Source organism: Mauremys reevesii, linkage group 24, assembly GCF_016161935.1.
Source record: "Mauremys reevesii isolate NIE-2019 linkage group 24, ASM1616193v1, whole genome shotgun sequence".
NCBI classification, from domain to species: Eukaryota; Metazoa; Chordata; order Testudines; family Geoemydidae; genus Mauremys; species Mauremys reevesii.
Window position 1 is genome coordinate 10956058 of NC_052646.1, and position 69650 is coordinate 11025707.

The window sequence follows — 69650 nt, forward strand, 5'->3', positions numbered from 1 at the left end:
GAAGTGTAGGCCTGTCCCAACTGCTGATACGCTGTCCTGCTCCAAGAGGAGACGCCAGCACAGCCCCAGGCTGGGACATCCTGAGAAGGTGGCAAGGGGGAGGCCTGCAGAGTGGTGCAGGCATGAACTAGTAGGTGAATAAAGGTTTGGGGGGGCATCAGCAGAGAGATTGAGGATGGGGGAGCGGGGCGCAAGGCTCCAGACTGGAGAATCTCTGCAGAGCTGGGGGGAAACCCAGGGCTGGAGTGGCAGGGGGCTGAGGGTCTGGATGGAGGGTGTGTAAAGGGATCCCAGGGCTGAGGTAGGAGGGGGCTGATGTGCATTGGCAGGGCTGAAGGAGGGGAGGTGGAAAAGGTGAATATGATAGTAGAGGTTGTAAAACACTTTTTTAAAATGAAAAGAATTACTTTGGCACAATGCAATTGTTGCTCAGCCCAGCCACTCCAAGGCCCTGCTGTCGCCCCCGCCCCATGGCTGAGATCAGGTAGGGCTGGCCCAGGCACCCAGCGTCCAGTCACTGGCTTCATGGCTTCCTGTTGCAGTCACTGGTGCTCGGAGAGTTTCCAGGCAGGTGCTGCTGGTACCTGAGAGCCGAATGCCCGCGGCCCTCCCTAGCTCTGAGCACAACTTGAGCCTTTGGGGGCAGTCGCTGTCTTTGTTTGCAAGGAGGATTTCAGGCCCAGAATTCAACCTTAAATGCCCACGTAAAACCACAGGTGTTATCTCCACTGCCTGGACTGCTCACCCCGCTCCCAAGGTGCGGAGGGGTCCAACTCCTTTCCCTCTGGCCATCACACCAGCCTCCCCCTTCCTGATCACCAGTCTCCTGCCCCCTCAGCCCTCCCCTTCTCTTCCCCTGCAACCCAGCTCTTCTCTGCCCCCATCCCCCTTCCTATCGCTGCCCCCACAAGGGCCACACGTGGTGATGGGGGGAATCACCTTAGATTCGAGGCCAGAGGGGACTGTTATGACCATAGGGAGGTGGTGGAATCTCCTTCCTTAGAGGTTTTTAAGGTCAGGCTTGACAAAGCCCTGGCTGGGATGATTTAGTTGGGTTTGGTCCTGCTTTGAGCAGGGGGTTGGACTAGATGACCTCCTGAGGTCCCTTCCAACCCTGAGATTCTATGATCTGCTGAGCTCTGCCCAGACTCCAACTGGTGCCCTGGCACTGGGGGCAGGCAGCCCTATGGAGTCCTCCCAGGTGCCCTAGCATTGAAGGCAGCTTGGGTCAGCCCCCCGGGACCCCCCTCAGTGCCCTGCTATTGGGGGCAGGCAGCCCCATGGAGCCCCCCCGGGTGCCCTGGCACTGAGGGAAGGCAGCCACATGGAGCAGCTGTGGTGAGCAGGTCCCAGCTGCTGAGGCAGCTGCAGGGGCTTGGGAACGCTCCTGCTGTGGTGAGCACTGGGGCTCGTGTGTGACAGGAGTAGGCAGTGTGGGATGGAGCTAGAGCAATGGCTGGTTATGCGCTCCCCCAGCCCTGCCCCCCAGCCCAGCTGAGTGGGCAATGACGGGGGGGGGGGCGCCCGCACCCCAGGGCACAGGGCGCTCGGGCTGGCCATGCTCGTGCCCCTCCATGGGAGATGCTGAAGCCCAACTGTTTGTCCGATGCCCCTGCCAGCAGGCCCCTCTGTGCAGGGGGAGTGGAAGGAGCAGAGACAGCCCCCCTCCCGGAGGACGTGTCCAGCCTGTGCTGCCAGGGAGCAGCCTATGGGAGCTGGGGGTGGCGGAGTCCAACTCTCACCCCTGAAGGAGGCTTGTTGCTCCCCTGGGTCCCTGGTCCCAGCAGCCAGAGCAACCCCCTGCTCCCAGCCCACGGTGTCCTGGGGCCTGTGAGCTGGCCTGGCACAGCAGCTCCCAGCCTCAGTGGGGATGTGCCAGGGAGCAGTTCCCTGATCTCACGGTGATGGGTGCCCTTTGTCCCCTGGTGCCTGCTGCCTCGCAGAGTCCTGGCCCAGTGTATGCTGGACAGCAGCACGTAGGGCCAAGCACCCCCCCTCCCCCCAGCTCTGGGGCAGCTACAAACCCAGCAACAGCAGCACTGGGGCCTGAGCAGTGCCCACAGGAGGTGGCATTCTGGGGGGACAGACAGGGCTGCCTGAGTTCATTCACCCCAAACCACCTCTTCCCCCACTTCCTGTCCTGGCTTGGGGGTGGGTGTGGCAGGATCCCAGGGCAGTGGGGGCTGGGCAGGGGGAGCTGCAGGGAAGAATCAGTGGTATGGGGAGGTGGGGGGGGGGGGGAGTGGGTGGGGGGGGATGGGAGTGGAGGGGGTCTGGGGGAGGGGGGGGAGGGAGAAGTTGCTGGTGGGTGAGGAGGAGGGGGAGGACCAGAGGGAGACGCAGAGTTCAGATGGTGCAGGGGGGGGGGTGGGGGGGGGGGTGGGAGCACCATGGGGCAGGGGTGGAGGGGGGGGGGGGGGGGAGTGGGGTGTGTGTGTGGAGGGAGCAGGGCAGAGAGAGGCACATGGTGCAGGGCAGAGGTGGATGGTCTATGGTGCCAGGACGGGGCTGGCACATGGGGTGGGGGGGGTCTATGTTACAGGGGAGTCTGTGGGGACGGGTCTGTGGAGGGGAAGGCCAAGAGAGGCACCCGGGAGGGGTGTTTGGGGCAGGGCTGAGGGAGGCAGCTGACATGGGGGAGGGAGGAGTCCATGGGGCAGGGCTGAGGGAGGCAGCCGGCATGGGGAAGGGAGGTGTCTGTGGGGCAGGACTGGGGGAGGCACCCAGCATGGGAGAGGAGTCCATGGGGCAGGGCTGAGGGAGGCAGCTGACATTCGGAAGGGAGGGGTCTGTGGGGCAGGACCGGGGGAGGCACCCAGCGTGGGGGAGTCCATGGGGCAGGGCTGAGGGAGGCAGCTGACACGGGGAAGGGAGGGGTCCATGGGGCAAGGTTTGAGTCCCAGGCCCAGCCCCTCCCCCAGTCAAGTGACCTGCCTGAGCCTGGCCAAATTTGGGGAAAGAGGAAGTGCAGCCCATCCACCTGGCAGCCAGGTGTGGCCTCTGTTCATCCTGCCCGTGCCAGGTGCTGCTCCGGAGCCGGCTTTAGCCTTAGTGCCCCCACGGCAGGGGCTGCACCACCGCCCTGCCCCTCACTTGGGTGCTGGCCGGGGATCACCCCAACAGGCCCTGCTGGCTGCTGCAGCATCAGCCTCGCTGGACTTCATGCTGCCAGGTCCTGGGGGCTATGCAGACGCCACGGCCTGGTCAGCCGGCTGCTCCTCTGCCCACAGGACCTGCAGCAGCTCATGCCACAGGGGAGGGGGCACCTGCCAACCAGAGACGAGCCGGAGCTAGGCCAGGCCCCAGCCCTCGGGAGCCAGAGTGGCTGGAAGCAGCAGGGCGCTGCGTGGCCCCTGGCCATGGCCAGCGCAGTACCTGGCCCAGGAGGGTTGCGGTGGGCACAGCCTCAGGCCAGGAGTGAGGCTGATGGCCAGGGTGCCTGGGCCCTACACTGCCATCGGGTCTCATCAACTCCCAGCTGCCCCAGCACCATGCAGGAGCCAAGTGCCCCCCGGCAGCATCAGGCATGGCACAGCTGGCAAAGGCAGGAGGGTCTAAGTTCACCCATCAGCGCCAGACTGGCCCAGGAGGGCCATAGTGCCTCCTCCACTCGCTGCAGTGCCAACTAGATCAGGGCCTGCAGCAGGACCAAGCAACCACAGGCCAGACCTGCAAGAAAAAGTGGCTTGATCCCAAGTGTGTGCCTGGGCCAGATGGGGGAGGGTGCTCTGCAGGGCCAGGGGCTGGGAGATGGGGGTGGGGCGACGGCAGGAGATGGGGCAGGGTGTTCCGCAGAGCCGGGGGGAGTTGGCAGACGGGGTGGAGGCTCCCTCGCCTGGCATTGGCCCGTCTCCCCTTCCCACGTGGTCTGTCACTCACATGGAGGCTAAAGTCTGTGCAATTCTCTTTTTATTCCGTTACAAATGCCTCTGTCCTCTGCCCATCCCCTGCGAGGACCCCTTGGCCCACTCCCTGTGCTTCCTGGCCCGGCCCGTGGGAGCTCCTGGGGCCAGCAGGAAGGGACAAGCAGCCTGTGGCAAGTGCTGTCTGTGAGCGTGGGGCTGGACCTGGGCTCAACTCGGTCCCCACAGCTGGCCAACCATGTGCTGTATGAAGGGCTGGCCAGGCCTAACCGCACCTGGCAGGCTGAGTGCCAGGCCTGGGCTCCCCACATCACAGGCCCTAGGACAGCCTGGCAGGCCAGCCACTGCAGGGGCCTCCTGAGTCCTGCCCCCGGCGTGCTGATAAGCCCATGGTGGGGCGTGGCGTCCGCCCAGCCGGGGTGCTGCAGGGATGCCCTGCCACCCGGCAGACTCTTTGCCAGCCCAGCCACACCAGGCCGTGCCGGAGAGCGGGGCTGCGTCCTCTCACAGCAGCGTGGCCTGCTCAAAGCGCTCATCGTAGCCGTGGCTGCTCATCCTCTGCCTGCGCTGCTTGGCAACCTCCCTGCGGCGCCGGTACGCCAGGAACTCCTCCCTCAGGGCCATGCAGCGAGCCTCTGGGCTGGCAAGGGCCTGCGGTGAGCCCGACGCCTCCAGGGCATCCACTGACTTGGAGTTCCCTGGGGAGCCACTGCCGTCACCAGGAGCTTTGGCACCTGCAAGCCAGCAAAGGGGACGGTGTCAAGGGAAGGGAGGGCAGAAAGTACCCCCCACCCCAGTCCTGCCCTCCCTCACTGGGCTCCCCAGGAGGCTGCTCCAGGGCTGGGGGAAGGGAAGCAAAGAATTACTCCCGGCTGGGACCAGCTCAGCATGGCTCACACGGGCCTGCCCACGGGGGCTCCCGGCTGGGACTGGCTCAGCACGGCTCACACGGGCCCGCCCACGGGGGCTCCCAGCTGGGACCGGCTCAGCACGGCTCACACGGGCCCGCCCACAGGGGCTCCCGGCTGGGACCGGCTCAGCACGGCTCACACGGGGGCTCCCGGCTGGGACCGGCTCAGCATGGCTCACCCGGGCCCGCCCACGGGGGCTCCCGGCTGTGACCGGCTCAGCATGGCTCACACGGGCCTGCCCACGGGGGCTCCCGGCTGTGACCGGCTCAGCATGGCTCACACGGGCCCGCCCACGGGGGCTCCCGGCTGGGACCGGCTCAGCACGGCTCACACGGGGGTTCCCGGCTGGGACCAGCTCAGCACGGCTCACATGGGCCCGCCCACGGGGGCTCCCAGCTGGGACCGGCTCAGCACGGCTCACACGGGCCCGCCCACGGGGGCTCCCGGCTGGGACCGGCTCAGCACGGCTCACACGGGCCCGCCCACGGGGGCTCCCGGCTGGGACCGGCTCAGCACGGCTCACACGGGGGCTCCCGGCTGGGACCGGCTCAGTACGGCTCCCACGGGGGCTCCCACGGGGGCTCCCGGCTGGGACCGGCTCAGCACGGCTCACATAGGCCCTCCCACGGGGGCTCCCGGCTGGGACCGGCTCAGCACGGCTCTGCCCACAGGGGCTCCCGGCTGGGACCGGCTCAGCACGGCTCTGCCCACGGGGGCTCCCGGCTGGGACCGGCTCAGCACGGCTCTGCCCACGGGCCCGCCCACGGGGGCTCCCGGCTGGGACCGGCTCAGCACGGCTCTGCCCACGGGCCCGCCCACGGGGGCTCCCGGCTGGGACCGGCTCAGCACGGCTCACATGGGCCCGCCCACGGGGGTTCTCAGCTGGGACTGAGCAGCACCAAACGGCAACCCCATGGGGTTGAGGGGCTCTGACTCCAGCGGGGGAGAGGTGAGGACCTAGACTGGGCCTGATGGCCTCCTGTGTGGTGGGGCGGGAATACAACACTGTGCTCAGCTGCCCCACTGCTAGGCCTGGAGCAGGGACATGGGAGGCTTGGTCTGAAGCCAGCCCTGGGGCAGAGTGGGAATTTTTTGTAATATTTTGTATTAATACTGTATGTGCCTCAATTTCCCCTAGGTGGTGCATGGTTAACTAGGAGGTGGGAAAGTGTTGTTCAGCTGACAGGTCTCTACTTACCTGGCAGAGATCCAGGTGTGACTGACGCCTGGCGGTGTGGGGCCTGCCTGGGGCCTCATGCCCATGGAGCGTCTGAAGACAACGGCCTCTCCCACTGCCTGGATATTTGGCACCTAGCAACTACCGACCATGGATGGCCCACCCTCTGCAGGAAGCCAGCCAGGTGTGACCAGCTGGAGAACAAAGGCCCGGTGGGGTTGTTAAGTGTGGGCTGCTGGAAGCAGCAGACACTCCTGGGCTGGGACTAAAGAGGGGTCAGAGGTCTCTGTGCTGGCCAAGATGGACCATGCTGTAACTTTCTGTCTCTCTGCCTGCCTCATCCTGGAGGGGAGGGCTTGTGTCAACCCCTGGGATACACCGGAGGCCCTTGGATCCCAAAACACAACACAGACTCTGCTCACCTCCCATATGGAGATGCAGCCACCTCTGGAGTAGGATGGGGCAGCTGTTTATACTCACACCCTTGTGCCCCTGTACAGGAGTCCAGGGCTGAGAGTTAGGGAGGCCGCACAGGCACCTGGAACAGCAGGGAGGGCTTGTGGGGGCAAGACTCTGGGACTTGGGCTGCCAGCCCGCAGGCAGGAGCACCCTGCAGCCCTGCATGGCACCGCCCGAGGCCCTGCTCACTCACTCTGCCGCTCCAGCTCCCGCACGGCGATGGTGGAGACGGGTCTCTTGGGGTCCCCGCTGCGGTACAGCTGCAGCGCATCCAGGATGTCTGACTCCAGTGCAAACTCCGAGTCCCACTCGTAATTCTCATCCACAGACGTGTTCCTCCTGCCGGGCAGAGGGCAAAAGCGGGCGTTAGGAGCTGGAGCACTGATGTGGGGCAAGGCCCAGTGCTGGGGGGGCAGGGGTAAAAGGGAGAGCAGGGGGGCTGGCTGCCCCACTGCCATCCCCAGCACCACCGGGGGGTGGGGAGCAGGGGGGATGCTGACACACAGGGCTGGCTGCCCCACTGCCATGCTCAGTGTCGGGGAGACGAGAGCAGGGGGGACACCTCCCCAGTGCCATGCCCAGCACAGGGTGAAGGGAGACCAGAGAGGATCCTGACATGGGCTGGCTACTGGGGGGGGGGGGGGGGGAAAGGAGGGCAGGCTCAGGTTGCAAATGCTCTGACTGAGGCTGTCAGGTCACAGGGTGTGACCCTAGTAGGAGATGACACTGAGCTGGGGGGAGAGGTAGAAACACTGGAGGGTCGGGATAGGGTCCAGAGTGACCTAGACAAATTGGAGGATTGGGCTAAAAGAAATCTGATGAGGTTCAACATGGACAAGTGCAGAGTCCTGCACTTAGGACAGAAGAATCCCATGCACTGCTACAGGCTGGGGACCGACGGGCTAAGCAGCAGTTCTGCAGAAAAGGACCTGGGGATTGCAGTGGAGGAGAAGCTGGATATTAGTTGGCAGTGTGCCCTTGTTGCCAAGAAGGCTAACAGCATATTGGGCTTTATAAGTAGGGGGCATTGCCAGCAGATCGAGGGAAGTGATCATTCCCCTCTATTCAGCACTGGTGAGGCCTCATTTGGAGTACTGTGTCCAGTTTTGGGCCCCACACTACAAGAAGGATGTGGGAGAATTGGAGAGTCCAGCAGAGAGCAACAAAAATGATTAGGGGGCTGGAGCACATGACTTATGAGAGGCTGAGGGAACGGGGATTGTTTAGTCTGCAGAAGAGAAGAACGAAGGGGGATTTGATAGCTGCTTTCAACTACCTGAAAGGGGCGGGGCGGGGGGGAGGGTGTTCCAAAGAGGGTGGAGCTCGGCTGTTCTCAGTGGTGGTGGCAGATGACAGAACAAGGAGTAATGCTCTCAAGTTGCAGTGGGGGAGGTCTAGGCTGGATATTAGGAAACACTATTTCACTAGGAGGGTGGTGAAGCACTGGAATGGGTTACCTGGGGAGGTGGTGGAATCTCTTTCCTTAGAGGTTTTTAAGGTCAGGCTTGACAAAGCCCTGGCTGGGATGATTTAGTTGGGTTTGGTCCTGCTTTGAACAGGGGGTTGGATTAGATCCCTCCTGAGGTCTCTTCCAATTCTAATCTTCTGTGATTCTCTGTCCCAGGGCAGCTTCATGCTTCCCACAGGGGGTGACAAGCGACCTTCCAACTCCAGGGCCCTAGGCCTGGCATTGCACCCAGCAGGCCCCCAGGGACTGGCCACCCCTGGGTCCAGCAGGGTGGGGATATGCGGTGCAGAATGGGAGCGAGGTCCCAATGCTCCATCCATCCTAGACCCAGGGCATGGCTTGGGCCCAGGGCAACACCTCATGGACAGGCCCAGGAGCACAGCCTGCCGCTGGGCTTGACATGGGCTCTGTGATGTAGCCCATCATCTTCCTCACTCCCTCCCAGCTCACTGGGCTGGACTCTCCCTGCCGCTCCCCAGGCCAGCAAGCGAGTGTCCCCCCCGGCATGGAAGCGATGGGCCTTCCTGTGCACTGGTGTCAGCAACGGCACAAGGCTACACAGCAGAGCCCCAGGGCTGGGGCAGTGACTCTGTCTGGGCTGCTGGGGTCACCTCTAGCCTCCCTTCCCCATGGGGCACACATGCTGCTCCGTGGGCCACATAGGGGTCACTCACTGCCCCACAGCTAGATCTGCCACTCTGAGCCAAAAACCCGGGGCATCCGGGACGAGCCTGAGCCCGTAACACTCAACAAATGGCAGCACAGAGCACCGGGTGAGCGAGCCGAGCCGGGCGCGGAGTGCCCCTCACCCACAGCGCCCTGGGGGAGCGAGCCGAGCCGGGCACGGAGTGCCCCCCCTCACAGCGCCCTGGGGGAGCGAGCCGAGCCGGGCGCGGAGTGTCCCCCCCTCACAGCGCCCGGGGGGAGCGAGCTGAGCCCGGCACGGAGTGCCCCCCCCTCACAGCGCCCTGGGGGAGCGAGCTGAGCCCGGCACGGAGTGCCCCCACTCCCCGAGCCCGGGGGGAGCGAGCCGAGCCGGCCACTGAGTGCCCCCCCCCCGCGCCCTGGGGGAGCGAGCCGAGCTGGGCGCGGAGCTCCCTCCCCCACAGCGCCCTGGGGGAGGGAGCCGAGCTGGGCGCGGAGTGCCCCCCCTCACAGCGCCCGGGGGGAGCGAGCCAAGCCAGGCGCAGAGTGCCCCCCCCACAGCACCCGGGGGGAGCGAGACGAGCCGGCCCCAGAGTGCCCCCCCCCAGCGCCCGGGGGGAGCGAGCTGAGCTGGGCGCACAGTGCCCCTCCAGCATCCTGGGGGAGCGAGCTGAGCCTGGCACGGAGTGCCCCCCTCTCACAGCATCCTGGGGGAGGGAGCTGAGCCCGGCACGGAGTGCCCCCCCCCACAGCGCCCTGGGGGAGCGAGCTGAGCCCGGCACGGAGTGCCCCCCTCTCACAGCATCCTGGGGGAGCGAGCTGAGCCCGGCACGGAGTGCCCCCCCCACAGCGCCCGGGGGGAGCGAGCTGAGCCCGACACGGAGTGCCCCCCCTGCAGGGCTGGAGGCTGGTGGCTAGCCAGCCCCCTTTCCCAAAGGAGGTGCACCTGGGTGAGCAGAGAGCAGCAGGTGGCTGCAGCGAGGGGGATGCTCAGGAGCCAGAAGCCTGAGGAGCTGGAGCTGGCTTGAAGCAGTGGCTGCAGGGAGCCCGTCCAGCTCCTGCAGAGACACTGAATTGTGCCCAGCTCTGGGAACCCCCCAGCTAAGGGAGGGACACTGGAGGGCCAGGACACAGCTGACGACTGAGTAAAGTGGAGCCCAGTGGGAAATATGAATTTCCTTTGGCCTGCGTTGGGTTTGAGGAGCCCTGAAAAAGGGGAAAGCCGGGGCAGGGGCTGTAGAGCTGCCTCTGGCCACGAGAGGGTGCTCAGGTGTGATCCCATTACACACCCCAGACGGGGCCGCACAGTGTCCCTGAGCCCAGTGCCACCGCTGGCCTGGCCTGGGCCAGACCTGACCCGCTGCCCTGCAACCGTAGCACAAGACAGGAGCCCAGAGCAAGCTAGGAACACAGCAGCAGCTGACACAGTGGCCACTGGGGGGCGATGGATGCTCTGGTGACAATCCAGGCCAGGGGCAGCACAGGCCTGCACGCCCCATGGCCCCACTGACCTCCAGCAATGGTGGGAGCTGGCAGTGTGGGAGCCAGGAGCCCTGTGCTGGGGGTGGCGTGCAGGGCATGGATATAAGCTCTGCTTCATTTGCTGAGGGGCTTCCCCCAATACACCCAGCGAGGCCCACAAGGCAGCTGGCTGCTAGGACGGTGTCAGCCCCGGGATCTGGGCATGTGCCGGCTCCACAATCACATCCTAACATGCAGCCAGGACCCCCAGAGCTCCCTCCCGCTCCCTCCCCTGGCCCAGCACATCTCCCATGGTGCAGGCCGGGCCATGCCCTGCCCTGGAACTGCAAAGCCGCTGGGGGGGGAGGGGGCACCTGGAGGGCTTGGGAAGTGGTTTTAGAAGCTCTGGTAGGGGGAGGGGAAGAGCCCCTCCTTTCCTCGCCTGCTTGGATCAGGCAAAGAGGCCAGGAGATTTCAGGGGAGGGACATTTGAATTCCTTAGTCCCCTCCCCACAATCCATGACACTGACAAGCTGCTCCCAGCTGGGTATCTGACACTCCGTTCAGCAGTCTCGGGAATGCACCCTAGCAGGGGGCTGCTGCTAAAGCAATCAGCAGTGATGTGCCCTTGTTAGGGTTCAGGGTCAACACCACCTTGAGGCAGCTAGAACAGTCCCCCTGCTCTCAGAGCTATTGGTCCAGGCTGCCTGCAGAGCAACAGGCCGCAACCTTGTGGCCAGCCTGAGGGCTCCTGGTAGCCAGGAGCCTCAGACATTTCCCATAGCGATGAAGAGAATCTGGAGCTCAAACGTGAAACTACTTTAAGAACCAGCAACAGTCTGTCTGGCCACGCTGCAGGCTGATGGCTCTTGCCCTCCCGGGGCTTATGCTGCCCCCCAGGCCTCTCTAACTGCTTGTTCTGGGGATGTTTCAGATATCTGGGGGGTGAGGTAATATCTTTTATTGGACCAACTTCTGTTGGTGAGAGAGACAAGCTTTCGAGCTACACAGGGCTGGGAAAGGTACCCACAGCGTCACAGCAAAATACAAGGGGGACCAGAGAGTTTAGCATAAGTGGTTAACACACTCGTTACCCCCCTCCAGCCTAGGGAAGAAAGGAAGGTGCGGGGGAAAGCAGCTGGGGAAGGGGGAGGTCTTAGTGGGAAACAAATCAGTGTAATAAGCCATCAATCCGGTGGCTCTGCCCAGTCCATGATTTTTAGTGTATAGGGCAGACTGCCCCATGCCAGGTCTCCAGGAATTTCACAGCCTTTGAGCTCCCTCTTCACCCCATGGACCAGCCACCAGCACTGTCTGCCGCTCTCTGCAGGGGTCTGGCAGGCTCCCATACCCTGCTCCAGAACAAAGCGCCTGGCAGCATGGACCTCCCTCACCCTCCCATGCCACAAGGGACAAACAGCCTAGCAGCTGGGCATCGGCTCTTGTGAACTCCAGGAGGAAAAGAATCACTCAAGAGGGGAGAGGCTGGTGGGAGCTCTGCTCATAGCAGCTTAGGTCCATCTCCAGCCCCTGCATTTGGCAGTGCCAAGGGGGGCACTTTACAATCCCCGGTTCCATTACACAGAGCAGGGCTTTTCATCCCTCGCTCTCCCCGGGAGCCAGGGCAGGGCAGAGCTGAGGGTGTTCAGGGCCTGGGTGAGTAAGTGCAGCTGGTTTCCAGGCTGGTAATGCCAGATTTGGGGTTCCCTCGGATAACTCCCCATAGCCACTGCCCTGGGCTCTCAGCATCCACGCTGCAAACCAGGTCCTGGGGTTACTATCCCCCTGTCACCGCATGAGTCAGCAGAGCTGGGAATAGAACCCAGGAGTCCTGGGGTTTCTTCCACCCACCATCCCAAACCATGCGGCTCACCTCTTGCTGACAGTGGCGACGGCCAGCTCCTTCCTTGGCCTGCCCTCCTCTGCCATGGAGCCCCGGGACTCGCCTTCACTTTGCCAGCCCGCTATTTCCCCTAGCGGGGAGCTGAGGTAGGTGCCCCCTAACGACAGCGCCAACGAGGGGGGTCTCAGGAAGGACACGCTGCCCCGGCCGCTACTCTGGCTGGTCAGGCTGCCCCGCAGCAGCTTCTCAGCAGATGGCCCCTGCAGGCAGAGGGTCCCCGGGGCCTGGTGCTTCTCAGGCACCTGAGCTTCCAGCAGCTCTGCAGACAGTGGCTGCCCGGGCAGGCTCAAGGCCCAGTTGGACTCTGAGGAGACGGCTGTGTACATCGGCTCGGTCCTGCTGCTGTCTGAGGGCGATGGTGCCCGGCCCCAGGGGGCCTGCTCCTTGGCCAGGAGCGGGTCAGAGCTGGGGCCCAGGTAGCCTGGCCACACCGTGCTCCCAGGCAGGGCAGCCTTGGCAGGGCCCATCTGCGGCTCTGGTGGTTTGAGGAGAGCCTTGCTGGGCGCTTGCTCCAGAGGAGACTCTGCAGTGCCACGCGTGTCCATGTAGTCCAGGCAGGCCGCTCCCTCCGTGCTCTGCGTGTGACCCTGATCCCCCAGCAGGGTGGGCTCCGTGCTACCCAGGGCCTGGATCTCGCAGGGCTCCTCCTGGGGTGGCCAGTCCCCATCCACGCTCATCTCCTTGAAGAAAGGCAGGCTCAGGTACTGGAGGATCCCACTCTGGGCCGAGGAGCTGGCTCTCCGCTGGCTGCTCGGAGACCCAGAGCCCAGTGGCTTGGGGCTGGCCAGAGCTGGGGCGCTCAGCAGCCTGCCGAGCACGGGGGAGCCCCCAGGGCCTGGGGAGTTGCGCAGCGAGCTGACAGTGCTCTGGCAGCGCCCCTCGCAACACATGCTGTCCCGCGGCTCCTCCACTGTGCTGAGGGGCAGCGGCACTGGGGAGGCCACAGGGCTGAGGTTGATGCTGCACAAGGGTTTGCCTTCCTCTGTGGGGCTGCTGCAGTAGCCAAAGTAGCGTCCCTGGCGGTAGCCAGAGGATCTGGCTTCTCTGCGGGCCTGGCCTGTGGCCTTGGGCCGCAGCGGCACTCCCCTCTTCCAGATGGGCTCCTCTGCCTCTGGGTGAGCGTACACCTGCAGGTAGGGTGCTGGCGGGCTGGGCTCAGGCGGGGTGGGGGAGGGATCCTGCTGCAAGAGCTCGGGGAACAGCTCCGTCTCGAGGGCACAGGGGGAGGCCTCCCGGGGCAGCCTGTCCGTCTCCACCACAAAGCGCCCATCGGGGCCCCGGCAGATGCGCTCCAGGGGCATCGCATCCCCGATGTGGCTTTCGTACACCATGTACTTGGAGCTGGTCCTAGGGCCGCCAGCGATGGTGAGGCCCAAACAGGTGCCAGCCTTCTCCCCCCACAGCAGAGTCCGGCGCAAGCTCTGGTACGGGGAGGCCTGTAGCTTCAGCTTCATGGCACTGTCCGGGCTACCAGAGCTGTGAGAATTTCTGCAGAGAAAGAGAGGGATTAATGGGGGGATCCCCCTGCCTCCTGCCACGGGGCAGCCCCTGCCTACTTGTTCCCCCCATCCAACCTGGCCTGCACATTCTCTCCAAGAACTGAGGACAACCCCCCAGCCCCGAGCGGGAAGGGTCAAAGTGCACTCCTGGGGAGCTAGCCCCACACCAGAGCATGGCCGGTGGAGGGGAGGCCCATTTCCCACAGCCCCACCCCAGCGGTCAGGACCCAGCCCCCCTCCCTCCCACTCGAAGCCCCACCCTGAGCCAGCGGGGAGCGAATGGGGAAAGCAAGGAGAACAGCATGGCACAGGGAGCGTGGTGAGACAGGAAGATGTCGTGGAATGGCGCGACTTACTGCGGAGGTGGAAGCTTCTTGTTGGGGGAGAAGACGATTGGTGGATCTGGAAGGTCATGAGAACACAAGGGGATCACATGGCGAGCAACTCAACATGAGATGAGGAGACTGCAGTGGCCCACGCCCACCCCTGGCCCCCAGCCGAGCCCTGAGGGCCCCCATGGATTGTGGGGGTGATCACCTGCTTGTGACAACCAGCATGAAACCCACCAGCGCCCAGGGGCCACCAGACAGCCATCGGGGGATGGGTTATAGTCCCTAGTGCCCTGGGGCCGGATCAGAATCGGTGCTCCCTAGAAAGGAAAGGCCATTTCCCACCCTGCTGACCCAGCCAGTCCCTTGACCTAATGGTGTTGTGCTTCTCAGCTCCCCTTCCCCACAGCCCCGTTCCCAGCAGGAAGACATGCCCTGGGCAGGTTTTGCTCCTCCAGGAGCAAGCAGCAGATGAAGGGAGGGGTAGAGAAGCTGGGATCAAGGGGCCTTCATCATTCCCAGGCCTTGTCGACCAGGGAAAGTGGCACCGGTGTAACCCCAGGGGTTCAGTGACCTCGGGGCAGCACTGTGGCTCACCACGGTGGCTGGTTGCTGTTTAGCCTACGTTGGTTGTAGCTAACCTGCGCTAGACTGGGTCAAACCAAAGTCAGAGCAGCCCCACCAACAGGGCACCCAGTTAACTGAACCACTTTGAACTCACCCCTCTGGCTGCGACAGTCCTGGGGCTCTGAGTGTCCCATGCCAGCCTGACCTCAGCTCCCCGCTCCTCTGGGCTCTTCCCACCCAACCAACCAGAGGGGGCTGTCACCCAACCTGGGTTACAACCTCATGTCCCTTACCTCCTATGCCCCCACCTGGGCTACAACCCCTTACCCCATGTAGGGAATGACCCCGGACCCCACTGAGAGACCTCACCCCATCCTCCATTGTGTTTCTGGGCCGCCCAGCGAGGATCCCAGCCCCTTGCTGTGCTCCCGACCTCGGCAGCTGTGTGCCTGTGCCAGGGCTGGGTCCCTACCTTGCCTGCGTTTCTGGAGGCGGGCGGCACGCCGGCGGTTCATGATGCAGGCTACCATGGTGCTGAAGATCACAGCCACGCTGAGGAAGCAGATGCCCCCGATGACACCAGCCAGAACAGGCTGCGGCAGGAGCTCAGGCAACTGAGTGCGGGATGGATACACCTCCATACCTGGGCAAGGTGATGGGGAGAGGCCTCAGACAGCCAGCAGGGTGAGGGGATACCGTGCTTCTCCCTTAGGGGGAAACCAGCCCATAGACACTTGCCTACCAGCGGGGAGGGGCCCTCTGCTTGGGCACAATGGCCAGTTCCATTCCTGCCCCTGTCACACCAGGCTGGCCTGGCTTGGGTGCATGGAGGGAGGCCCATGGGGGGCAGAACAGGAGTTGTGGCAGTACAGGTCCCCCCCACTGCACCCCAAGGAGACCCAGGGCTCCGCCAGGGCGTGGCTGGCTGGCTGGGGCAGCACAGAGCTTTACCTGCCGTGGAGACGTTCACGGTGTTGCTGGGGTCGCTCATGTAGCTCCCGGCAAAGGCCACCAGGCGGAATTCGTAGCAGGCGTCCTGGGAGAGCAGAGGCTACGTTAGCGTTAGGGCAGCGCCCGCCGGCTCTCCTCCATGATGTGGGGCGCAGACCAGAGACAGCTCCTGCCACAGGACCTGCAGCCATGTGTGCAGCGAGCTGAGGGCTTCCATCCCAGCACCAGACACACCCTGTGTCAAAGCACCTCTGAAAGGTGCAGTGACACCTGGGGACAAGCAGAGCCCCTTCCGGCCAGAACCGTCCACGCAGTACTCACCACCAGGGGGCCAGCGCCGGAGCAGAGCCGAGCCCCATTTCCACCCCCAGTGGCCTGCTGGGCAAGAGAACACTCTCATGATGCACCTTGGCCTGTGCCCGACCAGGCTGTCTGGGCCCCTCGAGCCCTTCTGGGGCCTGCTGCTGTCCCGAGAGCTCAGCAGCCTGCAGCGCCAGGGCACAGGCTCCGTAGTGAACCCTGCGAGCCAGGGCCCAGGGCTTCCCACCCTGAGGGAGCACCAGGCACCAGCCTGGAGCCACTGTTCAATCCATGGGCTGCCAGCCCCCTGCTCGTGCAGAGCCACTCTCCCCTCTCCGTCCGGGGGTCCCGCCTGGCAGGGCCAGCCGGGGGCAGGTACATCAGCACAGCGCTACTGAGGAGGCCATGAAGCGCGCCCGGCCTGCCGTCAGGTAGCGCCACCCAGCCAGGGAGGGGCTGCTGCTCGAGCCCAGGGCTGCATCCTTCACAGCTCAATGCCAGGGGCTCGGGCTGCCAATCTCAGCAGGGGCAGGTGGAGCCCTGGTGCAGAAACATCCAATGCAAGACCCAGCCCTGGGTCTACTAGAGGGGTCGAACTAGGGTGCGCGAATTCACTGAAGCGAGAAACGTGAGATGAATGAAGAACACCTATTTCACTTACCGTCAGGCGCCAGAGGCGCGAGCTCCAAGCTCCCGCGCGCTCCTCCGTCGACTCCGCTCTCCGCTGCCGAGCGGAGGAGCGAACTAGCTTCGCGGGGGGTTCGAACTATCGCGTCTAGATCAGACGCGATAGTTCGAACTCCGAGCAGTCGAATTCGCCGCGTCGACCGTCCCGGTAAGTGTAAACGTACCCCCAGAGGTTGGCATTTCAAACCCCACCCCCACACACCAACCTTGATGAGTCCTGGCACCAGGACCTGGGTCTTTGTGCTGGGGATGGAGCCATCCAGCCCCTCCCAGCTGCCCTGGTCCTGCCGTAACTCCAGCGCGTAGCCTGTCAGGGCCACGGAGAACTGCAACGGGGGCTCCCACTGCAGCAGGACCCCGCGCGATGTCTCATTGGCTGTCAGGGACTGTGGGGGGGACAGAAAGATGCGTGTGGCTGTGGTGGACAGCTCGGGAGGCACCTCGGTCGTCGGGAAACCTGAAGGGAAAGGAGACACTGAGGAAAGGAACCAGGCAGCCATTTGGGGAGAGGGGCAGCCCCAGGCAGCCTTTTGGGGGGGGGGAAATGGGGGGCAGCCCCGGGGCAGCCATTCAGGGGGGTGCTGGGGGGATCCCCAGGGCAGCCACTCAGGACACGTGAGCTCGGGTGGGTGGCTGGGAAGCATGTTCCTCCCTTAGTGATTGGAGCCTCCCTGGGGGACAGGGTGGGACCAGCTCTGGGGAGGGGACAGGGCAGGGGCAGCCCCAGAGCCCGGGCGTTTTCCAGGCATCACTTGAAGGGTGGGGGTTCCATTCCCAGGCGTTCAGGGGGTGGGGATCCCTCCCAAAAGGCAGCCATTGGGAATGCCCTTCTGGGGGGCCGGCGAAGGTGAAGGTATCCCTGCAGGTGAGGTCCCTCTTCTAGGTGGAGGAGCTGTTCCCAGGTGTAGGGGAGCTGTTCCCAGAGGCTGGGGGAAGGGAGAGGAGAATATTTCCAGGAGGCAGGGTGCTGGCAGGGGGGGAGCCATTCCCAGGGCTGGTGGGGGGGAGCCCCATTCTTGAAGGGAGGGAATGCTGGCAAGGGGGGGCATTCCTGGAGCTGGGGTGGAGGGTGGTTCTTTAGGGTGCTGGCAGTGGGGGGTGCCATTCCTGGAGCTCGGGGGCAGTTCTCAGAGGTGCGGGCAGTGGGGAGCCCTGTTCTCTAAGGGAGTGCTGGTGGTGGGAGGGCTGGTGGTGGGGCTGATTCTCAGGGTTGCTGGTGGTGGTGGGGCCATTCCTGGGGCTGGCGGGTGGAGAAAGGGGAGCCTGGTTCTCAGAGGTGTGGGCCGGGGGGGGGGGGGACTTTCCCGGGGTGCTGGCAGTGGGGGAGCCATTCCTGGGACTGGTGGCGGGCGGTTCTCTAGAGTGCTGGCGGTGGTGGGGCCATTCCCAGGGCTGGCCTGGGGGGCTCAGTTCTCAGGGGTGCAGGCTGGGGACGAGGGGAGCTCAGTTCCCAGGGGTGCTGGTGGGGGGGGGGGCGGTACTCAGGGGGAGGGGGTGCCAGAGGCTCTCACCCAGGGGGAAGGAGGTGACGATCTCACTGAAGGGGCCGCTGCCCAGCTTGTTCTGGGACAGGACACTGAACTGGTAGCCGGTGGCCGGCTGCAGGTTCTGCACCAGGAGGTACTCAGCCCCCACAGGCACCGTCAGCGACACCCAGTCATGGTGGGGCCGGTTCAGGTGCTTCACCCTGAGGAGACAGAGCAGGTGAGCTGGAGCCAGCCCTGGAGCCCAACCTCCCCCCATACACCCCCCCGAGTGAGGGGCCTGTGCCTGAGAGCCCCCCCATTCACCCCTCATGAGGGCGCAGGGACACAGCCTCCGTCTGTGCTGAGAGCTGGAAATTCCTGGTGCTGTCTGTCCTGCATGGGGCAGGATCCCCACGCTCACACCAAGGGCTAGCCTGGGCCATGGGCTCTGTGCCCACTTCCAGAGCTGGTAGACAGGGGGTGCCCCAGGGAGTGGAGAGCCCTGCCCGGCATGGGACTCACAGTGGCGTGTACCAGACGCTGAACCTCTGGAAGTATCCCCCGTCGAACCCCGGCTGCCAGGAGACGTTGGCTGCGAAGAGCAGTGGCAGCACCGAGACGTTGGTGACAGCATGTGGGCTGGTGCCTGGTGGAGACAGTCGCGTGGGGCGTGAGTCGGGGCCATCTCTGATCTGCCCCTCCCAGGGCTCAGGCACTGGCTGGGAGCTGCCAGGGGCAGAGCGCCACCTGGCCAGCACAAACGCCCCTCCCCACAGATGAAATGGGCAGGCACCATCCACACGGCGCCTGCAGGGGAGGCACCTGCGTCAGGGAGGCACCTGCGTCTGTGGGCTCCCAATGGGCAGTTGCTGTGCTCAGGGGAGCGTCTGGGATGCTGCTCACCTGGGCACACTGGCATCACACTGCAGAGTCCCTGGCAGTACCCAATGGAGCTGGGCACAGGCCGAATCCAACATGGATTCCAGAGTGATACGGGGTCTGGGATGTGGAGATTGGGTGTTCGTCTCATGTACACTCCACCAGGCATTCCCATGGACAGCCAGTGCACCCCACCCCCCTCGGGAGGCACAAAGCCCCCCACCCCGAGCCCCATACACACACAACCACTCACCCCACCCCAAGCCTCACTCACACACACACACACACCTGCCCACCTCCACCCCGAACCCCATACACAACCACTCACCCCCACCCCGAGCCTCTCACACACACACACAGAGCCGCCCACCTCCACCCCGAGCCCCATACACACACAACCACTCACCCCCACCCTGAGCCTCATATACACACACACACACAGCTGCCCACCTCCACCCCAAACCCCATACACACACAACCACTCACCCCACCCCAAGCCACACACACACACACACACACACACAGCTGCCCACCCCCACCCTGACCCCATTCCCCCCCCACACAACCACAAACCCCAACTCTGAGCCCCACAGACACACTGCCAATGCATCCCCCCCATACATACACACACAGAGCTCTCTCCTCAGAGCCCAAAGGCCCTGGGTCAGGCCTCCCGCCCACAATGGGCAGCTGGTGGTGGTGCTGGTGTGGCCCAACTCACCCAACACGTGGACAGAGGTGGTGGCGCTGATCCGGGCCACCGGGTTGCTGACCGTGCACTCCCAGGCCCCGTGCTGCTCCTTAACCAGTGGCCAGAAGATGAGGCTGCTGTTCCCATCCACCTGGGCATCGTTCCTCCCTGTGCTTCCCAGCTGCAGAGCAAAGGCACAGCCACACTGACACCGGCAGCCCAGCCCTCCCCCACCAGTGCCACTGTCCATCACTGGGGGAGAGACTAAAGTGGGCTGGGCTGTGAGCACAAATGTGAGAGGGGCTGGGCCCAACCCATGCAGTCTGGGGGAGGTGGGGGGGCCGGGCCGGCAGGCATGCACAGATTGGAGGGGAGATAGGGTGGCGCCGGGCTGGGTGAGTGCAGCTTGGGGAGAAAAGGGAGGCCACAAGCATAGATCGGGGCTGAGGAGTATCCAGCCAGCGACCAAGCTGAGCTTGCTTCCCAGCACACCAGTGCCAGGGCCACATTCACCTCCAAGAGCCTTGGACCTGCCGCCCCACTGGCGGGTGGGAAAGGTGAGGCACAGGGAGGGGCAGCGACTGGGCTGAGGTCTCACTGAGAGCCAGGGGCAGAACAGGAACAAAACCCCAGAGTCCTGGGTCATCGCTTTCTCAGAGGGTGGGGGCTACCCGGAAGGAGACACCCCCCCAGGGGCTCTGAAAGGGTTGTCGCACAGGGAGTCTCTGCACAGGACAAGCCTGAGGAATGAATAACCTGGGGGGATGGCGTAAGGCAGGAGCCGCATGGGGCAGCTGGGCCGCGTGGGGCTGGCTCCCCCTGCAGCACAGAGCCGAGTCCTGGGCCAAAGCAGGTCCTGCTTGTGGAGCCCTGAAGCTCTAGGCTGCACCTCACTGCCAAGGGGAATCTGCCCTGTGGGTGGCCAGCAGCAGAGTCCCAGGGCACTGGGCACTCACAGCTCCGTTGCTGCCAGTGGCAGCCAGAGCCGGCACCAAAGCACAGGCTGGGGGAAGTGAGGGTGTGATACCAAGGAGCCCCAGTCCCTCCCCCCATCTGAATCCAGAGCTGCAGACCCCCTACCTTTGTCCATGTGACCGTGGGTGGGGGGTCTCCTTGGGCGGCGCATGGGATCACCAGCTCACGGCCCACCTCCTGGAAGTACTCCTCCTTGGGGCGCATGGTGAACATGGGAGGGTCCTGGAACAGACACACGGGTAGCTCAGCAGTGCGGGCAGGGGGAACGAGACAGACAGACAAAGGGGTCAGGGCTCAGCGGCTCAGGTGGGAAGTGATGCTGGTCTGGACGCATGGGCAAGAGATCCAACAGGCCCAGGGAGCAGAGCAGACAGAGGGCCCTGCACAGTGGCACTCAGGGCAGGGAAGAGACCAGCCTGAGCACTGCTACCCAGCTTGCTCTGTGGGGTGCACAGATGGGGTGGGTACTGTAATAACTGGGGCCTGGCAGGCCTACCCCAGTTGTGAGCTTAATCCAATGTCTCAGTCACCTGTAACCATGGGTGTTGATGGGGAAAGGTACAAGAGGGAGACAGACAGGCTGGATTAGTACAAGTAAAAAGGCCTCCTGCTGGAACTCCAGGACTGTGTTATGTTCACACCTGGTAAACAAGAGGAATGTGGGACCAGAAATCAATGCACGAGAATGGGTGTGTTGGGGATTAGGAGGGGATGAGCTATTCCACCCAACCCCTGCTTGAGGTCCTTCAAATGAAATTAGCAGCTGGCTGGGAAATGGACCAACAGGAGCGAGGTTCCCCATCGTGGTTGCCACCCCCGCCATCTCCAGAGAGCCTGGGAGATGCTGTGACTCTACTGGGCCTTCACTGTTCTAAGCTTGAGATGTCCTGACCAGAGCAGGCCAGAGCAAGGGCATCTGGTTGTCACTCCCTCCCTTTTCCTTCCCCACCTTACTTCTTCGCTTTCCTATCTCTCAGGACTTGTCTATACAAACACATAGGTCATGGCTGGCTGGGGTATACTTCTACCCTGCATTAAGTGTCCATGTGGACCGGGATGCCATGCACTAAAGATTCCCTAGTGTGCTTTACGCTAGTCCCGTTTCAAAGCAGGGTAGATCCACGTGCACTAGGGAACTTCTAGTGCACTGCAGCAGGGATCACACAGCCAGTTAGTGTCCTGCAGGCTAGTGCAGGACAGACTTACACCCCAGTTTGCCACAAAAGACAGGCTACTTACCTTGCACAGCAACCGCAGTTTGAGATGTTCTGGCCCCATGGCTGCTCCAAGTCAGAATGTGTGTGCCCATGCACTCAATTTTTCTGCTAGCTATGCCTCTCATGCTCCAGTACAAGCGATATAGAGAGGGGTGGACCCACACCACCACACTCCCTTCTCAGCCTCAGAGCTTGGTAAAACTCTCAAGTCGAGGCGAGAGGAGAGCCAGTATTAGAGCACCCATTGGGATAAAACATGTCCAGGAACTGTGATTACTTACCTAGCACAGAGTTACTGTCCCTCTAGGTGCTTCATGCGTGGAGACTCCAGAACTGTACCTTAATGTGGATCCGGTACAGAGCATAGAACAGGGAGGAGGGATAGCTCAGTGGTTTGAGCATTGGCCTGCTAAACCCACGGTTGTGAGTTCAATCCTCGAGGGGGCCATTTGGGGATTGGTCCTGCTTTGAGCAGGGGGTTGGACTAGATGACCTCCTGAGGTCCCTTCCAACCCTGCTGTTCTATGATTCACCAAAGGCTGTGGAGTAAGGCTGTGAAAATGTTTGACCAAAGGACCATGTGGATGCCTTGAAAATGTCCTTGATGGGTAACTTCCTAAGGAAGGCACCAAAATGGATTGAGCCCTGGTGGAGTGAGAAGAGGGGATGCATCCAAGAGGACTTGTAGCTTGCCAAAATACAGGCTCATGCTGTCTGAGGAGACTGAGTGAGCCCCGTGCTGGCAGAGGAAACGAAGAGGCCGGGGGAAACCCTGCAGGGCTTATTTCCATGAAGACAGAAAGCCGAGGCTCATCTTACACCCAGTGTACGGAGCTGGGTCTCTTCTCTGAATGAGTGGGACTTGGAATAAAACACCAGCAGCGGACTGTCCTGATTGATGTGGAACTCTGATGACATTTTAGTGAGGGTAGGACACAGCATAATGTTGTCCAGATAAAGCACTGTCTACAGCAGGTCAGCTGGTTCCCCTACCCTTCTGGCTGAGGGGACTTTCACAAGGACAGATGGAGTAGCGAGTAGGTTGCCACAAGCTCAAAGAGAGGTCCACTTAATGCATTAAGCACTAAATTGAGGTTGTAGGGTAGGGTAGGGTAGGGTCCTGTACTGGAGGAAACAATTTAAGGAGGCCATTAAGGAATCTTGCTGTCATAGGATGTGTGAAGACCGAGAAACCTTTGATTGGCAAATGGAATACTGTGATAGCAGCTAAATGAACCCTGACAGAGCGCAGGGACATTCCCAGAGATTTCAGATTTAGTCGGCTGGCGAGGATGGATGCCAAGGGAAAAATCAGTAGGGGATATAGAGTGGTGGGTGCACCAGATCTGGAAGCGCTTCAACTTCCGCAGGTGAGTCCTTCGAGTGGTTAGTTTCCTGCTATTCAGTAAAACTGACTGAACTTCAGAAGAACCTTCCTGTTCTAGGCCTGAGAACCATTGCAAAGTCAGGCCTTGAGGTGTAAGGATGATCGGTTAGGGTGGGTTATGGAGCCCAACTCCTGGGTCAGGAGGTCTGTCATTAGAGGACGTTGCAGAGGCAGATATTTTGCCAGATGGATCATGGTCGGTAACCACCCATCTCAGCCACACCCGAGCCATAAAAAATAGCATTGCTTTCTCTTGTTTCAATTTAAGCAGGGCTTTGTGGATCAGTGGAGTTGGATAGAAGGCATATCATAGACTCTCGGGCCAAGAGGCAAGAAGTGCATCTCCCAGGGAGTCATGACTGTGTGTCCCCCCCTTGAGAATAGAGGGTGGGGGAGACATAGAATCATAGAACATCAGGGTTGGAAGGGACCTGAGGAGGTCATCTAGTCCAACCCCCTGCTCAAAGCAGGACCAATCCCCAGACAGATTTTTGCCCCAAATCCCTAAATGGCCCTCTCAAGGATTGAACTCACAACCCTGGGTTTAGCAGGCCAATGCTCAAACCACTGAGCTATCCCTCCCTCCAACTTGAGTTGGAAGTTGTGGCAAGGAGGTCTATCTGTTGAAGAACCCAGGTAAAGCAGATCTCTTCAAATAATACATCGGTCAGCTCCCACTCATGGTCTTAATGGAAAATTCTGCTCTGCGAATGTGCGATGGTGTTCTGTGATTCTGGCAACTAGATCACGGAGATATCTGTGCACTGGGGTATGCACCAGTTCCATAGTCTCAGTGACCCTTCGCCTAAGAATTGGCATTTTGCTTCTCCTTGGGAGTTTATATAGTACGTGGCCTGGTTGTTCAATCTCACTTTGACTGACTGGCCCCACATAAGGTAGAGAGCAAAGGCAGGCATCACGGATGGCTCGAAGTTTGAGGACACTGATGTGTAGTGACAACTCTCAAGGAATCCATCTGCCTTGTGCTGTATGATTCTGTAGGTGAGCTCTCCAGCCTAGAAGGGAGGCGTCTGTGGGGATGACGTGTGGGAGGTGGATGTGAGGGTGGGTTCCCACACAGACTCTTTGAGGGTCCTTCCACCAACTGAGGTAGTCAGGTGCCATCCAAGGGACTGATACCTCCCTGGACAGCTTGTGCTTGCAGGGAGCGTAGGCTGTCCTAAGCCAGGCTTGCATGAAAGTGCAGGCTGCCATGCATCCCAGGAGCTAAAGACAAGCCCATGCCACAGTTTGTGGGCTCTGCTGTCAAGCAGAGATCAGGTGAGACATTGAGATGAACCTGTCCATACGCAGGTAGGTTTTAGCTGCCAGAGTCCAGGTTGGCCCCGATAAAGTCTATGTGTTGCACAGGGTTGATTTCTCTACATTGAGGTGAAGGTTTAAGGAGTGGAATAGACCTAGGTCCCTCTTGGTGGTGGACTGACCTTCACCGGAAGGATGGCCCTTGAAGAGCTAGTTGTCCAGACACGGAAAAGTTACTGTTCCCAGATGTCAAAGGTGGGCTGTGATGATGGAGGGGACTTTCGTAATGACCCTCAGGGCAGCTGAAAGGCCAGAAGGCATGGCACGGTACTGGTGATGGTCAGTGCCCACTACAAACGTGAGGAAACACCATGGTGCTGGGTATATGGCTACATGGAAATAGACATCCTGGAAGTCAAGGGTGACAAAGATCTAACAACAGAATGATGGCCACTAGGGTGGCCATCTGGAAGTGCTGCATGTGAATCAAAGTGTTTAGAGATGGAAGGTCTGCACTCGGTCTCCACCCTCCTTTTTCCTTTGGGACCAGGAAGTACCAGGAGAAGAAACTCTTACTGATGAAGTCTGGAGGAATGGATTTGACCACCCCTGGAAGCAGGAGTGATTCTACCTCCTGGTTTAAGGAGCCCCTCCTGAGAGGGGTCCCTGAATACGAACAGGGAGGGGGAATGGAGCTGACCTGGATGGAGTAGCCAGTCAAGATTATTGCCAGTACCCATTTGTCTGAGGTGATACGCTCCCAAGAATCATAGAATACCAGGGTTGGAAGAGACCTCAAGAGGTATATAGTCCAACGCCCTGCTCAAAATAGGACCAATCCCAACTAAATCATCCCAGCCAGGGCTTTGGGCAGAAGGGAAGATATAGGCAAGACGGTCTCCAAAGGGTGGGTGAATGGAGTGATGTAGCTGAAGATCCAATAGGGAGGGTTTGTGGGCCTCAACCAAGGTGTCAAAATGGTCGTTTGGATGAGGTAGCCACCTGGGAGGTGTCAGTGGAGGATGGGCCTTTATTGTATGGCCTAAACCGCTTTCCAGGCAGCTCAGCAGTTCTCTGGGGCAGCGTTGTGCTGTCTGAGACTTGCTGTATTTTCTCTTTGAAGCTGGAGTGTAGATACCAAGAGTGCGCAACATCACCCTGGAATCCTTGAGTGAGCAAAGAGAACCATCTGTAGTGCCATTGAAGAGCTGAGGTCCTTCAAAGGCAAATCCTCCACAGTATTTTGCACTTCCCTGGGCAAGCTGGAGGATTGTAGCCAGGAGGCCTGACACATGATTAAACAGAGGCCATATCCGCCACGTCCAGGGAGGCTGCAGGAGGGCTTTGGCTATTGTCTGGCCCTTTGTAATAAGAGCGCGAAACAGCTCTGTCTTGTCCTAAGACAAAAACTCAATTTAGTGAGAAAATTTACTCTAGTTGGTAAAGTCACATTCGCCATCAGGACTTGGGAGCAAGCGCCTCAGAACTGTGGCTCTTGCGTCTTAGAAGGTCCAGACACTTGAGTTCCTTGTTAGATGTTGTTGCCTTGAAATAATGTTGCGTACTCCTTTTGTTGGTAGCATTGATGACATGGGAGTTGGGCGTAGGATGAGTAAACAAGTACTCTGGGCCCTTGGCTGGACACAGTACGTTTTATCAGCCCTCTTACAGGTGTTTGGGATGCTGGCTAATGTTTGCCATGCTGTGTGGGCTGGCAAGAGAAGGACCTCATTAATAGGTATGGCTGCCTTGCCCTGGGTAGAAGCATGGGTGACGTCCACCAGGGAGTGTTACTGTTCCTGGATTTCCTCCAAGGGATTCTGCAAAGCCTCTGCTATGCGTTTCATCAAGCCCGGAAAGGCCCTGAAGTCATTCGCATTGGATGGCAGTGGGGGCACAGTTGCCTTATCTGGGGAGAAAGAGGATGGTGGCACCTCCCCATCAATTCTCAACTCTGAATGCACTGGTGGCTCCTCTTGAGTAAGGAGGCTCCCAGCTGTTGGCGGAAGAGACTCCGATAGGATTTCTTGCACCTAAAGGTACCCTGTAGACTTGGTCCCCAAAAGGAGCCCAGGATTTCCAGAAAGCCCACTGTGGAGGGGCATAAGGGAAAGGTGCTAGACCCCATGGCCAGGGCTATCGGGTCAAACATCTGCTGCCTTCTAGGGTCCCTTTTTGGGGAAGAGGGTGCAACGGGCACTACTAGCAGAAAAACCTCTGATTGAGAATTTACGGGTAGGGTATCCTCACATGGAGCACCCAGAGGGGCAATGACTTGGAAAACCTAAGTGTTCATATAGATAAGCCCTCATTCTCTCTTTCACCTTCTAACAAGAGTTTGGTTCAGCCGATCAAGACAATGGCATTTTTTGCAACACTGCTGTAAGCCCATGACCAGAGAGGCAGCTAAAAGCAATGGCTTGGTACAAGTTTGCCAGGGCTTGGAGTAGCTGATCAGACCACGGGCTAGGCCTGCGTTTCTCCAGCAGTGAGGTTGCAAGTAAGAGTCAGCACCACAGACAGAAGCTGCATTTTCTATCTTTCCTGGTCTTTTCTCTCCCGTCTTGTGCACTTGTCTTGTCTTAAAGGAAGAAGGATCGGACTTTAAGAGCAGCAGCAACAGTTCCAGCCCATCTCAACTAACTTCTTTTCCTTCCCCCAAGGACAGTTATCACCATCTTTAATACCATCTAAAAAACTGTAAACAAGGATGTTTTTCCAGGTAAAAATTCTCTACAGCTAAATGGGAAGGGTACAAGAGTTACTATTAAAATGAAAGTCTTAATAATTTGAAATGTGAAATATTAAGAAACTCTTTTTTATTTTCTTATGTATCTGTAATACATGGTTAAAAATATTCTTGGGAATTTGCCATGCACCTAAGCAGGTGGAGATCTCTGCACTCAAAAGCCCCGACCACGTTTGAATGTTTAGTGCTGTACAATGACAGGGCCACGTTCACACCTTGACTCTCTGGGCCCACTTGTTACACCAAAATTAATACACCCGGGTGTGTGTTTGTGTGAGGGCACCAGAGAAGGGCTCCCGAGCCCCAGCCATGCCCCTACTCAGCCAGTGTGGGCCCCCCTCACCTTGAGCAAGACGCGGGTGGGTGCTGAGGCACCAGCCGTGCCGTAGCTGTTGTAGGGGGTGCAGGTGTAAAGCCCCAAGGCGTCGTCGTTCCCGGTGGCGATGACAATGGAGCCATCGGGTGCCATGGACCAGCCAGGGAACTGCAGAGGGAGAGACAGGTCAGAATGCAGCTCCTTGGCAGTGGGTGTGTGGCAGAGGCTGAGTTTCCAGGGAGGCCTGGCATAGTCAGTACCTTATCAAGCTCCAGGGGATGCCCGTCCTTGGTCCAGCTGATGGAGAGAAGAGGTGGGTTGGCCTTGGTGGGGCACTGGATCATGCCCTGCATCCCCTTGGGCAAGAGGGTCTCTGGTGGCATGGTGGTCACCTGGGCTGGATCTGCAAGGCACCAACGTAGTCAAGGCCTGGGTGAGCTCCGCAGCGAAGGGGCTGGGGAGCGGGGTGTGGCAGCCATATGCACAATATGCTGCCAGCCAGCGGGGCTAGGACGAGCAGCACCAGAGGCTGTGCCTTCTCTGTGTGATGAGCTTGTCCATGGCAGAGCCCCTGGAAAGCTAGGGACACCCTGGATCTGCCCGCGGAGGGAGCCCAGCTCCTGGCAATTCAGCATTGCTCCCCTGGGTGCGTCTGGGCCATGGTCACATGGGCTCCTCAGCTCAGAGACCTGGGCCAGGTGGGAGACAGGTGGATGGGGAGGCCGGCTGAGGGCCACAGCAGGAAATGGGCCCTTTTCTCCCAGGCTCCAGGCCTCATAGTGGGAGGTCACAGGCCAAAGGTGTTTCCCTGCCCCCGTCAAACAAGTGGGGCCACCAGGGCTCAGCTCAGGAGCCAGGATGTCTAGGTACAGCAGGGTCCCTGAGAGAGGGCGGCGTGGGCCAGGTGTGGCCCTTACATAGGACAGGGAGGACAGGGGTAGTGGGACCTTACACAGCACTGTGATGAAAGCTGAGGCAGAGGGTGGTTTCCGCAGCCCATTGCTGGGAACACAGGTGTATTTGCCAGCGTCATCTGGGGTTGTTTTCTGGAGCAAAAGGCTCCCGTCCACCAGGACACGAACACGAGACTGCAGGTGGCTGGAAGGAAGGGATGGGGGCAGAGTCAGGAGCCCAGCAGCAGCTGTCCCAACGAGCCAGCACCCAAACTGCTGGCGGCCCCCACTGCAGGGCTCAGGGAGCATCCACAGCGACTTGATCCCAACACATCACAACCAGCACTCGCATCAGCTCAGCAGCACCCCCAAGACCAGCTGCTGCCCTCACGGTCCTGACACTAGCACCCAGTCATTGCCTCTACAGCCCTGACACTGGGGCCCGGCTACTGCCGCCACAGCCACATCACTGTCCAGCCAAACCCCCACGGTCCAGCCATGGCCACTGGGGCCAGCCAGGCCATGGCACCGCCACTGGGACCCGGCCACTCTCCCCACACTCTCACAGCTCTGCCATGACCACCATAGCTTCGTTACAGCTGCCATCACCACAGCCCTGTCCACACTCTCGTCACTGCTGACTGTCCCGCTCACTCCTATGACTCCAGCAGCACCACTTCACCCTCCCGCCACCAGCCAATCAAATCACCCCCTCAGCACTCACCGTGCAAGCCCTTGGCCAGGTGTGTATGATCTGGATGGTGCTGTGGGAGGGTCCCTGCCTCGATCTCCTCCCTCTACTCTACTCCAGCCCTGGGCTCCATGTGCTGCCAGCATCACAGGCCATGCGTCACCACCCGTGTCTGAGCTGTCAGGCCACCAGAGGATCTGAGTCCCCTTTTCAGCACCACCAGGCCTAACAGGGAGACCCCACACTCCCACCAACATGGGCACATCACAGGGGCCCAGCTGGGGCCACCGCTTCTTCACCAGCGCCAGCACCATACTGCCTGTGTGCATCAGCCTTGCCACACAGCAACGCGTGGGCTGGTATCCGTGTGCACGTAACCCTCCTGCATGTATCTGTGTGCTTAGCTGTGGCTCTGAGCATCTCTCTTGCTGTAGGACTGTGTGCAAGCCTGCATCTCTGGGTGTGTAGCCAATGTCGTTGTGTGTGTCAGCAACTATACATCTGTGTGCACACGTCTGTTCAGGTGTGTGTACGCATCTGAGTGTGTCACTGTGTGCTTGCATGCATACCTCTCCACAACAGTCCGTGTGTGCATGTGCAGCAGTACCACCACCTCTGTGTTGTGTTTGTGTGTCAGTGTCTGTGTGTGTGTGTGTAAAAGTGTATATCTCATGGTGTATACACTTCTCTATGAATCAGTGCATGTGTGTCTGTGTATGGTGAGTGTGTGCATGTGCCCAAGCGTGCGTATCGGAGGAGAGTTCAGGATTGGGTCAGCGAGTGCATGGATGTGTGTGTGGGAGGGCAGTGTGTGAGTGCACAGGGGTGTGGCGGTGAGCCAATGGATGTGTGTGTGTGTGGGGGCAGTGTGTGAATGCACAGGTGTGTGGCGGTGAGCCAATGGATGTGTGTGTGTGGGGGGAGGCAGTGTGTGAGTGCACAGGTGTGTGGTGGTGAGCCAATGGATGTGGGGGGGCAGTGTGTGAGTGCACAGGTGTGTGGCGGTGAGCCAATGGATGTGTGCGTGGGGGGCAGTGTGTGAGTGCACACGTGTGTGGCGGAGAGCCAATGGATGTGTGTGCAGGGGGCAGTGTGTGAGTGCACAGGGGTGTGGCGGTGAGCCAATGAATGTGTGTGTGGGAGGCAGTGTGTGAGTGCACAGGTGTGTGGCGGTGAGCCAATGAATGTGTGTGTGGGAGGCAGTGTGTGAGGGCACAGGTGTGTGGCGGTGAGCCAATGGATGTTGGGGGGGCAGTGTGTGAGTGCACAGGTGTGTGGCGGTGAGCCAATGGATGTGTGTGTGGGGGGCAGTGTGTGAGTGCACAGGTGTGTGGCGGTGAGCCAATGGATGTGTGGGGGGAGGGCAGTGTGTGAGTGCACACATGTGTGGCGGAGAGCCAATGGATGTGTGTGCAGGGGGCAGTGTGTGAGTGCACAGGGGTGTGGCGGTGAGCCAATGAATGTGTGTGTGGGAGGCAGTGTGTGAGGGCACAGGTGTGTGGCGGTGAGCCAATGGATGTGTGTGTGAGGGGGCAGTGTGTGAGTGCACAGGTGTGTGGCGGTGAGCCAATGGATGTTGGGGGGGGCAGTATGTGAGTGCACAGGTGTGTGGCGGTGAGCCAATGGATGTGTGTGGGGGAGGCAGTGTGTGAGGGCACAGGTGTGTGGCGGTGAGCCAATGGATGTGTGTGCGGGGGGCAGTGTGTGAGTGCACGGGGGTGTGGCGGTGAGCCAATGTATGCGGGGGGGCAGTGTGTGAGTGCAGAGGTGTGTGGCGGTGAGCCAACGGATGTGTGGGGGGGGCAGTGTGTGAGTGCACAGGTGTGTGGCGGTGAGCCAATGGATGTGTGTGTGGGAGGCAGTGTGTGAGGGCACAGGTGTGTGGCGGTGAGCCAACGGATGTGTGTGTGTGGGGGCAGTGTGTGAGTGCACAGGTGTGTGGCGGTGAGCCAACGGATGTGTGTGGGGGGCAGTGTGTGAGTGCACAGGTGTGTGGCGGTGAGCCAATGGATGTTTGTGGGGGGGGGCAGTGTGTGAGGACACAGGTGTGTGGCGGTGAGCCAATGGATGTTTGTGGGGGGGGCAGTGTGTGAGTGCACAGGTGTGTGGCGGTGAGCCAATGGATGTGTGTGTGGGGGGCAGTGTGGGAGTGCACAGGTGTGTGGCAGTGAGCCAATGGTTGTGTGTGTGGGGCACCAAGTTTAGGCTTGAAATTAGACAAAGGTTTCGAACCATCACAGGAGTGAAGTTCTGGAACAGCCTCCCAAGGGGAGCAGTGGGAACAAAAAACCTACCTGGCATCAAGCCTGGGCTTGATAAGTTGCTGGAGGGGATGGTGTGATGGGACTGATTAGAATGGCATGTAGCCGATCTGCGACTGCTAGCAGCAGATCTCTCCAGTAGCCAGAGATGGGGCAGCAGATGGGGAGGGCTCTACGTTACTACAGAGAATTCTTTCCCAGGTGTCTGGCTGCTGGGTCTTGCCCACACACTCAGGGTCTAACCGATCACCATATTTGGGGTTGGAGAGGAATCCCCCCCACCCCCCCGGTCAGATTAGCAGAAACCCTGGGGGGTTTTCACCTTCCTCTGCGGTGTGGGACATGGGTCCCTTGCAGGTTTAAACTAGTATAAATGGTGGATTCTTTGTAACTTGAAGCCTTTAAACCACGATTTGAGGACGTCAGTAACCCAGCCAGAGGTTATGGGCCTATTGCAGGAGTGGGTGGGCGAGGTTCTGTGGCCTGCAGTGCTCAATTTGTGCCAGGCAGTTCAGAGCTCCAGCACCTCTAAGCTTGGCAGTTCAGAGCCCCGGCACCTGCCCACTGCCCCCGTGCCACCCCCTTGGCTCCCGGCGCTGTGTACCTGAGGTGGTAGACGTTGCTGCTGCCCTGGAACCAGCTGTAGGTGAGGTTGCCAGGGTAGGCCTCGGCTTGGCATGCCAGGAAGGCATCCTGGGTGATGTTGACCGTGATGTTCTGTGGTGGCACCACGATGACCGGCGGCCCTGGCACACACAGGGCACAGAGTGAGGCTCTGGGAGGAAGGGGGAACCAGCTCATTCTGACAGAGAGGGGAAGCGCTGACTGGACCAATAGGACGTGGGGAACAGATTCCCAAAGAGGCTTCAATTCCTCTGCAGAGACTCGGTGAGGGGAGTGAGCAGGGTCCGGCTGCGGTGGGTGTGGGGGGCTAACAGGGCCTGAGGGGAAGGGGCAAGGGGGAGGACTACTCGGGCAAGATCCTTCTTTGGGTCAAGTGTGTGCAGAGAGAAGCCACATTCTGCTAGCGAACTCCCACATCTCACTGCATGTGCGCATGTCCAGGTGTGTAAACACACACACACGGACCCACCTCCTGCTCTGTCAGGCTGGTCTCTGTAGTGGAAGGTAAGACGTGCCCAGATGACAGGACCTCACTGCCTATGGAGATTGCCCCAATCAATCAGGAGCCCCAGAGACAGCCCCCCCACATTACCTTGAATGAGCAGCCGGGTGGTGTGGGTGACAAAGCCCTCCTTGCTGGAGGCGTGGCACGTGTAGATGCCAGCGCTGGCCCGCTCCACACTGGTGATCCTCAGTGTCCCATTGCTCACCTATGAAGGCACAAGGCAGTACAGGTGGGAGTGCAGGGAAGGATGTCCTCAGGCAACCCCAGCCTAGCTGCAGACCAGGGCTCTTAGAGCCCTGCAGTGGGACTAGGATCCCATGGGTCCCACAGGACCCACTGCCATAATAGGGGGAGCAGGTAAAACGTACTTTATTGCAGGCGAGACTGGGTGGGCAAAAAAACAGACTGTGGGAATTTGTGGAAAAACTCTCTCTCATCAGTGTGTCATAAACAGAATTTCTGCAGTGTAAAGCAAGTTTTTCTTTTTTCTTAATAAAGGTTTTAATACTTAAATTTAAGCAAGGGGTAGAAAGATATGTGATGTCTATTATAGCAGGAGTTAAAGGTTTTTTTTCATGGTTTAAGCAAGATTTATTTTATTCTTTTAGTGGTAAAATTATGTCTGAATTCCGTTTATATATATCATATATTAACTGACTACTGGTTTTTTTTAGTAGCACAGGGGAATCCGTCTCTCTTGAGGGATTTGCAGGATCTAAAGGTTTTGCTGGTGGGAGCAAGATAAAGGTATTGGAGAGCAGGATGGGAGCGGGATTAAAAAAATCGTCCTGCCATCCCTCCTTCGCCAGCCCCAGCCCGGAGCGGCAAAAGGTGAAGGAATTTCTTGCCTGTTGCAGAGTGGCCACTAGGGGTCAGTGTGATGTCAGGACATGAGAGCCTTGGCCACGCAGAATGGCTCTCCCTGCTCTGCCCTGCTGTGGGGAGAGGGGATTGTGGCCAGTGCCTGGGGCAGGTGGCCCGTGGGGACTGGTCCCACCCTGGTTTCTGTGCTGAGCTGGGCAGCTCCGGGGCAGACAGAGAGGGGCCCATGCCTCAGGGGCTCAGCTCAGGCCTGAGTCTCCTACAAAGCAGGCCCTTGGTGCACTTACCTCCCCCCCAAAAGCTTCGGCCCCCCGGGCTGGGAGAACTCTGCAGTGGTGATAGGGGGATTCTCCTCCCCACACAATGCCACCCCTCTGTCTGCATGAGCCCCAACCCCCTCTTAGCGCTTGCTGGGAGAGGACTTGGGGAGATGCAGGAGACAGCCTGGGAAAGCTCCCCGATCTCCTCCCTCTCTGGGGCTGCCCCTCCCTTACCTGCACCTTGTCTCCACTCTCAATGGCCAGGTCGTTTCTCTTCCAGACAATGACCGGCTGGGGGTTGCCGATGGCTGAGCAGGTGAGACTCAGGGGCTCTTTGTCTGGCACCTCAACAAGAGCTGGCGGGGTCCCTAGGAAGGTGGGGGCAGCTGCGGAGAGGACACGGAAACAGTGCTTCAGAACCAAGCTGCTGGCCCCAGGGCAAGCTGGGCTCCCTCATGCAGCCACACCAGCTGGTTCTGCTGCAGAGAGCCCCAGGCACCCACTCTGCTTAGTCCTGGTGGGCCGGCAGCACAGGGCAGGGAGTGTGATCTGAGGGTCAGAGCCAAGGGCTAGGAGTCAGGACTCCTGGGTTCCGTTCCTGGCTCAGGGAAGGGGTGCTGGGAGGGTATGGACAGGGGGCAGGAGATCTGGAGTCCGATTCTGCCTGTGGCGCTGGGCAAATTCCTTCCTCTCCCTCCCCCCAGTAACCCTGCCAGCCTCAGTGCAGTGTTGTGCAGGGAGCGTGTGGGGAAGTGAGGAGCAGAACGGGGCCGAGGACGGACTGGGGGCTTCACTGGCAGTGCTGAAAAAAATAAACAAACTGAAAAAGTTTGTTTCAGCCCAAACCGAAACTGTCAACACCGAGAAACGTCAGGGAATGGGAAAAGACAACAGATTTGTTTCGGGGTGAACAGTCTGTTGTGCGACATGGAATGAGACTGTTTGTTCCCAGATGCTTTAAACTATTATTTTTTTAAATAAAAGCAAAGGAAATGAAGGGCCGGATCCCCAAACAAAGGCCACAGGAGGAGCAGCCCCTTATAACCTTTAGCAGCCTGAGTGACCCTGATGTGTGGAGAGGAGGGGGGAGGGGCGTGTGTGCACACAAGCTCGAAGAAGTGAATGAACCAGACTCTTAAGTCTCTGGGATCCCGAATTCCAGGGACACTGCGCTCATCCCACCCGCCGCAAGGGGAGCTGGGGTCAAGCAGCCCCTCAGGAAAGTGAGCAGCTGGTGCAGACACACGCCCTGCCCCTGCTGTGCGCCGTGGGTGCTGAACACTCCTCCCGCGGGAGTGCAGCACATTGACACGCGGTGCACAGCTGTTGTGGGTGGCACAGCCGTGGGGCAGCACCTGTCTGCAGGGAGATGGCCGACTCCTTGGGGCAGGGCCTGTGTCCATTGCACTCAGCTGTAGAGTGCCCAGGGCACTGTCCATACTACACCCAAGGCCCAGCCTGCATCCAGGCCCACAGCTCTGCTGGTCCTGATGGGTCCAGGATTGCTGGGCCCCTGGCGCAGCCGCTGGGTTTCTGTGGCAAAGGAGAGGGGAGGCACAGACTGTGCAAACGCCCCGTGGAGAGCAGGGCTTGCTCCCTTGGGCCTGTGCTGATGGCAGGTGCCTGCAGCCCCCAGGCCAGGGCTGCTGGGCTGAGCCGGAAAAGAGGCATCCAGGTACCTCCTCTGCCTCCCCAGCTGGATGGGATGGGAGAGCCCACAAGGCATGAAGTACAGGGTCGGGGTGGCTCCTGCAGGCCAAGGGCAGGGAGGGACCTGCCCTGGGATCCAGGCCTCCCAGTCCGCACCCCCTGATGCTATAAAGGGAGAGGAGGCTCAGCACAAAGGCTCATTGTGTGCTGCCTGGGGTCCAAGGGTCAGGGCCCACCCCCTTGGAGGTTTAATAGTTAGGCTGGGCCTTTTACAAGTGTTTACTCAGGCAGTTTGGGTCCCTTTACAGGCTTCTCCGGGAAGGCGTATGGGGAAGAGGGAGTGGAGGCTGGGGCCCTGCAGGGGCTGTGTCTGCTCCAGGGATAGCATCCTCAGGCCAAGGCTGGATAATCCCCTCCGGGCTAGGAGCTCGCTGTGGCTCCCCCCCCCCCACTTATGCTGAGTTCCTTGGGCCGCACAGAACTGGAATGGGACCCTGCAACCCAGCCATGGGGCCCACGTGCTCAGAGCCAGTGTGGATGTGATGGCAGTGCAGCCTGGCCAACATCCCCAGGGCTAGCACTGCCAGTGGGCACAGGACATTTACACCCACACGTCACTAACGGGGGCTGCCTCGGGTGTGTGCGGAGGGTTCCCAGAAGAGTCTCCAGTTGGGCTCCCAAGAACTGAGGCCCCCAGTCTGGGATCATGTCAGAGCGCTTTGGCCTTGGAGCCCTGCCAGGAGTTTGTGTGTTTTCCCGAAAGGAGGCTGGGGCGCCACGTGGGCAGCACAAACTGGGGTAGGCTGGGTGCAACCGGCCAAGCACAGCAGGACCCCTGGAGGTAACCAGGAGGTAACCAGGCCTCCCTGCTCCTCAGCTCATGGAGTAACAAGCTGGCTGCTGCTCTGCTAGTGTGCTTGGCACAGAGGGGAAAAGTGGAGCTTTCGAGGAAGGCAGCTGCCAGGGTTTCCCAGAGGCTAGCGAAGGCAAGAGGGGCGGGGGCTGGACGGGGGCCTGCCTCGCACTGCCGCTGTCCCCCGCCCCCCCCCGCCGGGTGATGGTCTCACCCTGACCCTGCGCTCATTCTGCTCAGGGCTACATGAGGAGCCCAGGGCATATCCGGGGGAGGGGATCAGGCCCAGCGCGTACCCAGGGGAGGGCTGGGGGGAAAACTGCGCCCAGAGTGTTGGGTTCACCCAGTGTGGGGAGGAATTTGGCCCATAGTGTACTGGGAGGAAGGAGGGGGGAAACTGGGCCCAGAGCATACCTGGGGAATGGGGCGGGGGGGGGGGTCAGACCCAAAATGTAGCGGGGGGGAGGGAGCGGAGATCAGACAGAGAGAGTAGTGCGCACCCGAGGGAGGAGAATCAGACCCAGAGTGCAGCGGGGGGAGAAGGGGGGCAGGGAGCAAACATCAGACCCATAACACAGTGTGTACCCAGGGGAGGAGAATCAGACCCAGAGTGCAGCAGGTGGGTGGGGAGCGGAGATCAGACCCAGACCATAGTGCGTACCCAGGGGAGGAGAATCAGACCCAGAGTGCAGCAGGTGGGTGGGGAGCGGAGATCAGACTCAGACCATAGTGTGTACCCAGGGGAGGAGAATCAGACCCAGAGTGCAGTGGGGGGGCGCGGAACGGAGATCAGACTCAGACCATAGTGTGTACCCGGGGGAGGAGAATCAGACCCAGAGTGCGGGGGGGAGGGGGGGAGGAACGGAGATCAGACCCAGAGTGCAGCGGGGGGGCCCGAGGCAGAGATCAGACCCATAACGCAGTGTGTACCTTGGGGAGGAGAATCAGACCCAGAGTGCAGCTGGCGGGGGGTAGGGGGAAATGGAGCAGAGATCAGACCCAGAGCACAGTGTGTAGCCAGGGAAGGAGAATCAGACCCAAAGCAAGCCCCTAAGGGACAGCACAAGTGAGGGAAGGGAAGGGAAGGAGGGAAGGGCAGAGGCGAGCGCCCTTCCTGCCCTGCCAGAGGCTAACTCACTGCTATGCTTCTCTGTAAGCAGCCTGGTGCCTCCCCTGCCCTCCCAGCATAGGCTTCAGGGCGAGGGTCACACGCGGCTGGTAAGAGAGATTTACAGCAAGGGGGAAAGGTGACCAAGGCCTGCAGAGAGCGAGCCCTGGGCAGTGCGAGGACTCCCTACCATGGCCCAGCCCAGCTCCCGCTGCTCCTCAGCAGCCCTACACACATTGGCACCAACCATGCCAGCCCCACTGCTGCCTTGCTGCCAAACCAGCCAAAGTGGGGAGAGGTGTCAAGTCTAAAGCCCAGCCCCATGTCCAAATGCAGACGAGCCTGCACCCCCAGTGTCCCAGCACACCCAGCCCTCGCTGCACCCTGCCCGTCCGGCCCCACCTGCATCGAACACCAGGTCACAGCTGCTTCGAGTCTGCCACAGGGTTTGGGAGCCCCCCATTCCAAGACAAGAACTGGGATCCAACACCTGCAATCCCCCTGGAACGCCAGCAGGCCCAGCCCGAGACACGGCATGGGGCCACGATGGCCCCAGCAGGCCCTGCCCAGCACTGCCCCCTGCCATGGTGCAGGCAGGCACCCAGAGCACTGCCTCAAGGAAACCTAGGCCCTACACAGGGGAGGCAATGCCTCCTTCACACAGAGCTGGGGAGACCAGTGTCAGTGCAGGTGCCTAAGAATGCCGTAATAGCTGCAGGTGCCAGGCAAATCTTGTGCCCAGCATGGGGAGGGAGCGCTGGTCACGCCCCAGGGCATCCCTGCATGGAGGAAGGCTGGACACGCCTGGCATGGGGACCTAGAGTGCCCTGTCACAGGGGAGGGACTGGTCATGCCTGGAACCAGAACCCAGAGATCCCCAACACAGGCAAGAGCTAGACACAACTGGCACTAGGACCCAGAGTGCCCTGGCACAGGGACGGGGGTGATCATGCCTGGCATCAGGACCCAATATGCCCCAGGAAGGGGGGGATTTGGTTTCACTGGCACCAGGACCCATAGAGGTCTGGCATGAGGGTCAGGGGGCTGGTCACGGCTGGCACCAGGACCCAGTGGGTCCCTGCATGGGGAGAGCTGGTCACGGCTGGCACCAAGATCCCAAGTGTCCTTGCACGGGGGAGGCTGGTCACGGCTGGCACTGCCTATATCTCTCCCTGTCTCCCTGTGGCACTGCCCGGCCTCCCCACCAGAGCACACCGACGCCTGGCCTGGCACATACAGTTGACAGTGAGGTGGGTCCAGGTGCCATTCTGGAACTCGTCGTCATTGCTGTGCCTATCTAGGAAGAGGACGCGACACTCATACCAGCCTTGGTCCTCGGCGCGCAGGAGGTCGATCCGCAGCGAGGCGCCTTCCTGGATCCGCACACGACCTGCCAACACAGAGCCAGCCTGTCACTCAACCACCGAGCTGCCTGGGGGCAGTGCCAGGCACCGGCAGGGGAAGCTGCCTGGCCTGGGAACACCCGCTACCTGAGGGCAGTTGCCTGGGCCAGCCGTGTGCTGGAGGGCACATGCCCAGCCTGCGCCAACTCCTGCTGTGCAGTATCTCACAGCCCCTAGGCTCCAGAGCAATGAGCTCTAGTCTATCCAATCCCCACTCAGAATATCCTGGCCTCCCCAGCACAGCACCAAGCTTCTTCCCCACAATCTTCCCCAGCCCGTCCAGAGGGGCCAGCTGGCTCCTGGTCCAGGCCGAGGCCCTACAGCTCAACTCCTTGCGTCCCGGCCCTGCTCTTGCTCCCGGCTGGGAACTGCCAGGCAAACAAATGCCTGGCTGGGGACCGGGTTGGAGGGCAGAGACACAGACCCAGCATTAGACACAGGAGGGGCGACGTAGCGGGGGAGGGGAGATGCAGAAAGGTGGCTTGGGGCAGAGAGTCTAACGAGGGGCCCCAGAATCATCCCCAGCTCCATAATCCCCACCTGGGCCTGCCCCCGCCCCTAGTACCAGCCTCTCTACCTGCTATGGCATGGGAGCCCCCGGCCGCAAGTCCTGCAGATTGCAGTATGCTGAGTGCCCCCTCCCCAGCAGCTGCTGCCTCCTCAGGGAGCCCCCTCCAGCCCCCTTCCCCCACTAACCACCAGTGCCACCCCACCCAAAACCCGCCTCCCATCCTTGGCCTGCCCCTCCCCCTCGGAGTCCTTGCTACCGCACCTCCCTGTGAGCCTGAGGCAGGGGTGAAAGTAACTTAAAGGACTTACCAGTACCCCAGAGCCCTGAGCGGGGGCGTGGCCTCAACTGGAAGAGGCGGGGTCTTACAAGATGTAAAGGCCCTGGGGCTCTGGCTGTGGCTGGGAGCCCCAGGGCCTTTTAAATCACCCCGTAGCTTCCCAGCCGCAGCGGCGGCTGAGAGCCCCAGGGCTCAGGGGCTAATTAAAGGGCCCGGGGCTCCAGCCGCCACGGAGCACCAGGCTCTTTAAATCATCGCGGGGGCCCAGCTGCCAGAGCTCTGGCGGGGATTTAAAGGGCCCGGGGGTCCCCGAAGTGACAGGAGCACCAGGCCATTTAAATCCCCGCCCGAGCCCGGCTGCTGGAGCTCTGGTGGGAATTTAAAGGGCCCGGGGCTCCCCACAGCGGCAGGAGCACCAGGCCATTTAAATCCCCGCCCGAGCCCGGCTGCCGGAGCACCGGTGGCACTTTAAAAGGCCCAGGGCTCCCCGAAGCGGCTGGAGCCCTGGGCCCTTTAAATCACCACAGTGGAAGCTGGTCCAGTCCGGCACAGCGTACTGGCTCTTGCTGGTACGCCGGACCGGACCGGACCGGCTTACTTTCACCTCTGGCCTGCGGGCCCCCCCCAGCATCGCCAGGAAGCCCTTGCTCCTCGACCTGCCTCAGCTCTGGCCAATCCACCCTCCCTGCCCCTCCCCCCATATCCTCGGAGCCCTCACTGAACCCCTGTGAGTCTGAACCTCCCCTCCCCCACTACAGTAACTTCTGCCTCCCCCAGCAGTCCCCACCCCTGCCAGCCACCTGAGCTGCTGGTCCCCAGCCTGACCCCATCTCCCACCCAGCCTCCCCATGGGGGTGGCAGGCCTCGAGCATTGCGTCCCAACCTCCCTGCCCCTGAATACACACCCTAGGCTGGGACGGGACTGGGCGGGGGCGGCTTTGGCAGGAGCCAACAAGCCAGGTGCAGGGGCTGCCCCCAGTCCCACTGTCTGGGGCTGCAGGGAGCCCAACTGGTGGCCCAGTGCACAGCCTCTTTCATTAGCGGGAGGCTAAGAACCCTAAAGAAGCAGCAAATGCAACTCCCTAATCCTCAGGGCTATTATCAGAGCCATAATCGGCTCAGGAGCGCAGCGGGCAGTTGGCTCAGCGCAGGGGCTGTGATGCACTGCGTGTACACGCACCCTGCTACGTATGGCTACACCCGCCCCCCCGCAACACACGTAGCTACCCCACTGCTACTCGCCACCACACCAATACACACTGCTACACCCCCCGACACACACATATGGACACTGCTACACCCTCCCAGACATAGTTACTCCAATACATACTGCTAAACACCCCCCGCTACACATCCTCCTGATACACGTAGCTACCCAGCTACACACCGCTACACCCCTGACACAAATACACACTGCTACACTCCCCGACACACACATATGGACACTGCTACGCCGTCTCATACAGTTACCCCAATACATGCTGCTAAACACCCCCTGCTACACATCCTCCTGATACAAGTAGCTACCCCCACTACACATCCCTACACAAATATAGACTGCTACACCCCAATACACAGTTATCCCCAATACATACTGCAAAACCCCCCTCCCCCGCTAGACTCGGCTACACATCACCAATTCACACAGCTACCCCCACTACACGCTGCTACATGCCCCCTACACAAAGACACACTGCTACACCCTCCTCATACAGTTACCCCAACACATACCGCTACACACACACACCCTGCTAGACACTGCTAGTCACACACATAATACACACAACTACCCCGATACACAATGTTACACCCCCCCAATACACACTGCTACATTCCTGATACACACACACTCCTGATACATATACCTACACACACCAATATCTTATATATCAACCCAACACACACACAGGTACAGACATATACACACACACCACACACACTTTGTTCACGTATACAGACCCATGTCTTTATGCTCACACACTGATATGCACACACATACAGTTCAATTCAATAATACATCGTTGGCATGACAAGCTACACAAGTATCAGAGGGGTAGCCATGTTAGTCTGTATCCACAAAAACAATGAGGGTCTGGTGGCACCTTAAAGACAAAGAGATTTATTTGGGCATAAGCTTTCGTGGGTAACAAAGTGTAAAAAAAAAAAAAAGACAGCGTCTCTGTCAGGGAGAGAGAGAGATATCTGCTTAGGACTTGTATGCATACACCCATACCTGCACAAGTGTGCGCACACACTTGCATGTAACCCACAAACACACATGTATTGCCACCCACCCATAAGCATGCACATCAAACATATCCTTGCCCATGGCCACTTTCCTGTATGTACACACCAGGATCCCTACACACATATATCTACCTCTACCTGCACACACCCATATAAAGGTGTGTGAGCACACACATTTTCTCTCAACATAGGTCACTGCTCAACTATCCCTCATTTCACACCCACACTGGCCTCCCCACCTTGCAGTCTCCGAGGCTTGTCCATTTTAACAATGGTGCTGACTCAGGCTACGTGGGTTCATAGAATCATAGAACATCAAGATTGGAAGGGACCTCAGGAGATCATCTAGTCCAAACCCCTGCTCAAAGCAGGACCAATCCCCAGACAGATTTTTGCCCCAGATCCCTAAATGGCCTCCTCAAGGACTGAACTCACAACCCTGGGTTTAGCAGGCCAATGCTCAAACCACTGAGCGACCCCTCCCCTGAGCCAGAGCACACCCCAGAGCCCCACAAAGCTACAGGTCATCACCCAATCCCTCTCCTACATGGAGGTGGGATCTGTACTAGGCCTCTGCAGGTTGAGAGGAATACTCTGCAACACGGGCTCACCGCACAGTTCACTGAGAAACACTTTCCACCACCTCAGCACAATCCCATTCCACAAGACTCCCTTGGCCTAAAAAGCTATCAAAGGCCAGGTCCACATTACAAAGTTTTGCTGGCAAAGCCGTGTCTATTAGGAGTGTGGGGAAGAAACCATCCTACACCTCTGACCGACACAGCTGTGTAGACAGAGCTATCCTGTCAAAAAAGTCCTTTAATGGGGTAGTTCATTTGGTTTGGGGAACTGAGACTTGCGAAGTTACCATAGACAAAAAAGGGGAAGGGATGCAGATTTGGATAAGTAAAGAACATATCAGAGATCTTCTGACCAATTTGAATGAATTCAAATGAGTGGGGATGGATGCTATTCCCCTGAGGGTACTGAAGGAATTAGCTGAAGAAATCTTGGAGCCAATGGCAATAATGTTCACAAATTCATGGATGACAGGAGAGGTCCTGGAAGCCTGGAGAAGGGCTAAAGTAGTCCCCATCTTTAAAAAGTGGGAAAAGGAGGAGCCAGGGAACTATAGACCAGTCAGACTGACCTCAATACCTGGGAAGCTACTAGAGAAACGTAAAAACATTCAATTTGCAAATACCTGGAGGATGAAGGGGTGATCACTAGCAGCCAGCATGGATTTATCAAGAACAAATCATGCCAAACTGGCTTGATTTCCTTCTTGACAGGGTAACTCTTTGGTGGACAAAATATACCCGGATTTCAGCCAGGCTTTTGACAGTCCCACATGACATTCTGATAGATAAGTAAGCTGGAGAAATGCAGGCTTGGCAGAACTACCATTAAGTGGATATATAACTGGTTAAACCAGGGGTTCTCGAACTTCATTGCATCACGACCTCCTTCTGACAACAAAAATTACTTCACGACCCCCGGAGGGGGGACCGAAGCCTGAACCTACCCAAGCCCCACTGCCCCAGGTGGGGGACCAAAGCCTGAGCCCCACCACTCCGGGAAAGCTAAAGCTCAAGGGCTTCAGCCCCAGGCAGGGGGCCTGGAGCCTGAACCCTGCCATCCAGGGCTTCAGCCCTGGGCAGTGGGACTCGGGCTTCAGCAAGTCCAAGCCAGCCCTAGCGACCCCATTTAAAGGGGGTCGCAACTCACTTTGGGGTCCCGACCCACAGTTTGAGAACCACTGGGTTAAACAATCACAAACAGAGTAACTATTGATGGAATGATGCTGGAGTGAAGTGAGGTCTCAAAAGTGAGGTTCCACAGGGATCTGTTCTGGGTCGTGTTATTTAATATCTTTACCAGTGACCTGGATGTAAGGCTAGATAGCATACTGATCAAATCTGCAGATGACAAAAAGCTAGAGGGGGTTGCCAACACTTTGGAGGATAGAGCTAAAATTCAGAAGGATCTTGATAAAATTGGAGAACTGGGCTACAGACAACAAAATGAAATTAAACAAAGATAAATATAAGGTGCTACACGTAGGGAAGAAAAAGCAAATGCACAAATACGGAATGGGGGATACCTGGCTTGGCAGCAGCACTGCTGAGAAGGATCTGGGAGCTGTGGTGGATCACAAACTCAACAGGAGTCAGCAATGCAAAACTGTTGCAAAAAAATCAAATGCAATTTTAGGTTGCATTAACAGAAGCATAGCATGCAAGCCCCGGGAAGTGATAGAACTGCTCTACTCAGCACTGTTTAGGCCTCAGCTGCAGTAGTGGGTCCAATTTTGGTCACCAGTGTATATAAAGGATGTAGAGAAACTGGAAAGGAGCCAGAGGCAAGTGACAAAGATGATCAAAGGGATGGAATGCAAACCATCTGAGCAAAGGCTGAAGGAACTGGGTATGTTTAGTTTGGAAAAGGAGATTAATGGGGGACACAATAGCTGTCTTCAAATACTTGAAAGGCTGCCATAAAAAAAGATGGAGAAAAGTTGTTCTCTTTTGTCACAGAGGCAGGGGCGGCTCTAGCCATTTTGCCGCCCCAAGCATGGCGGCATGCCGCGGGGGGGGTGCTCTGCCGGTCGCCGGTCCCACAGCTATGGTGGACCTCCTGCAGGCGTGCCTGCAGATGCTCCACCGGAGCCGTGGGACCAGCGGACCCTCCGCAGGCACGCCTGCGGGAGGTCCACCGGAGCCGCCTGCCGCCCTCTCGGCGACCGGCAGAGTGCCCCCGCGACATGCCACCCCAAGCACACACTTGGCGTGCTGGGGCCTGGAGCCGCCCCTGCACAGAGGGCAGGACAAAAGGCAATGAGTTCAAACTAGAGCATAGAGATTTAGATTAAATCTCTGGAAAACCTTCCTAATGGTAAGAACAGTAGGACAGCAGAGCAGACTGCCTCGGCAGGTTGTGGAAGCTCCTCCACTGGAGGTTTTCAAAAAGAGGCTGGAGCCATCTGTCTGGGATGGTTTAGACACAACAAATCCTGCATCTTGGCAGGGGGGTAGACTAGATGACCTTTGCAGTCCCTTCTAACCCTATGCTTCTAACCTCTACTGGCAAACCCTTTCTAGTGTGGCCACAGCCAGCATGTCACAGAGACCCCAGTCACAGGGCTTAGATGTGCACCAGGAGGGTGTCCTGCTGGGTTTGGGCCCATTCCTGATCTGGTGGCAGGTTGCTACACACTCCCCTGCCTTCCCCCACCCCTCAGACTTGCCTGCACTCTCAAGAACATGTGTGTGCTCACCAGTCCTCTGCCCCAAGCCTTACGGTCACAGTCCCCTCAGGCTGGGTACACACCAGCATTTTGCTGGGATTCCCTGTCCCTGCACCAGCCCCTGTGCAGGGTTGTAGTGATAAACAATGAAGTGGCTGAGCTAACCTAAGCTAAACGCCACCGTCCCCAAACAAGAAGCGGGTAAACTCAGTTTATCCAAGTTTACTCTCAGCTCCACGACCGGACTTGTGGCACCCATGGCAAAGGGCTCCAGCATAGACCAGCCAGTAGCGCATTAACTGCCATGTGGCCTATCCCTGCTCAGAGCAGGCCCAGGTGAGCTGGTAATGCTGCAATGCCTAGTGCTCCCCCAGCTGCGGCTGGTTGCCAGAAGGGCTGCACCTGGGGGAGCTGAGGCAAACTGCCAGTGTAGACAAGGGGCCAGATCCCAGCCCTGCTGTAATGGTGCCCAGTGTATGTGCCGCACAGGCCCAGCATCCCCTTTGCTAGCCCCTTGCAACTGCCTGGCAAAGGAGAACATGCTCCAGCAATACTGGTCTGCAGCCTGGGTCAATTAGAGCCGCTCCTGGGACTGCCCAAATGTAGGCCCAGGGCTGCCTGGAATCCAGGAGTCCCCTTCTCCCCCATCCCACTCCACCCTTTCTGTGCCTGCCAGCTGAGAGGCCCGAGGCCTCCAGGCAAGGAGGAGGGGTGATGGGTATCACACATGGGCAGGGCCAGGTGGGGGTGGGTAGCAGAGTCAGTGAGGGGGGGAGCTCCAGGGGAATCCCCTCCCCCACCCTGGAGCAGCAGCCAGGCTCCTAAACAAAGGCCCCATTGGAAGGAACTAAACCCTGCAAAAAGACTGCAGTGGGGACCCCTCCCCGATCCCCTCCCCCAGCCCCTTCATAATCCCCTGCACTGGCTCTGCCCACTCCTTCCCCCTCATTCACCAAGAGGATTGGCAACAAAACATCATTGACCTTAGCAACCCCAGCCTCCCATTGCTTAGCAACCACTGTTCAAAGGGATACAAGGGAGGCTGCAGCCCCCCCATTAGCTGCTTCTGTGTCTGGCAGCAGGAGTGGCAGGTCAGGGCTGGGAGAGGAGGGCAAAGCAGGGTAGCTGGGGGACAGAGGCTGCACTGACTGACCTGGGGGAGATGGGGAAATGAGGAGGAAAATGAGGGTGGGAGAGAGGAAGAACTGTTCACATCCCCCGCAGGCAGCAGCACTGGTGCCGCATCCTTGTCCCAGGTGGGGATTTACTCGAGGCTCAGCGGCCACCCCCTCAGTGCCCCACACTCAGTTCCTTGCAGCGGGCCAGAAGCAGCTCCCCTGGACCTCGCTCTGCTCACTCGTGTCCATGATGCAGACACCACTTGGGCAGCAACTTGGTCTGGATTGAATCCATTCCCAGGGGCCTCCAAACACCACCCCAAAGCAGCCCCCATGGAACCACCCCCAAGTCAGGCAGACAGAGGCTGGAAAGATCAGGACACCTACCGCTAGCCCCACAGGACCCTAGGGAGAGAGGAACTCCATGCCCTGCCTTAGCCAGTCCTGTCTGGGTGTGGTTGCGCCCAGCTGCCAGGCAGGGACAGGGGGCAAGGGCTCAGGCTTTAGGACCTAGATTAAGAAGGGCTTGCTTTGTCTAGTGGCACTAAGATCCTGCATCTTTCGGTAATAGGTAATGGTAATAATTGGAGATATACCAATCTCCTAGAACTGAAAGGGACCTTGAAAGGTCATTGAGTCCAGCCCCCTGCTTTCACTAGCAGGACCAATTTTTGCCCCAGATCCCTAAGTGGCCTCCTCAAGGATTGAACTCACAACCCTGGGTTTAGCAGGCCAATGCTCTAACCCCTGAGCTATCCCTCCCCTCCATGATTTAAAAAAAAACAAAAAAAACCCCCAAGATCTTCCCCCCATTCAGCAAACTTTTCCCATTCAGACTGCAAGTTCTGACAGGCAGGACACCAGGGAGCATAAAATTCAATCATCCACTCACCCTGCAGCAGCTCCCGCCACGTCTTGTCCCTCAGCGTCTTCACTTCACTCCGCTTCCCCAGCGCCCCCGGGGCTGGCCAGCAGCCCCAACGAGGGGACCAGCCAGGCCACTATTTAAAACTATTTCTCTATGTTTATTTCCCCCTCCCCCCGTTCCTCACACCTTCTTGTCAACTGCTGGAAATGGGCCATTTTGATTACCACTACAAAAAGTTTCTCTCTCTCCTGCCAGTAATAGCTCACCTTGACTGATCACTCTAGTTATAGTATGTATGGTCACACCCATTGTTTCATGTTCTCTGTGTATATAGATATATATATAGCTTCCTACTGTATTTTCCACACCGTGTGCATCCGCTGAAGTGGGGTTTAGCCCACGAAAGCTTATGCTCAAATAAATCTGTTAAGTTTCAGAGTAGCAGCCATGTTAGTCTGTATCCGCAAAAAGAACAGGAGTCCTTGTGGTACCTTAGAGACTAACAAATTTATTTGAGCATAAGCTTTTGTGGGCTCCAGCCCACTTCATCGGACGCATAGACTGGAACATATAGTGAGGAGATAGATACACATACAGAGAGCATGAAAAGGTGGGAGTTGCCCAACCAACTTTGTTAGTCTCTAAGGTGCCGCAAGTACTCCTGTTCTTTTTGGGCAGGGAGAGTGACTCCTGGCCCCCAGCTTGTTTCACAGGGAGCCCGACTAGCAGCACATAGGAGCGTGGAGGAAGCAGCCTTCCAGGAGACACAAGAGTCATGGCCTGCCCCAGGCTTCACCAGCAGCAGCCGCATCCTAAGCAATTGCCCTCCCCTGCTCACGGCCCAGGGGGCATGCCACATGCAGGGGTGTATGTGAGATTCTTCCTGGCCCCCGGCCAGCTGCTCCCACCAACGGCTGGAGCTGTTTGAAAAGCACCACATGGGAACTGTGGCAACAGGACTGAAATCCCAGCCTGACCTCCCTGGTGAAACCACAGGCACTTCCCCTTGGCAGGCCCTGCCCCCACCCCACTCCTAACTCACCCCCATCCCCCAGGGAAGATTGAAAATAAGCAGCCAGTTGCCATGGGAACAAGGGTGTCATTGAGCAGCCCCAGGACTCTGCCCTGGGCGCAGTGCCCTCCCAGCCCCTCCCCTCAGCACAGCTCTGCCCTGGGCCCAGCCCCCAGCCCTGCCCCCTCCCGCCAGCATGGCTCCGCCCAGGGCCTCCCTGCTTCTGGCTGTACCCTGGGTCCAGCCCCCAGCCCTGTCCCCTCCTGCCAGCATGGCTCCGCCCAGGGCCCAGCCCTCCCCTCCCCGCTTCTGGCTCTACCCTGGGTCCAGCCCCCAGCCCTGCCCCCTCCCGCCAGCATGGCTCAGCCCTGGGCCCAGCACCCTCCCCCCAGCACAGCTCTGGGCCGAGTGCCTCTAGCAGCACCCCATCCCAGTGCAACTGTGTCTTGGGGCCAATGACCTCACAGCTGCATCCCCTCTGCCCTTAATTGGATCCCTCTGGTCAGTATCCGGCCAACCAGCTTTTCCATGTGCCAGCCCCCAGGCTCCCTCCATGCACTCCATGAGTCAAACCAGGCTCATCTTTTTCCCTCATCAGTACCAGGAGAGGGGCTCTGCAAACCCCTCGCTGCCCTCCCCTGGGTGGCCCTTTTGCCTCAGTGTGGCCAACTGCAACTTCTCCCCAGTTGTGTTGCCACTGCGCCCACAGGAGCGGCTCCTGGAGCATGCAGGGCTGCTGGGAATTGCTGCATTCCACAGAGCTGACTAGGGCAGGGAGGAAATGTGCTCTTATTGCAATCACTATTGGGAGCAGAGTCATCCTGTCAGTATCCCAATCCACCCAGAAATACATCATCCCCCCAGACATGGTCTCTGCCGCTGGTGCATGCTTCCATGCATGGCACTGCACCTGCATTAGGGCTGATGCATACAGAAGTACTGAAGTGCAGCCACCTCTAGGGAGGTGGCAACTGGTCAACACAGCAAACATTTAGTGTCAAAAGGAATTGCCTGGGATCTTGAACTGCCTATACAAAGCAGACAGAACCCAAGACTTTTAAATCCTCCTTCAAGAGACCTACAGGCCCAGGACTGTGCCACAGGAGGATGAGGCATTGACAGGTTGGCATTGCATTATGGTTCCAGGGAGCTAGGCTCTTAAGCAGTGACAAACATGCCTGTAGCATGCTGGGAGTCTTGGTTGACTGTCCCTGAGGGGCCCCGCAAGCTGCTGTGCTTTCAGGCCTGGCCAGTAGGTAGCATCAGGGGAGCCCCTCACTGATGTAGAGATGCCTGCGAGCAGCACTGAACCCTGCTTTCCACGGCCCTGGCGAGACCCCTGGCCTCAGCAGCTCACATACCAGGAACAGCAGCCACAGCTGCAGGGAGAAAGGAGCCAGTTCTGAGTCACAGGCTGAGTGGGGCAGCTGGGGCAGCTCTCCAACCAGGGAACCAGAGCCCGCCAGGAATGCCTTCCACGCCCCCAGAAACCAGACCTCAGGGCAGACTTGGAGACAGAGGTCTTGGAGAGGTGTGCTACTCGGCAAATAGCTCCCTTTATCCAGGCATCAGAGTCCCATCAGCTCCCTCGTTAGCCCTGCAGAGACAGCACAGCCACAGGAGAGGAGCTGGATTCCAGTCTGGCTTGTGCTTTGGGGATGGGGTTAAAGGCATTAGGAGACAGACAGGTGGAATTAGCTCCATTCGGAAGGCAGAGACTTTCCTGCTGGGTAATCTGAGAGTGGGCGGGGGAGCCCAGTGGGACTCGCCCAGGAGCAGCACATACTTGTCAGCTGAGCAGCAGAGCTGGGCCAAGTTTTTCAGATAAATAGTTTATATCAACTCCCCCCACCCCCACTGCAGTGTCTCTCCCATGCTTACAGCTGGCTAAAGTAATGATAATTTTTCACCTAAATCCTCCCCACCTCAACCCATGCTGAAAGCTGCGATTTCCGTGGATGCAGGGCCACCCTGCTGGCCACAGGCTTTTCTTGGTCTGCATTTTGGTGTCCAAGACACCAGCTCTCATTGGTCAGCTTGGGCACAGGAGGGATTTACTTTTTTTTTATTTTTGCTTTTGAAACAAAGTCTAGCAATATTTTTGCAGCCAGCCCTGCTCACGCTGGAGGGATACTCCTGCTATAGCTTGCCAATGCAGCCTTGTCTGAGCAAAGTTTGGGGGCCCCAGCTCTGTCCCACTCTGCCCCCTGCAGCCTGGCTGTAACTGATCTTTATTGGGAGGTGGTTTGCGTTACTGGGATGTGTTAGTGCCACCAGTCTCAGCCCTGGTCTCAGGGCTCTCACTCTCCAGCCCCATAGCCAGCCCTGCCACTCCGCCCCAAGCCAAAGCTTGCAGCATTCCCTGCAACAGACACCAATCCTTTCCCTTTCATTAAGAGGAGATCCTGTTGCTCACGCCTCTGCGTCTGCAAAGAGCCCCGAAAATCTGCCACTGTTCCACTTTAAATATCCTCTGAGTAGGAGAACATCCCCCTCCCACGCCACTGTCCCCTCTCCAGCAGCTTCGCTCCAAATCCCACTCTGCCCAGTACTGCCAATTAGCAGCTTTGCCGAAATCCCCTCCCCAAGCTCAACCTTCAAGTGACCCACCAGGCAGGGCTGAGTAGGCAGCACACACAGCCCCAGGGCTCCAGCAGCAGTCAAGCCACAGTGTGGAGAAAGGCTGGCTCAGCCCCAGTGTGAGTGGGGGGGGGGGTTGGTGTAGAGGACCGCTCAGACACAGAGATCCTAACCCAGGGCTGGCCTGGGAGAGGGAGAGGGGTGTGTATCTGTGTCCGTGTCTCCCAAGGAGATTTTAGTTCTGTTTGTCCCCAAACACTGAGTGACTCTCAGAGCTGCGACTGGTTGGGGCCTGAACAGGCAGGACAGTGCCCAGTTCCATGGTGTTGTAGGACTTAGTCCTCTCCTGTAGGGGGAGCTGTCTGGTACTCAGGGCAACAAGGGTGGGGTGGGGAGCAGGGAATATTAGACATACTGGGTAGGTGCAGCTGATGGGCAGCACTGTGACACAAGGCAGCATGGATGGGGCGGAGGAGTGTGACACAGACAGTGCGCGTGGGGCAGGGGCTGGGATACAGGGGCAGAGATGTACCACCGAGCCACTGAAACGCTCCCACTCCAGTGCAGACAGGTGACACTGTGCATGGACGCGGCTCAGAGCCTGGCAGTGCACCTGTCTCACGCAGCCCCAGACAGGCCTGTTCCCCGGCTGGAGGGAGGAGAGTCTCCTGGCAAGCAGAGGCCACCAGCACATCAATAAGGGGAGGATCACGCTATGGGAGTTTCCTGCCACAGCAGGTGCCCATTATTGTGTGCACGGGCCCCATCCCCTCCCCCACACTCAGCCATCAGCTGGGCTGTATGTGGCTGAGGCCAGATTTGCCTCCCTTCCACCCTCCACAGCACAGAGCCTTAGGCATGAGGGTGGGGGAGGGAACCCTGCCTGGTGCCATGCAGCCCCTCACAGCCGCCCTCCCCCCCACCTCCTCCACACCCCCATCCCTACCAGCAGAGACAGTCGGACCAGTCACTCCAAGCTGCAGGGACGGACCCCTTCACCTCCCTGCCTTGCCCCATGGCCATCCCTTCCCTCAGCCGCCCTGGGCAGGGGAAAGCCCTGCCTGCTGCACCACGCAGCCCATGGGGCATGACTAATGCAGCCTGACAGCAGCAGCCCTCGGCTGGGGCCCAGCCAGGGGGGGGAGTGCGCGGCAGGCAGAGCACTAGTGCGCTGTACACACAGGAAGACCCACAGCAAGTCCAGCACAGGGAATGCCACGGCCTCACCCTCCTGGGGCCTGGCCAGTCACGGGAGGAACCCAGGGCTCCTGCCAGGAAACTCCTCTGGGCCCCAGGGTGGGATGGGCTCGCCTCAGGGAAGGCAAACACCATGCAGCTGTGTAAGCCCAGCCCCCCGACTGCACCTCAGCCACTGGATCGCATGCCACAGAACCAGCCACTGCCCTACTGCTCCCCCATCACTGCATCCCACCTAGGGAGCCTCCAGCCCTGAGACAGGCCAGCATGTCCTCTGCTACATTCCACCCTGCCAGACGTCTACCTCCATATACACCAGCGTCCCCTCAGACACCTCCCAGCGCCCCCGGACTTCTCCTGCCCCAATATACAGCAGCATCCCCTCCGCTACATCCAACTGTCCCACCCTGATATACACCAGCCCCCCCCCCCCGCTACATCCCAGCCGCCCTAGCCCCCCGACTTCCCCTACCTCCATATACACCAGTGTCCCTTCTGCTACGTCCCGGCCTTCCTCCTCCCCGAGCCTTCTCTTAGCCTAATATACACCAGCATCCCCTCCGCTACGTCCCAGCCACACCCCCAACTTCCCCTACCTCCACATACACCAGCATCCCCTCCGCTACGTCCCAGCCACACCCCCAACTTCCCCTACCTCCATATACACCAGCATCCCCTCCGCTACGTCCCAGCCCTGTCCCCAACTTCCCCTACCTCCATATACACCAGCGTCCCCTCCGCTACCTCCCAGCCCCCCCGACTGTCCCACCCCACTACACCCCAGCCCCCCTGCTACATCCCAGCCCCCGCCCCGACTTCTCCATTCTCAATATACACCAGCATCCCCTCCGCCACCTCTCAGCCCCACCCTCAACTTCCCCTACCCTGATATACATCTGCTACATCCCATTCCCGCTGGACTTCTCCTGCATCAATATACACCAACATCCCTTCCGCGACCTCCCAGCCCCACCCTGACTTCTCCTACCCCAATGTACACCAGCATCCCCTCCGCTACATCCCAGCCCCTCCCGCCGACTTCCCCTACCTCCATACACACCAGTGTCCCCTCCGCTACCTCCCAGCCCCTCCCCCCTCTTCCCCTACCTCCATACACACCAGTGTCCCCTCCGCTACCTCCCAGCCCACCCCGGACTTCTCCTGCCCTGATTTACAGCAGCGTCCCCCCACTACATCCCAGCCCCCACTGCCTCCCGACTTCTCCATTCTCAATATACACCAGCGTCCCCTCCGCTACCTCCCAGCCCTACCCCTGACTTCCCCTACCTTGATATACACCAGCATCCCGTCCCCTCCGCTACCTCCCAGCCCCCAGGTCCTCCCAATGGGTTCCCCTTTCCACTGCTGTCCCAGCATGCACTCACCTACAAACTCCGGATCGACACGTGGGGAATAGAGCCCAAACTTGATGAAGATGGGGAGGAGGAAGCCAAAGCGGACCCACTCGATCACGTAGAGATGGGGGCGCGCCTCCTCTGCATTCAGGAGGTCACAGCCCAGGATCACGCTCTCTCCAACACGCCCAACCACAGCCTGAGACTCCACCTGGCCGTTACCTGCAGGGCCAGCACAGGGAGATTTCACGCTCATGGGGAGGACGTCCCATGAGCTGCAGCCCATGGTCTCCAGTGGAGCCCCTGCAATGTCCTGGAGCTCAGACACAGCACCAACAGGCCCTGCATCAGCCAGCCAAGCCCCACAGGTGTCCAGGTTATGCAAGGAGAGCCTGTGTGCCCTGCCCAGCCCAATACCCTGCAGCATGGCAGGGCCCATCACACCCAGCACCCTGGGCATGGTGCTCTCAGAGCAGAATCGAAAACCCTGAAAGGGAACGGCTTCTGGGGCCATAAGTGACTCCTGGAGAGTGACTCCTGGAGAGTACCTCACACTGCTCTGCTGAGGATGAAGGAGCCCCATGGGGTGCAGCTCACGGTCCCAAAAGGCAGGAGAAGGTGAGAGCTAACACTGCGCCCTGTCCGGCTTTGCTGTGTGTGCCACAACAACACAGTGCGTTCCATCCCCACATCCCAGCACCCTTCACAGAGAAAGACCACCATCATTGCCCTCCTTTTTAGAGCTATGCATGGATACAAAGTTTGTATCCACATCTGATCCACAAACATGATCCATGGATATCCACATCTACATCACTGCAGAATGCAGGACAGAAGGGAAAGGAATGGAGTAAGTGTGTGGGGGGTTACTGTATCTCCCACCTCAGACCCTCTGCAGCAGGAAATAACTCTCTCGAACAGCCCTGCAGGCTGCTTGCTGGAACTCTAGGGCAGGGGCAGCGCCAGGGGCCCTCAGGGATCCAGTCGTCATGGTCAGTGAGATTGAGCATCCCCAGTGGAGCTCCCTTAATGTAACCTGCTGCCTGGGCAGGGCACCACCTCCCTGGCAATCCCTCCCACCCCCTCCTCTTTGGCAGTTCAGCAGCATCACTGTCTCTGCTCTCCATGAACATGGTCCCCAAGAGGAACATTAGCCTTCTTTGCTGTTCTAATCATGACCTCAGCAGGTCCTGCATCCTCCCCACTGCACACCCCAAGCTCTGGGGCCTGATCAAATCCAATTCAAACCCACAGAAAGTGGGTTCAGTGGCTCCGGGTCAGGTCCCTGGTGCGTACAGCTGTGGACAATACACAATACAGCGTGCCATGCGCACCCGCTTACCTTCAGCAAAGTTGTTGGCGAACAGGCTGAGGTAGGCAATCCATAAACACCAATTCATAGCACAGCTCCCCCGACAGCCGTGTCGCACCACCTGTCCCAAGTCGCCGCACTGCCCAATTAGAGACTAGGCCAGGGCTGGGGGGCAAGGACCGAATGGCAGTGCGATGGGGCAGAAGGGTCTGGTGTCTCCCAGGTGAGGCCCGTTAGGGCCAGGAGCACAGGACTCCTTGGCACTGTTCCTAGGTTCTGTGCTCTGGTGGCCTGATTGGAAAGTGCGGCTCCTCAAACCAGCACAGACTGGGCGCTGCAGTCCAGGCAAGATCCAGCTTGTCTCAGCTCCCAGCTGCCCTTTGGTCTCCTGCAGGCTATCGGGAGCTCGGAGAAACACCTAGGAAATAAACCAGCACAAAGCCCTTAGGGAGCAGCTCAACACCTGGGCCGAGCAGAGGGGCCAGGAGTCCCCAGCATTAGGGAGCAGCTCAACACCTGGGCCGAGCAGAGGGGCCAGGAGTCCCAGCATGTCCCTGCCCCAGCTAGACACTGCACAGCCAAGCGCTCAGAAAGCATCTGCCTCCCATTTGCACCCCTTTCTCCCCCTGCTCTGTTAATAGCAGCACGGGATGCTCTTCTCTTTTCATCACTTCTCTCTCACCCAGTTCCCCCAGAGTCTGTGCTCTTCTGGGTACAGCAAGAGCCCCCTTAGGGACAGGCACGGAGCCCTCAGCCAGCCTGTCCCTTCAGGTACGTTACCTATCTCCAGCCCAGGGACCCCTGGATATAGGGGGTGGGGGCACAGCCCTGCTCCTGCTAGGAGCCTTTGCATTCTGCTTTGCTGGGGCTCTTCCCAGCTGATGACTCCATTAGAAGCACATGCCCAGCAGGAACCTGGTGCAGTGCCCGCTCAGTGCCCTGGTGCAGCATTGGGCCTACTGCCCTCGTGCTGATCTAGGCATGCGGCCTGGCAGATCCCGACAGGGGAGGCTCTCACTGTCCGTTCCCACCAGCCCCATTCCCTGTCCCTGGCATTGCCAGGGCCCAGTGCTCCTGGGCATATGCAAGGGGAGCAGCGCTAAGCCGAGCTCCTACCTGGCCGCTGCCTTTGTTCTAGGTCCCGGATCCGATTGCCATGCAGGGCCCTTCCCTGCTTTTATGCGGAAAACAAAACCAACTTTCCTGCGGGGATCGAATGTGCCTGCAGCCAACGGCGAAGTCCAGCCCCTGCCCACGCCCAGCCACCCCCGCCCCGCCCCGCACCACAGCCATCGCCGGTGCAAAACATTCAAAAACAAACACTGTGGCGTCTGGCGCGGGCAGCCCCCATTGGCCAGGCTCGCCCCCCACCGCAGCCTCTTCCCTCGCACCTCCTGCGTTCACCCTTCCCACGGGATCTCAGCGCCTCCCCCCCCCGGCTGGGTCACTACAGACGGCGAAGCGGAGGCACAGAGGGGGCAGTGGGAGGGACAGAACCCAGGAGTCCTCCCAACCCTCATCCCTGCTACCTAGAGACACCCCCCTCCCCCGGGCCAGAATGGAACCCAGGAGTCCGGCCCCAGCACACCCGCCTTGCGCCCCGGCGCCCCCCGGGTACCTGCACGCGCGCTCGCCATGGGCACACAAGGCTCCTCCGCTGGCACCGCGGCGCCCCGCGCACCCCGAGCGCTAGCGCAGCCTCGGCGCCATGCTCCGGTCGCCAGTCCCCCCGGCCTGCGCCCGGACACGCTTCGGGACCGGCAGGGGCCGCTCCCGGGCACCCGCATCCGGCGGGCAGCGAGTCGGCGCCGCGCGAGCTGCCGGGGCCCAGGCGCTCATCGCCAGCCCGGGCCGGCCGCTTCCCTGGGACGCGCAGGAGGGAGCTCGCCGGGTCCCCCGTGGCCCCGATCCCGCCAGCCCGCTTGGAACCAGTAACACAATAGGGGGCGGCGCCTGCGCTCCCCACAAGCCGCCCGTTGCCACGGGGACAGCCAATGCCCGGCGAGAGCTCCGGGCGCCCCCCGCGTCTCCAAGCGCCGGGCCCGCCTACCGCTCCGGGAGCCGGCGGTGTGCGTCGGTCCCGTGCTCCGCCTGGTGGCTGCGTGCGCCCTGCGCGGGGACCGCTGGCACAGCGCGGGGGCGCAGGCCGCCTCTGGGGCGGTGCGCACCGCGCAGCTCGCCGCGCACGGGACCCGACGGGCCAGCACCGCGGGGCGGGCCGGGGTCTCGGTCATCGCCGCCCTGGCAGCGCAGCAGGTGGCGTGTGACGTTCGCTTGGCTCCGGTCTGAGCCGGGTGGTGGCAGCGCAGCCAGCCGGGACCCCCTGGCTGAGCTTGGGAAGCCATTGACCAGGTGCCGGGACCAATTAGGGCTCCTGGCTTCGGGCCTTAGCGCTGGCACTTCGGGCAAATCGCGTCTTCTCTCGGTGCCTCAACTTCCCCAACTGTAGCAGGGAGCTAGGACGTGAACGTGTGCGGCTGAAGACATTCCTGCTAGCGCCGGGCAGTGGGGGCTTAGCTACACCAGGGCTGCGTTCCCAGTCAAACCCCAGCTCAGCCCCATGCAGGGCGCTCTCCCCTGAACAGCCCCTCCGCACCCGCAGAGAGATCACCCACTGGGACATTTGAAACTAGACTGCACCAGGCACTGGTGATTAGGAGTGAGTTCTCCTTTCACCTAGCTAGAAAACGGGGGAGCCAGCTGGGCTTTGCCATCCTGGGAATGTTCTAACCCAGCTGCCCCCAAGGTAAGCCAAGGGCTGCTCAGGACCTAGCCATGAGAATCACAGAAGCTTAGGAGGGACCAGATTGTCTCCCCTCATCCTGCCTGTCACCAGGATGGGGTCATTCTGGTTCTCCCATTCTCCTACCCCAGCTGCCTTGAACCGGCTCCTCCCCCGCTCCAGGCTGTTGCCCAGTAGGCTTCATGGCACCTTGCATTCTTACACAGATACCACACAGCCCAGACCTGAGAACTCTGTGTAGCTTGTGTCTGTCTCTTCCACCAATAGAAGCTGGTCCAGGAACAGGTATTAACTCACCCATCTTGTCTCTTTCATATCCTGAGACCAAGGCAACTACAAGCCTCCACACACTCATCTTGTCATGCTGGGTGGGCACACTCCTCCATGCCTGTGCCATTCGTAGTTGTGATGTTATGCTACATATTCTTTATAAAGATATAGTTAAATATGAATATGGCATAACTAAGATACTTTATGCAAGATGGCTCATGTAAGACATAATTGGAAAGGTTATAATTTATTGAATGCAATTATCCAGTTTGTATGCATGTATCTAAAGTTAGGAATATTGACTATGTAACAATCACAGCTGTGTGTGTATTTGGGAGACCCCCACCAGACAACAGGCCATCAGCTTTGATGGGCCATTGGGAAGACACAATAAGACTTTAAAGATACTCTCTCCTTCCTGAGAGGTGTCCTGGGACATAGCTGTGACACTACTAGGTCAGGTGGTCCTGTCACTGGGTACTAAACCCTATCTTGGACTTCTAATAATTTTCCACTGAAAGGAGGGGGACGTCAAGACAGGGAAACAAAAGATTCCTGCCTTATGTAAATCTTATTTAAGGCTGGGGAGTAAGGAAAACAGGACTTTCTCCATTGTTGCCTACCCAAGAAGAAAGCCTGCTGAAAGTACCTGAAGGGACAAAGGAACTAACCTGAGGCAAAAGGCAGGGGTGAGTCCAGACTGAGACAGGGGTCCAGTCTGTAAGAAGAAATAACTGGAACTCTAAGCTACAGAAACTCTGCAACTTGCCTAAAATAACATTTAGGGTGAGAAATTACTCTTGAAACCAGTCTCTTTAAGATCTTAAGCTTAGTATGCGTGTTTTATTTTATTTGCTCAGTAATCTGCTATCTTCTGTTTGCTATCCCTTATAATCTCTTAAAAGCAGCCTTTTATAGTTAATAAATGTGTTTTGTTTATTATTAAATCCAGTTTGTGCAATTTCTAACTGGGAGGGGGAAGGCAAGAAGCTGTGTGCATCTCTCTCCACATTGAGGGAGAGGGCAAATTTTTATGAGCTTGCGCTGTGCAGAATTTTCTATGCAACATAAGACAGTATTATTTTGGGTTTATTCCCCAAAGGGGCTGTGCACGTGAGTGCTGGGTAAATCCTCTCACACAGAGCTGACTTCAGTCTGTGTGCAGCTGGGTGTGGCCCTACCTGTGTGAGCGTATGTGTTGCAAGTGGCCGGAGAGTCTAATTCAGCCAACCAGGGAGAGGGAATCCAGGGTAGTGGAGCAGGCTGGGCTCAGTGAAACCCCAGTACCTCAGGTGGCATCCCAGAAGGGGGGTGTAGCATTTCTGAAATTTATCTGTGTTCCCCATTCTGAGTTTCCAACCCCTAAGACTCACTCTAAGGCCAGATGCAGCAGTGATATACCGATGAGGGTGAATGATCCTGCAGCCCTCTCCAGAGATGCCTGCTGTGTGAATATTCTCTGACACTGGGATCACTCCGTCATGGGCTCCAGACTATTACCAAACCAGCAGAGCGAGGGTGTGGGGATAGATAGGTATAGAGATAGAGGAGATGTATAGGGATAGGTAGATGGATGTGTAGGGGATAGATGGTTGGATGGATAGATAGATAGTGAAGGTGTCCAGTGATAGATATTCTCCAGAGGTCCATATCTGAGGAATCACTATTGTATGAACTGATGCTAGGAGGTGCCTATCTGCCCTGTATTAGGCCCTGCCTGGGATTCAAGGTAATGCATGTTTCCCTGGAGCTGTCCTTGTTGGTTGCATACATGGAAAGGGCTCAGGGTGCAGTGGAGACAATGGGTGCCTAGGGGTTGTCTCTGTCTCTTTCTCTCTCAGGAGCCATCCCCATGGGGCTGCTTTGCGCTCAGGCAACTCATGAAGCAGGGTCACTGGCCTGGTAGCTGAGCTCAGGCTTAGTTAAGCTGCTGTCTCCCCAGTGGTGTGTGCTAGCTGGGAGCAGGGCAAGATAATGGAGCAGCTGATACAGGACTCCAATAATAAAGAATTAACGGAGAGTAATATAATTAATGCCAGTCAACATGGGTTTCTGGAAAATAGATCCTGTGCATTTAACTGGATATCTTTTTCTGATGAGATTACAAGTTTGGTTGAGAAAGGTAACAGTGTTGATGTAATAGAACTTCTGTAAGGTGTTTGACTTGGTACCACTCAACATTTTGATTAAAAAATGACAATGATATAAAATTAACATGACACACATGAAATGGATTAAAAGCTGGTAACAGATAGGCCTCAAAATGTAACTGTAAATAGGGAATCATCATTGAATGGGTGTGTTTCCAGTGGGGTCCCACAGGGATTGATTCTTGGCCCCAGACTATTTAACATTTTTATCCATGACCTGGAGGAAAACCTACAATCATCACTGATAAAGTTTGCAGATGACACAAAAATTGGGGGAGTGATAAATAATGAAGAGGACAGGTCACTGACACAGAGCGATCTGGATCAATCAGTAAACTGGGCACATGGAAACAATATGCATTTTAATATGGCTACATGTAAATGTATGCATCTAGGAACAAAGAATGTAGTCCATGCTTACAGGATTGGGGGACTCTACCCTGGGAAGCAGTGACTCTGAAAAAGATTTGGGGGTTGTGGTGGATAATCAGCTGAACATGAGAACCCAGTGCGATGCTGTGGCTAAACATGCTAATGTGATCCTGGGATGCCTACTCAGGGGAATCTCAAGTAGAAATAGAGAGATTATTTTACCCCTGTACTTGGCACTAGTGTGACCGCTGCTGGAATCCTGTGTCCAGCTCCGGTGTTCACAATTCAAGAAGGATGTTGATCAGTTGGAGAGGGTTCAGAGAAGAGTCGTGAGAATGATCAAAGGATTAGAAAACAGTCCTGATAGTGATAGACTCAAGGAGCTCAATCTGTTTAGTTTAAAAAAAAAAGAAGGTTGAAGGGTGACTTGGTTACCTACATGGGGAACGAATATTTACTAATGGGCTCTTCAAGTAGCAGATAAAAGTCTAATATGATCCAATGGCTGGAGGAGGAGCTAGACAAATTCAGACTTGAAATAAGGTGTAAATTGTTAACTGTGAGGGTAATTAACCATTGGAACAATTTAGGGAGGGTTGTAGTAGATTTTCTGTCACTGGCAATTTTTAAATCAAGTTTGGATGTATTTCTAACAGCTCTGCTCTAGGAATTAGCTGGGGCAGTTCTCTGACCTGTGTTGTACAGGGGTCACACTAGAAGATGATCACACTGGTCCCCTGTGACCTCGGAATCCATGAATCTTTGCTCTTGAAGGTAGGGTGGCAGGGTTGCAACTTTACCACTCCAGCAACATCAGCTCCCTAGCAGCTGTTCCCAGCGTAGATCTAGGTGCTGTGCTCAGCAGAGCGGTGACCCGTTTTCCTGCCCGGAGCAGAGATGGGAGATAGCAGCGATGTGTCAGGTTGCACGTGACATGCCATGCACTTGGCACGACTGGGCCTTGGAGGGGTTCTGGAACAGCTGCAGCCATTTGGCTGCAATGGCCAGGTGATGCCAGGCCCAGGTGGAACGTTTCAATGTGCCCTGGTGACTTTGGGAGCAGCATCCTTCCTGGCGCTGCCAGCCTGTCTAAGCAGCAGAGGGTAGATTAAATTTTCAGAAGCAGCTGCTTAGGGGAAGTGAGTTCCATGACCAAATCTCCCCAGCGGGGCAGCGCAGTACCCAGCAAAGCCCGGCATGTACCTGAGTCAGCATGCTGCAGAGAGGTCAGCCCTCCCCTTGCCTCTGCCAGGGTGGGGAGTGCAGCACAGGGCCATTGCCCTCCCAAGGGCTGCAGCAGCAGGTGCCCTCCCTGGTTGCCTTTGGTGCATTGGAGTGGGGTTTGCCCTGCTTTCCTCAGGAGATGCAGGGCACGGGGCAGCTGGCTTCCTCCTACCCCCGAAGATCACATCCCTTCCCTGAGAATTTCAGCCTGAGCCTGTGATGTACCGAGCAGCAGGGGGCAGTGAGCTTGGGCAGCTGAGGGCTTGGGGTTTCTGACCAGAGACAGGTGCTGCCCATTTCTGCTGAGCACTTTGTAAGGCCGGCAGGAGCAGGCTCCTGCGCTGCAGCCTTGGGAGGGCCGTATGCCTCAGACGGCCCCTGAGACTCTCATCCCACCTGGCCCTGCGCACCAGGGAAGCACAGAACCCTTATCAGCCTGCCTTCCTCCCGGGGCCAGGATCACCTCCTGCAGATCTCCTGGGGCTGGGATACCCTGCCACAGCCCCTATCCCTGGGGCTGTGAGTGCCTCCCCATCCCCAGGGATGGGAGTGCCCCTCCCCATCCCTGGGCCTGTGAGTGCTCCCCCCATCTCCTGGGAACTGTGAATGCCCCCTGTCCCGAGGGATGGGAGTGTCCCCATCCCCCTGGGCTGGGAGTACCTCCTGTCTCTGGGGCTGAGTGCCCCCCATATAGGGTTTAATTTGTCCCCAGGCTTGCTAGGGTTGAGTAAGTCTGCTGTGAAAAGTGATATTAACAAACATACAAGTATCACTTTTCACAAGAGACTTACTACCTAGCAATGAATAAATTACAATCATTTGGACATATATATGTGCATATTTATTAGTTTTTCCTAAAGCTAATCAAGTATTTTAGGGAAAAAAAATGAGAGCAGCCACCAGGAAGAGTTGGTGGCTGCACTCTCAGGCCACCTAAAAATTTGTCCTGAGAACCCCTGATCTGGAAAAAGGGATAAACAGTGAGGGGCAAAATTTGCAGCTGATACAAAACTACTCAAGATCATTAGGTCCAAAGCAGACTGCGAAGAGTTACAAAGGAATCTCACCAAACTGGGTGACTGGGCAACAAAACGGCAGATGAAGTAACGCACATTGGAAAACAGAATCCCAACGTTACCTATAAAATGATTTGGTCTAACTTAGCTGTTACCACTCAAGAAAGAGATCTTGGGCTCAAAGTGGATAGTTCTCTAAAAATATCCACTCAGTGTGCAGCAGCCGTCAAAGAAGTGAAGAGAATGTTGGGAATCTTTAAGAAAGGGAGAGATAATAAGACAGAAAATATCATATTGCCTCTACATAAATCCAGGGTTCGCCCACATCTTGAATACTGAGTGCAGATGTGGTCGTCCCATCTCAAAAAAGGTATATTGGAATTGGAAAAGGTTCAGAAAAAGGCAACAAAAATGATTTAAGGGTCTGGAACGGCTGCCATCTGAGGAGAGATTAATAAGACCGGGACTTTTCAGCTTGGAAAAGAGATGACTAAGGGGGGATATGATAGAGATCTATAAAATCATGGCTGGTGTACAGAAAGTAGATAAGGAAGTGTTATTTACTCCTCCTCATAACATAAGAACTAGGGGTCACCAAATGAAATTAATAGAAAGCGGGTTTAAAACAAACAAAAGTATTTCTTCACACAACTCACAGTCAACCTGTGGAACTCCTTGCCAGAGGATGTTGTGAAAGCCAAGACTATAACAGGGTACCAAAAATAGCTAGATAAGTTCCTGGAGAATAGGTCCATCAATGACAATGGCGTCCCTAGCCTCTGATTGATCACTTGGTAATTGCCTGTTCTGTTAATTTCCTCTGGGACACCTGGCATTGGCCACTGTTGGTAGACAGGATACTGGGCTAGAAGGACCTTTGGTCTGACCCAGTCTGGCTGTTCTTATGTCCCCAGGGATGGAAGTGCCCCCTGGTGCTGTGAGTGCTCCCTCCATCCCCTGGGGGCTGTGAGTGCCCCCCTGCCCCCAGGGATAGTAGTGCCCCCTGTGAGCGCTCCCCCCGCCCCCCTGGCCTGTGAGTGCCCCCCCAATCCCCTATGGCTGTGATTGTCCCCGCCCCCGACACTGGGGCTGTGAGTGGCTCTTTGCCCTGGGCCCCCCATCCCTAGGGCTGTGAGTGCCCCCTCCGGAGCTGTGAGTGCCCGCTCTGTCCCCAGGGTTGTGAATGGTGGTGTGGTGCCCTTTGCCGCACCTCCCTGTTCACTGCTCTTTGCTGTTCCAAGGAAGTTCCTGGATAGTCCCCTCTTACATGGCTCTGCAGGGAGAGGGGACTATTGCTCCTGCCCCACCCCACCCTTCTGGGCCTAGCAACCAGGACAGATGGGCACAGGTGCTGCCAGTGGCTCCCTGGGCACAGCGATGGTGCAGAGCTAGGAGGTTTGGCACCCAATCACCTGGGTTCAAAGTCCTTCAGGGAGTTGTGAGTGGGCTGGAAGCTCCAAGGGTGGAAGTGGGGTGATGGCCCCACTGCTGATGGGACTGAGATCTCAGCCCCCACCCCCAATTCTTTCTTTCTTTCTTTCTTTCTTTCTTTCTTTCTTTCTTTCTTTCTTTCCCATCAGATGCAAAAAGGAAGGAGGAAGGGATTCCCCAAAGGTGGGAGGGCAGTCTGCAGATTGGAGTGGGGGAGGGGAGAGCTGGGAGTCAGGATTCCTGGGTTCTTGCCCCAGTTCTGGGAGGGAGTGTGGCCTTGGGCTCTGATCCAGCCAGTGGGAGCAAATGCAAGGGCCTAATCATGGAGCTGTTACAGGGAAAGGATCTGGTCCTGAACAGAACTGCTAATGTGTGTTTGTGAGCAGGAGGTTTGCACGTCTCTGTGTGTCCATGTGCATGCAGGATGGGCGGGTGTGTTTGTGGGGGGGGTACCTATATGTGTAGGGTGGCAGCTAGGCTGTGCTCGTGTGTGGGCTGGGCGCTGCTTGGCGCTGGGGTTGAATTGATGTGGAAGCTGTTGTGAACTGTGGGCACTGGCTGCTCCAGTACAACGGGCCGTGTTTGTAACGCTGCTCCCGCTGCACACTCCGTTCAGCCCGTCTGCACGCATGGCAGGTCTGAGAGTGGAGCCAGGGGCACACCACACAGTGGCTCATGCCTTGCCCTGGCAGTGGGCAGCAGCCCCTGCCCAGCCCTCCCTGCGTCACCGCCCTGCCCATCACTCTGAGCCCAGGAGACTATTAAGGACAGAGCTCCAGTTAGAGGAGTTAAGAGTAACTAATACTGCAGGTAAGCAGCTTTCCTGCATCTCCCGGCCCATGTGAGTCAGGCAGCTCTGCAGGCTTAGAGGCTGCTTGTGGAATGACTTCTGGCTCAGCCCTGCCCTTCCCACGGCCTTCCCTCCGGTCACAACCTTCCCTAACCCCCCGGGGCACGTGGTCTGGGGAACCGGGTTAAACAGAAGCAGCCCCTCTGCCAAAAAGCTACCTCCCCATCCTGTCAGATCCATTCAGCCAGGTCATAGCTGCGATGCAGTGGACACAGGATTAATTATGATGTCACTAAATGGGGCCTGGTCTACACTACGGGGTAAGGTCAAATTTAGCCACGTTAGGTCGATTTAAAAATGACTGAAAAAAGTGACAAAGATCCTGTGGCACCTCATAGACTAACAGACGTATTGGAACATAAGCTTTCGTGGGTGAATACCCAGTTCACCCACGAAAGCTTATGTTCCAATACGTCTGTTAGTCTATGAGGTGCCCCAGGACTCGGTCACTTTTTACAGAGCCAGACTAACATGGCTACCCCTCTGATACTTAAAAATGACTGTGTCCACACAACCAACCCCGTTCCGTCAACTTAAAGGGATTTTAAAATCGACTTCTGTACTCCTCTCCAACGAGGGGAGTAGTGCTAAAATCGACCTTGCTGGGTCGAATTTCAGGTAGTGCAGATGTAAATCAACGGCAGGGCCGGCTTTAGGGCGATTCCCCCGATTCCCAGGAATCGGGCCCCGCACCCTCTGCCGAAGTGCCGCCAGAAACAGCGGAAACCGATTGAGCTGCCGCTGAATTGCTGCCATCTTCAGTGGCATTTCGGCGCCAGCTCTTTCTAATTGGGCCCCACACGTCCTAAAGCTGGCCCTAATCGATGGTATTGGCCTCCGGGAGCTATCCCAGAGTGCTCCACTGTGACCGCTCTGGACAGCACTTTGAACTCTGATGCACTAGCCAGGTACACAGGAAAAGCTCTGGGAACTTTTTAATTTCATTTCCTGTTTGGTCAGCGTGGTGAACTCAGCAGCACAGGTGACCATGCAGTCCCCCCAGAATCGTAGACGGTAGAATGTTTCTACGCTCCCCCTATCATCTCCGTCCCTGAGGTTATTGTAGATTAGAAGGTGAAAAAAATGCGCTCACGATGACATGTTTTCTGAGCTCATGCAGTCCTCCCACACTGATAGGGCACAGCTTAATGCATGGAGGCATTCAGTGGCAGAGGCCAGGAAAGAATTCAGTGAGCACGAAGAGCGGAGGCAGGACACGATGCTGAGGCTAATGGGGGAGCAAACGGACATGATGAAGCGTCTGTTGGAGCTGCAGGAAAGCCAACAGAGCAGAGATGCCCACTGCATCCACTGTATAACCTCCTCCCCATGTTCCATAGCCTCCTCACTCAGATGTCCAAGAACGTGGGGGGGGGGGAGGCTCTGGGCACCCAGCCACTCCACTCCAGAGGATGGCCCAAGCAACAGAAGGCTGTCATTCAAACAGTTTGATTTTTAGTGTGGCTACAATAAGCAATGTGGCCTTGTCCTTCCCTCCTCCCCCACCGCCCAGGCTACCTTGTCTGTTATCTCATTTTTTTTAATTAATAAAGAAAGAATGCATGGTTTCAAAACAATAGTTACTTTATTTCAAAGAGGGGAGGGTGGCTGGCTTACAGGGAATTAAAATCAACAAAGGGGGCGGATTTGCATCAGGAAGAAACACATACAACTGTCACACCGAAGCCTGGCCAGTTATGAAACTGGTTTTCAAAGCCTCTCTGATGTGCAGTGTGCCTTGCTGTGCTTTTCTTATCACCCTGATGTTTGGCTGCTCAAAATCGGACACCAGGCAATTTGCCTCAACCTCCCCCCCCCCGTCATAAACATCTCCCCCTTACTCTCACAGATATTATGGAGCACACAGCAAGCAGCAATAACACTCCGCTGCCCTAATGCGCTTAGTGGGGACATATGCAATCGACTGTATAAAATCGATTTCTAAAAAATTGACCTAATTTTGTAGTGTAGACATAGCCTGGGAGGGAACAAGCCTCAAAAGATCAGTGTCCTCTCTTGGGACACTGAACTCTGTGGGGGAAAGGGAAGCGTAGGTGGGGCAGGGGGAGGCTACCCAGCTGCTGGGTAGGGCATGGCAGGGCATCCACAAGGTTGTGGGGGCAGGAGATGCGTGTGCCAAGCACGGGTTGGCACTGCTTCTGTGTGCCCAGGGCAAGGAGCCGAGGGGAGGGGGGTGTCTGTGCCCAGGAGCCTCATCCTGCAAACAGAGAAACCCCATGGGAAAGCATGTGGCTTTGGCCCTGCAGAGGGGGCCTGTCATGGGCCATACTCCCAGCTCAGCAACGTCCAGCCACCCTGCCCCTCACAGCAGAGCCCTGCCTGGGACTGTTTATTTAATCCCACTCCTGTCCCACCCCACAATACCCACTTCCCCCTCCCCGCCGTGCATCGTTTATTGCAGTTTTATCCTGCTCCCACCTGCAAAACCCGTAGATCCTGCAAATTCCCCCATGCTACTGAAAACACCCAAACCAACGGTTGGTTAATATCTGATATCTATAAACCGAATTCAGACATTTTTATCATGAAAAGAATAAAACAAATCTTGCTTAAGCCATGTAAAAATACTTATGTCCTGTTATAAAAGACATCAGCTCTTTCTATCCCTCACTTAAATTTAAGTAATAAAATCTTTATTTAAAAGAAAAGAAAAACTTGCTTTCTATTGCTGCCATTCTGGTTATGACACCGACTAGCGATTTAGTGTTTTCCCTGCAAACTCCCGCAATCTGGGGGCGTTTTTTTTGCCCACTCAATCCCGCCCATAACAAAGCAAATTTTACCCACTCCCGCTATTATGGCAGTGGGATCCCAGTCCTGCTGCAGGGTTCTAGCTCACAAGCCAATACATGGCAGCCCAGCTTCCTGTCAGCCAAGCCCAGAGAGCGACACCACAAGCTGGGCACTGCTACTTCCAAGTGGCACCTGTTTAGCTGGAAGAGCAATTACATGTAACGGAGCCAGCTGTGTTTCTTGCCGTGGGAGAGCCCCGAGGCCAGACAGCGACTACCTGGACTGTATGAAAGCAGAGGCCCAGCGTAATGTGTCTGCTGGGAGGGTATACACAGACATGCTGGCCTGGGACACAGCCACGGATAACACACATCAGGAGATAGGCTCCAGCCAAGCCACTAGTGCTATTTAAATGCCTGTTGGTTTCTCTTAGCCATTCGGAGCTGTAGCACAAACCCAGGAGCGATTCTCCAGACAGGCCAGCAAATAGCTCTGCCAGCACAGTGCTTCCACCCACATGTGCTGGCGTGGGCAGATGCCAGCGCTGTCCAGTCAGTGGGGAGTGATCTGATCACCAAAGCACAGCACCCGGGTCCTTGGGTAGATCCTTACCAGCTGGTCATCTGGACGCAGCATACGCCTTGGAGAGCAAACGCCAACCAGCCCCTGCATTGGGGTGCCACAGCAGGCAGCAGGGACATGCACACAGCCATTGCTCTGACCACTCTGCATGAGCACAGCAGGCCAGACAAGGCCCTGCGTTGGAGCAAGGCTGTGACGTTCGCTGCCCAGAGCACGCTGATAGCTGGGTACCGATTAGATAGAGGGAAGCTCCCCCATGTCTCATACATGCATGGACAGCCTGTCCCAGCCAGCCAGCATCATGGCGTGCCAGGTCCTGGGGAGGAGAGAGCGCCAGACCTTGGGCTCCAAAGGCCCTGGCTCCTGCCACTTGAGTTATACGGACCCCTCCCCCTTAGTGCAGCAGTCCTCAGCCCACGACCCTCTGAGGCACTGTGCTCACATGCCGTGCTGGTACATTGCATGCACCTCCTCCCTGCAGGCAGAGCCCACTGAGCAGCCGGGCTCTTTTCTGTGCAGTCTCAGGGCCTGGCTGCATTGGGCAGCACGGCCGGGAGCAGGGCTGGAACCTGCATCCTTCAGCACTAAAAGGACATGCTCCTAGCACTGCAGCAGCGTGGCCGTAGCAGTAGGGTTGCCAGGTGTCTGGTTTTTGACCAGAATGCCCAGTCAAAAAGGGACCCTGGCAGCTCCAGTCAGCACCACAGACCGGGCAGTTAAAAGTCTGGTTGGCACAGGGGCTGGGGTTGGCAGGCAGGGGTGGCTCTAGGTATTTTGCCGCCCCAAGCACAGCAGGCAGGCTGCCTTCGGTGGCTTGCCTACGGGAGGTCCCCAGTCCCGCGGATTCGGCGGCACACCTGCAGGAGGTCTGCTGAAGCCGCGGGACCAGCGGACCCTCCGTGGGCATGCTGCCGAAGGCAACCTGCCTGCTGCCCTCACGGTAACCGGCAGAGTGCCCCCTGTGGCTTGCCACCCCAGGCACGCGCTTGGCATGCTGGTGCCTGGAGCCACCCCTGCTGGCAGGCTCCCTACCCAGCTCCGCACGACTCCCAAGAAGCAGCGATATCTCCCTCTGGCTCCTAGGCAGAGAGACAGCCATGGGGTCTCTGCAGCTGCACACCGTCCCCACCCCCAGCGCCAGCTCAGCAGCTCCCATTGACCAGAAACTGTGGCCAATGGGAGCTGAGGGGGCGGTGTCTGCAGCCGCAGGCAGTGCACAGAGCCACGTGGTCGCACCTTCTTCTTAGGAGCCGGAAGGAGATATCGCTTCTTCCGGGGAGCAGCCGGTGGTAAGCTCCACCCAGAGCCTGCACCCCCAACCCCCCCCACACCCCAACCCCCTGCCCCAGCCCAGATCCCCCTCCCACACCCCAAGCTCCTGCTCCAGCCTGAAGCCCTCTCCTGCACCCCAAATGCCTCATCTCTGGTCCCACCCCAGTCCTCTTGCTGCTGTTTCCCCAGGCTTCTTCCTACCTATCAGGCTTCCCCCCTCTCTGGGTTTGCTAGTCTCCAACTTCCCCCGTTCAGAGAGAAATTGCCACCTACTTCCCTGCAGCAGCTCCCATTGCAGCCAGCTCTCTGGCTTTAGAAGAGGCTCTGCCTGTTCCTGCCAGGTGAGCTTGTCCTTAATTAGCTGCCTCCAGCCTACATCTCCCCTGTTTGCAGCCTAATTAGTTGACTGAGCCTCGTGGCCTAATTAGGCTCTTGCAGGGTTACTGAGGGTGAGTTCACCCCATCACAGCCTGTATTATGCTGTTTTTAAATAGTTTTCATGAAGCTTGCAGGCATTTCGCTCATGACTGTTCCTTTTAATTTCCATTTAACTAGCTTCCTCATTTTTCTCTAGTTCCCCTTTCTGAAGTTAAATGCTATTGTGATTTGTTTCTTTGGTATTCCTGAGGATATTAAATTTAATTACATTATGGTCACTATTACCAAGTGGTAATACAGTCCTACTGCTATGCTCTTTATTCAAGCATGGAATTTCTATCCCTAGGTATTCCATGGTACTGTTAGTCATTTAAGATTTTTACTATTTGATTCTTTGCTTTCTTTCATACATAGTGCCACTCCCCCACCAGCATGACCTACTCTGTCAATCCTCTATATTTTGCAGCCTCGTATTCCTGTGTCCCACTGATTATCATCATTCCACCTATTATACCGATATCCTTGTTTAATATTAGGCACTCAAGTTCACCCGTCTTAGTGTTTAGACTTCTAGCATTCATACACAAGCACTTATACTATTTGCCAATATTTAGTTGTCTACCATCATGTGATGTAATTGAATGGGACTCT

At 58.1% G+C, this 69650-nt stretch overlaps 1 protein-coding gene across 2 annotated transcripts; it reads right to left on the bottom strand.

Moving 5' to 3' along the window:
• Positions 1-3892: 3892 nt before the first annotated feature.
• Positions 3893-55891, bottom strand: IGSF9 (immunoglobulin superfamily member 9). Of its 2 annotated transcripts, none has more exons than XM_039513106.1 (21): positions 55074-55202; positions 53988-54375; positions 52676-52867; positions 38068-38220; positions 33454-33605; positions 32225-32342; positions 31613-31754; positions 28116-28261; positions 27424-27566; positions 27191-27331; positions 20337-20453; positions 19287-19437; positions 18209-18332; positions 17732-17907; positions 16427-16677; positions 15234-15318; positions 14755-14925; positions 13743-13788; positions 11858-13375; positions 6604-6749; positions 3893-4597 (listed from the first exon to the last, which is right to left on the bottom strand). In XM_039513106.1, the coding sequence occupies exons 2-21, from the start codon at positions 54043-54045 to the stop codon at positions 4368-4370; spliced, it is 4260 nt and encodes a 1419-aa protein (XP_039369040.1). In that variant the 5' UTR covers positions 54046-54375; positions 55074-55202; the 3' UTR covers positions 3893-4367. The 2 variants fall into 2 exon arrangements, with proteins under 2 accessions (XP_039369040.1, XP_039369039.1); XM_039513105.1 differs by lacking the exon at positions 55074-55202 and adding an exon at positions 55576-55891 and having other exon boundaries at positions 4368-4597.
• Between the last annotated feature and the right edge of the window lie 13759 nt (positions 55892-69650).

What these genes read in the sequence shown, in the direction of transcription:
- IGSF9 (XM_039513106.1), bottom strand. Translation starts at nt 54,045, where the DNA reads ATGAATTGGTGTTTATGGATTGCCTACCTCAGCCTGTTCGCCAACAAC. An exon ending in TGTCGATCCGGAGTTTGTAG is followed by an intron (nt 38,221 to 52,675) that starts GTGAGTGCATGC and finishes CTGTGTTGGCAG; the next exon opens with GTCGTGTGCGGATCCAGGAA. An exon ending in CACCCGGCTGCTCATTCAAG is followed by an intron (nt 31,755 to 32,224) that starts GTAATGTGGGGG and finishes TGTGTGTGCCAG; the next exon opens with GGCCGCCGGTCATCGTGGTG.